The sequence below is a fragment of the Eucyclogobius newberryi genome, unplaced genomic scaffold (genome assembly GCF_026437365.1).
Source record: "Eucyclogobius newberryi isolate DKJ021-1_F unplaced genomic scaffold, fEucNew1.0.hap1 SCAF_12, whole genome shotgun sequence".
NCBI lineage: Eukaryota > Metazoa > Chordata > Actinopteri > Gobiiformes > Gobiidae > Eucyclogobius > Eucyclogobius newberryi.
This window is the reverse complement of record NW_027315746.1, coordinates 5608328-5680416: the sequence shown is the minus strand read 5'-3', so window position 1 is coordinate 5680416 and position 72089 is coordinate 5608328. Positions and strand designations below refer to the sequence as shown.

The 72089-nt window shown below is 42.0% G+C and overlaps 2 protein-coding genes across 2 annotated transcripts in view; one reads left to right on the top strand and one right to left on the bottom strand.

Annotated features, from left to right (window-relative positions):
• The window catches only part of glis1a (GLIS family zinc finger 1a), a 33173-nt gene extending 7981 nt beyond the window's left edge, over positions 1-25192 (bottom strand). The window contains exons 1-6 of the mRNA XM_072440436.1: positions 24515-25192; positions 21823-21984; positions 13337-13450; positions 8694-8799; positions 4985-5117; positions 3587-3721 (exon numbers count right to left, since the gene is read on the bottom strand). Coding sequence (XP_072296537.1) covers positions 3587-3721; positions 4985-5117; positions 8694-8799; positions 13337-13450; positions 21823-21984; positions 24515-25192 — 1328 coding nt within the window. The remainder of the gene's footprint in view (positions 1-3586; positions 3722-4984; positions 5118-8693; positions 8800-13336; positions 13451-21822; positions 21985-24514) is intronic.
• A 25939-nt stretch (positions 25193-51131) lies between these two features.
• Positions 51132-65355, top strand: LOC140355976 (heterogeneous nuclear ribonucleoprotein C). Its single transcript, XM_072440650.1, has 10 exons — positions 51132-51232; positions 53631-53711; positions 57142-57410; positions 58034-58106; positions 58909-58962; positions 59170-59217; positions 60250-60399; positions 61285-61412; positions 62615-62778; positions 62868-65355. The coding sequence occupies exons 2-10, from the start codon at positions 53707-53709 to the stop codon at positions 62955-62957; spliced, it is 981 nt and encodes a 326-aa protein (XP_072296751.1). The 5' UTR covers positions 51132-51232; positions 53631-53706; the 3' UTR covers positions 62958-65355.
• Positions 65356-72089: the final 6734 nt, after the last annotated feature.

Here is a 72089-nt window from a genome sequence, read left to right as displayed (position 1 = left end):
TAAGTCTCACCGGAGTATAAGTCTCACCGGAGTATAAGTCTCACCGGAGTATAAGTCTCACCGGAGTATAAGTCGCTCCGGAGTATAAGTTGCACCGGAGTATAAGTCTCACCGGAGTATAAGTTGCACCGGAGTATAAGTCTCACCGGAGTATAAGTCTCACCGGAGTATAAGTCGCACCGGAGTATAAGTCTCACCGGAGTATAAGTCTCACCGGAGTATAAGTCGCACCGGAGTATAAGTCTCACCGGAGTATAAGTCTCACCGGAGTATAAGTCGCTCCGGAGTATAAGTCGCACCGGAGTATAAGTCGCACCGGAGTATAAGTCTCACCGGAGTATAAGTCTCACCGGAGTATAAGTCGCTCTGGAGTATAAGTCGCTCCGGAGTATAAGTCGCTCCGGAGTATAAGTCGCACCGGAGTATAAGTCGCTCCGGAGTATAAGTCGCACCGGAGTATAAGTCGCTCCGGAGTATAAGTCTCACCGGAGTATAAGTCGCACCAGCCAGAAAATGCATTATAGAGAAGAAAAAAACACATAAGTTGCACTGGAGTATGAAATGCGGTTGCAAGTGTGAAAATAGCAAGTAATATCACATATAAGTCGCGCCGGAGTATACGTATAAATACAAGTATAAGTTGCACCCCGGCCAAAACTGTGAAAAAAGGTGCGACTTATAGTCCGGAAAAAACGGTAAATGTATTAATTCTGGTTGTGCTCATTGACCTGGAAGCGATTTTGTGTGGTACACGTTTTGTTTCGCTTAAGGAGTCTAAACCATTCAGAGCGTGTTATAATCCAGTGCACTTTATAGTCCGGAAAATACGGTATTTGGTTTTTTATCGTATATTCGGGGGCTTCCACACCAACAAAATAACTCAAGAATTCCACACAAACAAACACATTTTCAATCATTAACTCATTGAATCTAAATGTTAATAATTTTTCAAGTGTTTATAGCAAAAATCAGGCTTTTCCGTTCACAAAGTCGTAACGTTTATTTGAATTAAGCTTCACAAACGGCAAAAATCATGGTAAAGTTTGTTAAATATCTGTAAATGAAGTGACAAACGAGTGTATTTCTGTCATTATTTGTGGGTAAAAACCTAGAACTTTAATCAAAAATGCAAATAATCTGTCGTAACGATCTTTTAAATAAACAAATAACGTAAAATACAACAGTAAATGTGTTTAATCCACTCTTAGCCAAGACTTTTAACTTGATTCTTGTCATATTTTGTGATGTTTTTCAGGCAAACATCGAAATCACATTAAGTTCCACTTCACTTTTTGTCTCCAAACTCTCAAACCAGAAAAACAAAACCTGGATTTACAAACATGTCGTCTGGAGTGTTTAAACGGTTTCACGCTCGACTCGAGACGATGACGGAATCCACGAGGACTCAAACGATTAAAGAAGTGGAAACGTCTCGTCCAAAGTAAACACTGAGGATGAGGTCAGAGAAGAGTTTAGATTCAAACCTTTTATCTGGAGAGAAAAGCAATTAGTCACTTTAAGAGGACGTTTCTATCTGTTAATTACTCACTTTAAGAGGACGTTTCTATCTGTTAATTAGTCACTTTAAGAGGACGTTTCTATCTGTTAATTAGTCACTTTAAGAGGACGTTTCTATCTGTTAATTACTCACTTTAAGAGGACGTTTCTATCTGTTACTTACTCACTTTAAGAGGACGTTTCTATCTGTTAATTACTCACTTTAAGAGGACGTTTCTATCTGTTAATTACTCACTTTAAGAGGACGTTTCTATCTGTTAATTACTCACTTTAAGACCACGATTCTATCTGTTAATTAGATATTAAAATGAAACTTCTCTTGTAGTTTTAAACTTATGTAAATGTAAGAAAAATGTACAACAGGTTTTTTCATCACGTTAAATGTTAAATTTTTTAACATAAATAAGGCTTTTTGTGTGTAAAAATGGCCCGAATTTCACATATTTTTGGACATTTATTGTTGAATTTTAGAGAAAAACACATTTACAAAGGGGATTTTTAATATCTTAAAGAGTTTTTGAGTTAACTTAATACGACTGAAATTGGTGTTGAAAATGTTTCTAAAATTTTGCGTTAAACTTGAACAAATCAGGTTTAGAATTAGATATCGACAAATCCTTCTGTCACGTTCTTGTTCAGGACAATATTGTGAAGTTTGGTGTGAAAACAGCCTTTAAAGTTACAAGTCTCTTATAAATCAATGGATGACGTGGATTAAATAAAATAATAAAACATCTTCAGGTGATTCCACATGAAAACTAAAATGTTGCGAGTGTAAATTGGCCAAAAAACCCACAAAAAAACAATAAAAATACAGTTTTGCCTGTCGCATTCGGGTTGAAATCGGTGACGTTTAACGAGTGTAATTATGTCTGAGGTGAGCATCGGGCGGAGTCCCCGGAGAGCACGGACCCCGACACGTGAGGGCGTGTTGACTCTGGCTCCGGGGTCCGGGCCCCGGCACGTCGTGAGTAAAGTGAGGATTCTTCCAGAGACACACACGCTCTGGCACAAGGGTCCGACACGGCACATTTACACTGGCAAACTGCAGCCGCGAGCTAAAAAAACATTTAGAAGTCATTTCCAAACTGCAAGTGGTCAGAAACGACACATGTGCAAGTCAAACAAACTGAGGAGCCATTAGCATTAGTTAAAGATTATTCTGTTCAATTATATTAATGCGTAGAGCTCCGTTTGAACGCTTTAGTGCTGCATTAGCTTAAGGCCAGACACTACAGGCAAAACACACGCAATATTCTGTTTTATTTAGTTTTAACTCCAAAAAATGAGGTGAAATTTGACTTTTTACAGACATTTTCAGTAAAATTTAGTTTCACTGTTTAGTCTAATAAGATATCCAAATTCAACTCTGTAAAGCAAAGCAAGTGTGTAAGTTTAAATCTTAAGTAAATAGCAGAAGAGGTTTCAAAATGATATTACGGTACTTCAATTTCATCTGAAGAAGCACAAAAAGAAGAAGATAATAACAGTATGTACGTATACAATTTCATATCAAATAATTTCAGTATTACAGGACAAATATTATGCATTCTTTGTATTTTTTAAAGGCCAAATACAAACTAATGTATAATATTTGTGATTACATTTTTATATTAAAGGACAAATATGATGTGTTGATTGTATTCTTATTGGCTTTAAACATGATCTTCTACCTCTGCTTTGCCATCTCCAGATTTTAGAACTTAAAATAATGTATGCATCCTATTGAAAACCACACATTAGCTAGCTTACCCCGACATGCTAATGCTCAGGACGAGTTTGGAGACGATTCAGGGACTCAAAAACAGCACCTGAAACCTCCAGATCTCTACCTTTAAGAGGCAGGTACGAAACAAGCGTGAAAGAAGCTAAACACGACGCCAGGTATGTTTTCTTACACATTTAACTCCAAACTCTCTTTTCAGCTGCTCATCTTTTCACGTTTATCGTCGGTTCTGCTTGAGCTCGTCTTGGTTTTGTCCATAAAACTTCACACACGGATCCGCAGACCTCAGCCTCGGATCCAAAACCATTTCCCCCGGAGCTTTTGCCTCGGTATCGTTTTCACCCGGACGCGTATTTTTCAACCGACGTGATTTCACAGCCCATCGGAGATTTGAGGCCGTTTCTTCTCGAAATCCGATAAACCGCACGACCAAACCCCAAATGTGCGGCGATCGCGATGGAGACGGTCGATTCGAGTCTGCAACCGCTTAAACACACAAGCGCCATGTGTTCGGCAGCTGGAAGAAATGACAACTGTGAAATGTTTCAGAGGGAAGATTTAATGTTGTCATGGTTTGTCGTCCAGTCCTTTTCCTGACATTTACACAACAACATCAGACTTTCTCCGTCTGTGGTTTTAAAGCCGCGCTAAGTATTCATGACGTTTCTGTGCGATTCTGAGCTTCTAGTGCTCGCTTTGATCAACGGTTTTGTCAGTTAAACGTCCGCGTAAAGTCATTAAAGGCACTCGAAAGCCCCGACTGCCCCGTCAGACGTCACCGGGCAGGAATAATGTGACATTTGTGAAACAATATGTCTCCAACCAGCCGCAATTTAACTCTATTACTGACGTGTGACGTTTGTTTGGCATGATCCCATATGTATCTATGTAAAAGAAACGTAAACTGTGATGGCTAACTTCACTCTTTAAGGCAGGCATGTCCAAACTACGGCCCAGGGGCCAAATATGGCCCTCAGACCTTCCTGCTAAGTTGGTCCAGTACTTTTTACTGTAAAATGTAAGCGTTTTGATGTTATACCACCTAATATTAATTTTCCAAGTCTTATTAAAGGTGTGGAATGCAACATTTTGAATGATTAACTTTGTCATTCAACAAATTCAACATTATCGGGTTGTTTGTGGCCCTCTGCTCCAAATAAGTTTCAAAATTCGGCCCTTGGTGAAAAAGGTTTGCATACCCCTGCTTTAAGGCCTCGTTGTCTAAATGTCTAAAACGTTGGCAATCTAAGGGCAGATGGAAAGTGCCAATATAAATCTTTTAAGTCCTAAAACAGGAAGCTGAAGCACCCACAAATAAACAGCGTGTATAAAAAATACTTAACGAATAACAAAATTCAGGAAAATGTGAAATGTTCTTTCCTGGTGTTGTCACGATGCTAACATTTCAAACTCGACATTGTTACCAAGGAAAACGCTCTTTTTGGACTCTTTTTACACAATAGAACGTTATTTTCAGCACTAAATAATATGTTCTTTATGTTACGAGGTCTTTAGTTCTCACAAAGCTCACGATCGTTCTAAAACTGTTCAGTGAAGGATCAAATCTCATCATGTTTATGTGAATTTGATCATTGTTCAATCAATTCGCGTGCGATTTTCGACTAAAAAAATGCATTTATTCCAAGTTCATAGTCCCGCGCCTGTCGAAACAAACCTGGAAAACGACTGAGACTCTGCACTAAGCGCGGTGTTAAAGACCAAACGTTCTGCACGACTCACCCGTCCACACCGTCGTCCGGGCCGGTGACCGACGCCCGCCGCTCGTACTCGTCCTCCAGTCCTTCGAAGCCGGGGACGCCGTTTGCCGTCGGGGCCGCGAACGTCGACGCCGTCTGAACGCCGCTGTAGACGCCTGAGAAACACGGGATTGACGTCGAAATAAGAGGCCGTACGTTAAAAAGCATCAAGATCTTACTCATTTAAAATGGATAAAGGAACATGGTTTACGAGGACATAAACACACGATATTGTTCTGTTGGAAAAGACGTTGCAGAAAAGAGCATTTCACCCTGGAGAGACAAAGAGACCACGAGAATGGACTGTTTAGCAAGCTTTATTCGTGAGTTATTTGGCGCTCAGACCCCGGCGGAAGACGATGCAATCATGGGCACTCCATGATCTATTTGTTTTAGATGTCTACCCTCGGAGCCTGGAGACTGGTGGTGGTAGATGTGAAGAGAAGGTAGAGGATGAGGGGAATGCAGAGGAGGAGCTGGGGAGGTGGTGGGTCGCAGTACGGTTTGAGCGGCCGAGCCATCTGCCTGAGGGCTTTAATGTGACCGCCTGGTGCTGATTGGGAGCGGGGAGGAGTCACTTGAGAGCGTTGATTGGGGATGAGGAGCAGGTGCGGGGGCCATGGTACAGACGCCCCCTGACCTTTCACCCTCCATCTTGGCCGGGAAAAACTGCATAACCTCTTTGGGATAAGCGCAGAAACCTGGGAGAGTCCATGGTGAAGTGAGGGATCTGACTCTCACAGACGTACAGGCCACGCCCGCTTGAGTGCGATGATGGCGCTGGGGAGAGGGGTCCATCCATGGTGGCCTTGACGTAGATGGGTGGAGTTAGGTCTTCCAGGCTGAATTTACGCAGGCTTCATTTGTCAGTTACTATAGAAATATTGAGGGATAATAACAATGACTTATGATTATTGAATTGCATGGTGTTGTTGCAGAGGCTGACCTTGTGTGTGATTGGCTGCTTTTGTTTTGTTTAAAGAGCCATGTAGCTATAGGACACTGTCTTCTTTGTGCTTCTTCTATTTATCTTTGCATGGATGACTAAAACAAATGAAATTAAATATCAGTGTCTAAATATTGGCACTCTTTGGCGCACTTTGGCTCAACCTTTCTTGTATAAAAACGACTTTTTGCAGAACCTAAAACGCAACGATCAAACTGCATTTTCAAATAACGACGCTTGAATTTAAAACTCGATACGAAGGAATAGACTTAATTATTTACACCGTTTTCGACACAATGATTTGATTTCCGTGACTATCTGACAGCGAAGAGTTTGTATTTTGGACTGTTTTGTGACGTATTTTGATTTTATTAGATGTATTTGTGCCAGTTGTAAATATAAATGCTAGTTTTACACCAATAAATTCGCTGTTTGTGGAGAAAAAAGTTGAAAAATCATCGGAAATAAGAAGCTACTTTTTTTACCCTCAAATCATTTATTCAACAAAATAAAAGTGTTCTCATAAAAATAAATAAAAATAAGTTACATTAGATGAGTTTTGGCCCTGTGCTTTCTGGGGAATTTCCTAGTGTGATGTCATCAATAATAAACAGGAAGTAAAATTATAAACCTAAAAAAATTTACAATTCAAATATAAAATGTGTATAATTTTTTTAGTTAAATTCTAAATATATTTATCTTAACTGCATTTTAGTTCAATGGGTCGTCCAACCTGTCAGAGGCACATCAAAAATTGATTTATTAATGAAAAGTTTAAAAAAATGTGCCAAAGCAATTAAATAAACAGTAATTATACATTTACAATAACAGTTTAACCATTTTCTACAGCAACGTTAAACTCATGGTCTGTAAATCACACACTTTAACTCAGTATTTGGTCATTTTTATACCTTTATCCTGAAACTCGATACACAGACTTATTCCCCTGAACGCACCGCACGCCTCAAAGCATTGTGGGTAAATCACAGCGTTGTCGGCAGTAATTCTCCTGGACAGTAAAACTCTGTCTGCTGCCAACGTAAGGCCTTCTCCAGTCGGACGAGACGACAACCTTCTGGTCCTCGTTCAACCGTTGACAGGGAATGACGAGACGTAAAAGGGAAACGTGAACGACGCGAGGAAAACTGCCAAAGCAAAGGACGAAATAAACCAAATTTGATGGACTTTTGGAGCGGAGATGAGGACGCAAATAGTTTGAATCTGTGTTAAAGGTGCACTGTGTCACATTTCACCTGTTACTTACTTTATATGTCGTTTCTTTGTACGGAATATTCCACCTTTAACACATCCATCTTGCATTTATTCAATTACATGTGTTTTTATTGCTGAAAAATACCTTTACAAATACTCAAATGCAGAGGTATAGATTGTTCTCCACCATAAAAGTTACATAGTGTTCCTTTAAAGAAGACATATTATGCATTTTCCATGTTAAAAAATAATATATGTAGATCTTTATTTTACATTTGGTTCATTATGAGCATCACTATTGGTTTAAAACAGCTTGTAACAACTGATAACGGCCAATTTTAAATGTAAAAAGTTGTTATTTATTACGTTTTCTTCGTTCAAGTCCCTCTGACTTGGAACATTTTACACAATTCACCTTTTATATAAACATTTAGCAGCAAAACTCTTACTAAGAAGCGGTCAGAAGTAAAAGTGAGCAGGCGGAATAAGGTGAATTACAGTTTTTTGGCACATTTTCTGCAACTTTTCATAAATCTGGCACACTTTGCATAACTATTCACTTCAGTGGCAAAATATAAACAGAACTGATACTGTTTCAGATTTGGACAATGGAGTTTTTGGACCAAAAACTGGTTCAGAGGTTGTTTTCACCACAGATGTCTTTATGTTCTCCTTCTGAAATGTCTTGAGACTGTTTTTTCTTTTTTTTCAATCGCTTTGGCACATTTTCTCAAATGTTTCATAAATCTGGCAAAACTATAGCACGCTTTGCAAAACTATTACTTCAGTGGCAAAATAGTTTAGAATGTTTGAAAAATCTAATCTGTGTGTGAGAGTTAGAGACCTACAGGACCATCACACGGTCTCTGATGTCTGAGAATGAGATAAGATAAGATATTCCTTTATTGTCCCACATGGGGAAATTTCATTGATGCAACGCAGGAAGATACAGAGGAAAAGAACAGATCACTCATAGGAAGAGGTTTATGCCGCAAATATGTATAATATATGACACAAATCCTTTATGTAGCAAACAATAATTCACCTTTTAACATCTGATAAATAGTTTCAGACTCGGACAATGAAGTCTTTGGATCTAAACCTGGTTCAGGCACTGTTTTCACCACAAAAGACTAGAAAATGTGACTCCTGTGTGTCTCTGTTGCATTTGGGTCTATTTTTTCTATACATTGAACTAAAAATACTTAATTTTCCTTCTCAAACTGTTACGATTATTATCTTTGTGTTTTTACGGCTATATTGTGACTAAACTAATCACGATTATCGATTAACCTAATCATCTTGACGTCCCTATGACAGAGTTAAGGCTCGAAACTGGATACAAGGTTCAATTTATGCCAAAATCTAGACATTAGTGTTAAAGTGGCAAAAACTGTAATGATTGTCGTAATGATTTGATCACAAATAGCTGCTTTTACAAGAAGCTAGCTAGCGAAAGCACTTGCATTAGCACTGCAAATGTCTCCACTTCCTCCATCTTATCTCTTTGGCTAGTTTTACATTTGCGTGTCACCTGTGAAGTGGTCCAGCAGAGGCGGGCTGTGGTCCGACTGCGAGACGTTCAGGTGCTGTCGGGACAAACCGTCGCCCGGCAGGTCGGACTCCATCGCCGACGGCAACTGCGCAGACGGCACAAACGCAAACACATTCATTCAACAACATCGTGAACATCAGCGGAACAGAAGAAAGGGTCACGTTGCCAATATAAGCTTGTTTTTTGTTGTTGCCACCTCTTGACGTTAGCCAGGAGTGCTCCTCTGTGTTTTTAAAGTCAGTTCCCCTTCACGTATTAGTGTTTAAACCAGCTAACCAACATCATATCTTTGTGCTAAATCTAACTACACTTTGTTCATTTGTGTATTCATTTCGATCAATCATTATGTGACAAAAAGAGGCATGAAAATCATAAACGGAAAGCAATAATTCTCATATTTAGTGTGAAGTAAACGTTCTGAAAGCATCGAAACCAGTAAATACGGTTAAAGAACGATGACTTCATTTGATTAAACTTGAATTGACAGTTTTAATTTGTATTCAGTCATATTTTAAAGATCATCCGAGCGTAATAAGATTGAAAAATGTTGCTTAGAAAAGTAGTGCCAAAACGTAGTGTAGTAGGAAAATCAGTTTCATGATAATTAGCATCTGCATTAGCATATAGCATGTAATAACTGCTTTTAGCCTGATCAAAACAGCTTTAATGTGATTTTACCTACATTTAAGGCCTCGTATAATAATGAACTATCAACGTGCACAAAGATAGCTTAAACACAAAGAGGTTTGTGCAGCAAAATAGACATCAGACTGACTCAGAGGTTGGGCCAAGTCTCATTTCCCTCAGTCCCGCGTCCTCTGCTTTGAGTTTAGAGTCAAGTCATTACACCAAATTACCGATTACAGCGCGGATTCGTGCCGTTTATTGGATCCGGGTTTCCGGTCGCGCTTAAAAAAAAAGCTGTGGTCACACATGGAGAAGAACATGTTCCCGATTGTTCCTGTAAAATTACACGCTGAAAGTGCATCTCAACCCGAGCTAAATCCGTGTTACCGAGGAGAAGCACCGAGGGCCCCCGGGAGTCCACGTCCAGACCCCCAAGTCAATAATGAATGAATGAATAGATTGAACAAGAACAGAGTCCACCTGCAGCTTGAACCCATCAAAATGAAACACGATGATATGCAAAGTCGCGGTACAACATGTTGATTTAGGACACGTTTGGACAGAAGGAACTAAACTCGGGTGTATTGCCGCGGCCTCGGTTACCTCTCCACTCCCTCCGGACGGCAGCGCTGCGTCGATTGGAAACACATCTCTCGTTGGGGATTTTCTGCCACTTCATTTTTCATTGAATCCGTTTCTGTCCAAACACAACTGGTTCTGGTTCGCTCTCGCAATCCCCCCTCGCCTTAAGCCTCCGAATGCTCAGATTCATCCGACATTGTTTGAACAAAATAGGACACGACAATATGACTCATTGTCCGTCTTCGGCCGAGCGCGATGCCAAGCTTTTATTCGATGCAAATTTTCAACGTTTTATTTGTTGTATTTGCCGGTTTGATTCCCATGCTCTTCGTTTAAGGCGAACCTGCGCGGATCGGCGGGCGGCGGGCGCTGCCCTTGGTCGGGCGGGAGGGTTAGAATGACCTTCACCGCAGCAGCAGAACCACCGGCCTTCCATCTCCTCCGCCTAAAACATGCTCAACAGGCTAATAACGCTTCGGCGAGCTACTCCTGACCGCCGTCTTGATTTAAAATGTGAAAAAGGTCATGAAAAAGATGCAGAAGACACATTTCCCCACAGGGACAATGACGTCGCTTGATCTTTATTCCGTTATTTATCTGGGAAAGTTCTGCTGAGAGGTTCACCTGCAAAGTCCAGCATGATATCTCTCTGACCGGTCATGGTTTTCATCGCAGCGAGTTCAGACAGGTGTGATTGACAGGTGGTGGATTAGCACGAGGTGAGAGACAAAGGATGTTCTTGAACGATGGACGGACGCATAGAAACTCAAGGCTCGATGACCTGACCTCGACGACCAGACTCGGGTCCTTGTAAAGTATCGGGGGAGTGGGTGTTCTGGATGCGTTGGGCGAACAGAGGACCACGCCTTGAAACCCAAAAGAGTTTGAAGAGATTCACGCGGCGATGAATCTAAATCCCGGAGGAGACGCTAAACCTTCCACTGCTGCTGGGAAGCCTCATCAGTGAGTTCACATGACAACGGTGGAGCAGAGGGTCAAGCGGTCGCCCCGATATCGTAATGTCATCTGAAACCCACGCAGACACGGGGAGAACATGCAAACTCCAGAACCCAGGACCCGTCACTGTGTTGCCCAAACGTTTTAAAATAAGATAAGTTTTATTTGTCCCACAATGGGGAAATTCCAGTGTTACAACACAGTTTAGGCACAGAAACAGATTAGGAAAGAATGATTATCTAAAAAAAAAACACATAACTTATTAAAAAAATGATTTTACAAAATATTGTAAAAAAAACTATTGTAAAAAATAAAATTGTAAAAAAAAAACTCTTGTAAAAAACTCTTATAAAAAAACTTGTAAAAAACTCAAGTAAAAAAAAAAACTTGAAAAAAAAAAACTCTCCATCCATCCATTTTCTACCGCTTGTTCCCTTTTCGGGGTCGCGAAAAAACCTCTTGTAAAAAAAACTTCTTGTAAAAAAAACTCTTGTAAAATAACTTGTAAAAAAAACTTGTAAAAAAACTCTTGCAAAAAAAACTTTTAAAATAACTTGTAAAATAAAACCTAAATAAAATAATACTTATATGAACAGAAATTTTAGCACCAAAAACAGGTTATTTGGCCAAGTTACTTTCAAATCTGAAACTAGTAGCCAAATAAATGACATTGCCTTCACTTTAAAATCTTAGCAGGACGACACTGTCACGACTCTCACGCGTACGACGGGTTTGCGCTGGTTCGATCCACGATTAAATAAAACCTTCACTGAGCCACTGCCACCTCCGAAAGAGCAATGACTAATTTGTAACATTTCTTTTCCCCAAAACAACAGCGGCTTCATCTTCAGCCTGTTTATTGTTTGAGCAAAAGCCGCGCTTAGCCTGTTAGCACTTAGCCGAGGGCGTGTTAGCGTGTTAGCACAACATGCGAGCACATGTGTTCCCGCTTACAGAGCCCGTGTCACTCGCGGTTCACGGGGAAACAAATAAGGTCCAGATACAAAGGAACAATGGACTTTGTATTCTCTGTCCAGGAGCGAGAGAAATGTTTGGTTTAGTGCGTTATCCAGCCGAGTTGTAAACATGTTTGTTAATACTAACCAAAGACACCGGCCGGTCGCGGAGCTACCGAGCAACGGTAAATGCTTTTACCTGAACGCACGGCCGTTTCTGTTCGGTTTGGAGGCAATGAAGCTCCGATAACCCGCGTTTACATGGACAGAGAGGGATTATGGGTGCTAATAATCCATAAAAAATAAATACATACATGATATTCTTAAGTTTATATCCCCAGGTCTTTGGTTGGTCGAGGTCCTTTTTAGCAGGTAAAGGTGCCGTGTAACCTTTCTAGAGGGTCTGTGGATTGCTTTACCTGGAATGTTCCACGATATAGCGTTTAACTTATTATCGCCATGGATACGAGCAAGTGACTCCTCCAGACCCTCCTCACAGTAAGAACGTATGTTTGGTTTTCAAGGGTTTTTGATCAATAAAAACACATTTCAGGGAAAGCATTAAAGGACACATGTTATGTGTAACCAGGTAAGTTATTGCTATTGTTATTGTTAAAATATCATGAGGAAATAAACAAAAGCTAGCGTGCCCTGACATGCTAACGTGAGCAAGTTGTGATGAACGTGATTTGAGGTAGAAATGAGTCTGATGATGATTTATGGATTTAAAAACAGCACAACAAACCTCCAGATCTCAACCTATGACCTCACAAATCTGAGTGTTTTCTGAGGCTCAGACAGAATAAATGGAACCATTACTCCATCTCCAAATGTGTTTTTGAGGAGGAAACGATGCTTTAACATGGTGAAAATCCCAAAATGTGACTTTTGTGTCATATGTGTCTTTAAGCAGAAGGACCTCATCAGAAAAAAATACATAGCACACCTTTAAATTGACCTGATCTGGATTTTGATTGCGTTTGCTTCTTGTCTGGACCAAGAGTGTTGATTTAGACCTGGTTTAGTCTTTGTTTGGAGATAATTTAGTGCCTTTTAAACCTTTAGTCCTGATTTAGACCTTTATTCAACCTAATACCCCATAACATGAGATTTGATTCCTTTTTGTGGACCTAGATTAGTCTCTAGATTAGTCCTGTGTTTAGATCTAGTTTAGTCTTCAGTTGCATCTGGTTCTTTCTTGCTTTACAAAACATGGCCCTGGCCCCAGTTTGTTCTTAAAGACACATTATGTAACTTTTCTGACTGGAAGTTGCTTGTTTTCATGGAGATTTCATTGCTTAGCTCGGTCTTTTCCATAGTATGGCATTAATCTTATCTTATCTTCAATTTGCTGTGATTTTACTGCACAAAAATACCTTGAAAAGAGGCATCGTCGCCGTCTCCATGGAGATAGATAAGTCCACTTTAGAAGCCATAAGGTTACACTGGTGAGATGAGCATGTAGCTTTAGCGGTCTGTGCCCGTTTGCCGTGTGGTTACCTTACTGTCCCGCGGGTGCAGTCCTCGGGCGGAGTGAGCTTTCACGTGTTTCCTCAGCGAGCTCGGGTCGGTGTAACGTTTGGAGCATCCGGGGCTTTGGCAGGCGTACGGCTTCTGAACACGGAAAAGAAACACAAACGACAAAAACATCAACTCTTCAGACTCACCCGGAGATAATATGTGCAGTTTTACAGGTGAAACGTGTCTGTGAAGGAAACTCCACAGAAACAATGGGATGTACAGAGGCACTTTTTATGTTCATGCCATATTTATTTATGTATTCATGTATTTATTATTAGATGGCTTGTCCCTTATGGCTTTAATCGACAAAACAATTCAGATTCAGAGCTGGGAGAGACAGTCAGAAGTAACAATCTCACCAAAGCTCATGAAGTTACTCTATGAAAAGATGGAAGGTCTAAGACAGGAGTGCCTAAAGTGTGGCCCACGGGCCAAACTAGGCCCTTAAAAGGACTGGATTCAGATCTTTTTGTTTGACTGAATGGATGGTCTTTAGTGTGCAGGGCAGGGCTATTCAACACAAGGCCGGGGGTCAAATCAGGCCCTCCAAGCGATTTAATCCGGCCCACACCGCGATTTATAAAGATTTTTACTGGTTTATTTCTTGGTTAGCACTAGTTTAGACCTGGTTTAGTCCCTGTTTGATTTGTCTTCAGACCTGTTTTGATTCGGGTTAGTCCTGGTTCAGACCTGGTTTTACTCTAGTCTTAGTTTAATTCTGGGTCAGTCCTGGATGGGCAAAACTTTTTGTAAGTTTATTCTCACAAAAAATGAATCCATCAGCTGTTATTTTATTGTATTAAGTAATTCATTTACTGAAAGAATGCTGGAGATATCTTGTATGACCCAAAATATTGTGATAGTCGTGGCGTGTCGTGCTTTCTATTTGAAACGTTGAAACGCCATCACAACAAAGAGCGACGGACCTGACGCTGACTACGGCGAGCAAAGAGGGACAACAGAAGAGTTTGTTTTACACTGGGCACGAAAAACAATCTGAGGATGAAGCCGCGTCTTCTCGATTACTCAAACTTTGAAAGGTTGAGCGGTTAGAAGCTCTCAAAGGTCGATTTTGCATAAAGACGTGTTCATAAATCTGAACTATTACGTGCTAAACGTCATCTTAGCTTGGCTCGGCGGAGGACAGCTGGTTTCCCCTAAACGTTTCCTTGTCTTTTATTGACTGATGACTGTTTCATTGTTTGATTTTCTGCTGGTTGCACTTTAATGAGACATTGCAACACAAACGAAAGCGCCTCATCTGCTGCAACGGGGAGTTTCACGTGCCATAAAAGGGCTTCCAAACACACGGGACGGAGAACAATAGTTACATATTACATACAGGTTTTAACGGGACATGTGCTTTTGCTCAATCCGCCGGCGAATCGGGCCAATCGCGGTCACGGTGACCTCGGAGCGCGGAGGCTTCGAGGCGGGCCCTTTATCCCAGGACTCTCGGCTCGATCGCACGACAAACGTTGCGACATTCCTGCAAACGGCTCCTCTCTCCACGAGCGTCTGCGATGGTTTAAGTCTGTGTCCTGCGATGGTTTAAGTCCGTGTCCTGCGATGGTTTAAGTCCGTGTCCTGCGATGGTTTAAGTCCGTGTCCTGCGATGGTTTAAGTTCGTGTCCTGCGATGGTTTAAGTCCGTGTCCTGCGATGGTTTAAGTCCGTGTCCTGCGATGGTTTAAGTCCGTGTCCTGCGATGGTTTAAGTCCGTGTCCTGCGATGGTTTAAGTTCGTGTCCTGCGATGGTTTAAGTTCGTGTCCTGCGATGGTTTAAGTTCGTGTCCTGCGATGGTTTAAGTCCGTGTCCTGCGATGGTTTAAGTTCATGTCCTGCGATGGTTTAAGTCCGTGTCCTGCGATGGTTTAAGTTTGTGTCCTGCGATGGTTTAAGTTCGTGTCCTGCGATGGTTTAAGTTCGTGTCCTGCGATGGTTTAAGTCCGTGTCCTGCGATGGTTTAAGTTTGTGTCCTGCGATGGTTTAAGTCTGTGTCCTGCGATGGTTTAAGTCTGTGTCCTGCGATGGTTTAAGTTTGTGTCCTGCGATGGTTTAAGTCCGTGTCCTGCGATGGTTTAAGTTTGTGTCCTGCGATGGTTTAAGTCTGTGTCCTGCGATGGTTTAAGTCCGTGTCCTGCGATGGTTTAAGTCCGTGTCCTGCGATGGTTTAAGTTTGTGTCCTGCGATGGTTTAAGTCTGTGTCCTGCGATGGTTTAAGTCCGTGTCCTGCGATGGTTTAAGTTTGTGTCCTGCGATGGTTTAAGTTTGTGTCCTGCGATGGTTTAAGTCTGTGTCCTGCGATGGTTTAAGTCCGTGTCCTGCGATGGTTTAAGTCCGTGTCCTGCGATGGTTTAAGTCCGTGTCCTGCGATGGTTTAAGTTTGTGTCCTGCGATGGTTTAAGTCTGTGTCCTGCGATGGTTTAAGTCCGTGTCCTGCGATGGTTTAAGTCTGTGTCCTGCGATGGTTTAAGTCCGTGTCCTGCGATGGTTTAAGTCTGTGTCCTGCGATGGTTTAAGTTCGTGTCCTGTGATGGTTTAAGTTCGTGTCCTGTGATGGTTTAAGTCCGTGTCCTGCGATGGTTTAAGTCTGTGTCCTGCGATGGTTTAAGTCCGTGTCCTGCGATGGTTTAAGTCCGTGTCCTGCTCCTGCGATGGTTTAAGTCTGTGTCCTGCGATGGTTTAAGTCCGTGTCCTGCGATGGTTTAAGTTTGTGTCCTGCGATGGTTTAAGTCCGTGTCCTGCGATGGTTTAAGTCCGTGTCCTGCGATGGTTTAAGTCCGTGTCCTGCGATGGTTTAAGTCTGTGTCCTGCGATGGTTTAAGTCCGTGTCCTGCGATGGTTTAAGTCCGTGTCCTGCGATGGTTTAAGTCTGTGTCCTGCGATGGTTTAAGTCTGTGTCCTGCGATGGTTTAAGTTTGTGTCCTGCGATGGTTTAAGTCCGTGTCCTGCGATGGTTTAAGTTTGTGTCCTGCGATGGTTTAAGTCTGTGTCCTGCGATGGTTTAAGTCCGTGTCCTGCGATGGTTTAAGTCCGTGTCCTGCGATGGTTTAAGTTTGTGTCCTGCGATGGTTTAAGTCTGTGTCCTGCGATGGTTTAAGTCCGTGTCCTGCGATGGTTTAAGTTTGTGTCCTGCGATGGTTTAAGTTTGTGTCCTGCGATGGTTTAAGTCTGTGTCCTGCGATGGTTTAAGTCCGTGTCCTGCGATGGTTTAAGTCCGTGTCCTGCGATGGTTTAAGTCCGTGTCCTGCGATGGTTTAAGTTTGTGTCCTGCGATGGTTTAAGTCTGTGTCCTGCGATGGTTTAAGTCCGTGTCCTGCGATGGTTTAAGTCTGTGTCCTGCGATGGTTTAAGTCCGTGTCCTGCGATGGTTTAAGTCTGTGTCCTGCGATGGTTTAAGTTCGTGTCCTGTGATGGTTTAAGTTCGTGTCCTGTGATGGTTTAAGTCCGTGTCCTGCGATGGTTTAAGTCTGTGTCCTGCGATGGTTTAAGTCCGTGTCCTGCGATGGTTTAAGTCCGTGTCCTGCTCCTGCGATGGTTTAAGTCTGTGTCCTGCGATGGTTTAAGTCCGTGTCCTGCGATGGTTTAAGTTTGTGTCCTGCGATGGTTTAAGTCCGTGTCCTGCGATGGTTTAAGTCCGTGTCCTGCGATGGTTTAAGTCCGTGTCCTGCGATGGTTTAAGTCTGTGTCCTGCGATGGTTTAAGTCCGTGTCCTGCGATGGTTTAAGTCCGTGTCCTGCGATGGTTTAAGTCCGTGTCCTGCGATGGTTTAAGTCCGTGTCCTGCGATGGTTTAAGTTTGTGTCCTGCGATGGTTTAAGTCCGTGTCCTGCGATGGTTTAAGTTCGTGTCCTGCGATGGTTTAAGTTCGTGTCCTGCGATGGTTTAAGTTCGTGTCCTGCGATGGTTTAAGTTCGTGTCCTGCGATGGTTTAAGTTCGTGTCCTGCGATGGTTTAAGTTCGTGTCCTGCGATGGTTTAAGTTCGTGTCCTGCGATGGTTTAAGTTCGTGTCCTGCGATGGTTTAAGTTCGTGTCCTGCGATGGTTTAAGTTCGTGTCCTGCGATGGTTTAAGTTCGTGTCCTGCGATGGTTTAAGTTCGTGTCCTGTGGCGGCTGATGAGGTCGTGTTCGCTCGCTTTCATGTGCGTCTCCGTGACGACGCCCGGTTGTGTCATTAGAGTCCAAACGCAGATATTGACTGATCTTTGGCCTTTTTAAACGAACTCCATCCGCTCGAGCCGGGCGAGACACGTCAACGTTTAAAAGAAGAACGTTCCGAATTTTAAAAAGGTCACTATTTGGGTGTGGTTTATTGAAATGTAAAGCCTTTTATGTTTTTAATACACTTGTAGCTTTAATCTATTGAAAATGATATAATTTTAGTTCATATTAAGTTTTTCAGACCATTACAAAATAAGTAGCAGCAAATATCTATAATTTCATCATCATTTTAGTCAAAATTGTGTCGAATGATCATTTTCTACAAAACATTTATCAAAGTAAAAGTTATACAATATCATAATCTCAGTTCTTAGTCATTACTTTACTTGTTTTTATCGTGTTGTTTAATCTTATCGTGTTATGTCATTAACATGAACAATACATTTTATTTCTTGTTAATAAAACTACTAATATTCAAAACTTCCTCACCTCAAGACCAGTTTTCTTAAATCTAAAGTATTTTTTAAAACCATATTAGATTGTGATCTGCGCCACACAAACTATTGAAGTTAAACTACCTATGACAGGCTTTACACATTTCTAACTGTGACTTTATTTGGTGTATTTCTACGTGTTATACATATAAATTATAGTTTTACACCAATCGAGCAGGTATTTGTGGAGAAAACTTTGAAAAATCTGTTGAAAATGACACAAAGTTTATGCAGAATTTACACAAAAGAAACACATTTTTTGACTCTCTAAACTTTAATTCAACAAAATAAAGTTGCTCTCAAATATTTTTATCTGTCAACTTAAAAATAATAGTGACATTAGATTTTAGAGTTAAGGCCCAGTGTTTGCTGGGTAATTTCCTAGTGTGATGTCATCAATTACAAACAGGAAGTGAAATTTTAAACCTAAAAATGTGCTATTCTGTGACAACAATTTTATAATTTTTAACACAATTCTGTAAGGGAACGTTTGATTTGACTCCAGGGAAAAGGGATTGAGTACGTCACAACCGTTTTCATTGTAATTTAAAGTTTATTTACATTTAACTGTATATTTCTGTATATTATTTCTCGTGGGTGGGCAATTATTTTCCTCCGAGGGCCATATTCGAATCCAGGCAAGTAGTGGAGGGCCGGCCCGCCATCATTGGTGTGAAAAAAAAAAATCCCAAAAATTAAATATCAAATAAAATATCACTTTTCTGTCAAATATAGGCTATTGAATCTATTATTTAATTCATTTCACGTCATATTTATTAAGGATACAAGTGCAGACAGATGCCTGAGGGCAAAATAAATAAATAAATAAATAAATACATAAATAAATATATATATATATATATATATATATATATATATATATATATATATATATATATATATATATATTTATTTTTAATATTACTTGGACAAGCTTTACGGGCCGAATTGAAAGGCCCTGTGGGCCGGATGTGGCCCGCGGGCCGTAGTTTGCCCACCCCTGCTTTACTGTGACCCCAGAAAAACAAGTGCTTATCAAACATATAGCGAGGGGTCTTAATAAAACAATAAGCAACCGTAAACTACAACTAGTACAAGGCTACTACTACTATTACTGCTACTACTACTATTACTACTACTACTACTGTTACTGCTACTACTACTACTACTATTACTGCTACTACTACTACTACTACTACTACTACTATTACTGCTACTACTACTATTACTACTACTACTACTGTTACTGCTACTACTACTACTACTATTACTGCTACTACTACTACTACTACTACTACTACTGTTACTGCTACTACTACTACTACTATTACTGCTACTACTACTACTACTACTACTACTACTACTACTACTACTGTCACTGCTGCGTTACTATTACTACTACTACTACTACTACTACTACTACTACTACTACTACTACTACTACTACTACTACTAATACTACTTGTAACTTACTATTTAACTTCCCCTGCTGTTTTGAACATTTCACTCTCTGGACTCCGTAACTCGTCGTCAGCAGAATGTTTCCAGGAAAAACTATCGCTCACAAAACTATTTGCAAATGTATTCCCCGTCGAAACGATGACCCGATTCAAAAACACAAAGATATTTAAACAAAAACAGACGGCGCGGTGTCAGTTACGCAAAGTCACTCACGCCGCCAAAAGTCTAAAAATACCACGGCGTCAAACGTGAAATCGAGTATTTTGGCACGAGCGACAGGACGCGGCGGCGGGTGTTGTCATGGGAGACGTGGGTTGTTTTGCAGCGTGATGTTTGATGTTTGTGGTGTAAAAGGCGCTCGAAAAGCTCATTATGTGATATTGACACGTGGAGTCTGGTCCCGTTTGTGACCAATTCAGACCGCAACGCTTCCGCCGCCATCGTACAAAAAAATCACTCAATAATACACTTTAAAATTTTGACATTTTTATACAATTATGTCTAAAATGTCTAGAGTCTGTAGTCGAGATGACGTTGATCCAAAAATACAATTACGTTTGTTTTAATAAATTGTAAAACTGTAATTATCATGCAGCCCTACTTTCAATAGGTTCTGTTTGGATAATTGCAAATCATAGAAAACATATTCAACTAGAAATATATATATACTAAGTCTGAACTGCTGCACATTGTCCCAAATAAAGACTTAGCTAGTCCTTAAGTACTCAATTTAAACACAATAAATAAAATAAATAAAAAAAATAAAATAAATAAAATAAATAAAATAAATAAAATAAATAAAATAAATAAAATAAATAAAATAAATAAAATAAATAAAATAAATAAAATAAAACAAATACAATAAATACAATTAAAAACATAATATTAAATACAATTAAATACTACTAAATTAACAACAATTAAAAATGAGCAAAAAAGACTCACGCTGATCACTGACAATTAGAAATGACTGAATCGCGATCTCGATTCAAATTTGACCCTCACAGCTGAGTCTAACCAACTTTAAATTTCAAATGAACTGACATCCACATCCTAAGAGAAGAGACAAATCGATGAAAACATTTCCCTGCGGCGCCTTTACATTGGGTAATTCTCTCTTGGCGCCACAAACCACAAGCTGGAGAAGCTAACCCGCTCTGACTGCGTCGTGCCGCGTCGTCCAGTTTATGAAGCGTGTAATCAGAGCATTGATTCAGTGGATTAGACCAAATCCTGCAAAAAATACCTGCGGTTACAGAATAAAACACTAAAGTACTGTTATTTCAAAGTGTGTTTACTAAAGGAGCAACAGCAGTGATCGGGTTCATAAATGGACAATACATTATAGACATATTATGCAAAATCGTCTTTCAAAAGCTTTTAAGCGCATTATAATTGTTTTCCCTTCTCATTGCCCTCTTGAAGTTGTGTTAAGTGTGATTCATGCATGTTTTTTAATACTCTTCGATCTTTATTCCCCTGTTTTCAAGGCACTCTAAAAATATACAGCAGATACAGCCTGTACTTACTTAATTCTCTTATTATTACTTTTTTAATCTGTGACACACGAAGGATTTGGCAGCGTCGTGTAGCCATGGCAGGGCAGAGAAAACAAACAGACGCTGCTCTCCAAAGTCGGGGCGTCATCATCTGGTCCGACAGCGAGACCGAGTTTGGTTGTCATGACGTTTACAGCGACATAACGTGAAGCGAAATCAGCAGTGGGACTTTTGTTGTGTTTATTAAGTCATTCTAGATCACGACTGCATCTAACTATAAAATAATGAACTATGAGTGTGGATTACATAACAGCATGATGGACTAAGACTAGACACAGTTTATGTTTGCACCATAGACTGTATAAATGAGCGGACAGAGCTAGCTTAGCCTGTTAGCCGCGGCGTGAAGCCCTTCTCACTTTCTACTGAAACATCGGAGCCTCTTTCTTTGCAACTTCTGCTGTCAGACGCGTCGTTCTGGTCCTAAAAGCTCTTTATTTCACTATTGTCTTCGTAAATCGCTCCTGATTGGCTCTGTGGTTGCCATGACACGAAATAACTGCTAGCATCTCCACGTCCATTCAGAAGTGCAGTCCACAGTCTGGACCAGTGACCTTCTGGTTATTTGCAGTACTTTTATCCAGAGCAAGTACTTTAATTATATTCCACAATCTACAACGACCCAGGAAGAACAAATGTATATGTACGATAAGCTCATTCTTTTTGCAGAGAATATGTAGATACAATAAAGATGAACAAGTAGAACGATGCTCAAGTCTTCGTTCACATCGCACAAAAGGCTCATCGCTCGTATCGTATAGTTCGTCCGCGGCGGCGTTGCTACTCACCGTGTCCAGGTGCGTCCTCTGGTGCTTGGCCCGGTCGCTGGAGTTGCTGAAGGCCTTGACGCAGCCGCGGTGCTGACAGACGTACGGCTTCTCCCCGGTGTGACTGCGCAGGTGGATCTTCAGGTTCTCCAGGCGAGAGAACGCTTTGGTGCAGCCCTCGAACTGGCACGAGACAAAGCACGGGATTAACGCCTTTTCGTGGGACCATGACGAGTAAGGACGGTCAGTAATGGTAGTTCTAAACGAGTCAGTCGTGAAGGCACTGGGGGCAAAGCGACGAACAGACTGTAAGGAAAAGGAAAGTACAGTATGATCAGGGCCTGAAACCTCTGGACCCACGTTCTGGAAGGATAAACTGAAGGAAAGAGGTCGAGCGGGAGACAAAAGAGACGACGAAGCGAGACTCAACCAAACATCTCTTCACTAGCGACGACCACGACCCCAGCTACGATCCAAAGTGTTTATTGGCAGGCGAGAAACATGAACAACACAAATGTACGGAATTTGATGCCGTTTTTTGGGGCTTCTTGCGATGAGGGCTGAAGGCTCCCGGGCCTCGACACCCCCGTCTAAAAGATAAAGTAGAATCATTAGAACGATTAAGAAGAGGGTGGGAGGGAGGGGCACGGCGTCATGAACACAGGTGTATGGGATCTGGATGCTTCAATAGAGTAGCCGCAGGAAGGGGCGTGGTCCTGCTCCCGAACTTAAGATGACAAACTTCATCTGTTATCGTCTTCGTCTTCATTTCGGATCCGCACAACCTTGGCAAGGCAAAGGAGTCTCTGTATGATCACGTCTGTTACGGATTCATTTAGTCGATAAGATGAATTTAAACACTGAATTGTCGAGAGTTCAAGTCTTCAAACTTATGTACTTTGAGATCGGCCCTTGGCTAAATATTTGCTGGCGAAATCCCTCAGTTAATCACGATACAAGTCAGAAATAGAAGCTTATTTTGTGATCTATTATTGCACGCTTTCATTGTTCGTAAAGGACTTGATTCACTGCCGCAGACGGTGAGCAGTGATCTAACATTCGACTCTATATATCCTGCGAGGGAAAACATCACATTTACTCAGGAATAAAGTGCAGCTACGGTTGGTAAAACATCGACTACGTATGATCTATTAATTATTCTGTTTCTTCCTGTGGCTGATTTTGTTGACAGCAAAATAAATGATCCAGAAAAACATAATTAAATGGACGGGCGGAGCTGCACCTGCCGCATCACACACACTGCTCTGTTCAGACGCTTTTCCACAGAGTGAGCTCATCAACGGCCTGTCATAATGCAGCTCGTGTTTGACTAACGACGGCCCCGTGTTTGGCTTTTGGCGTATTAGCATGAATTAGCGGCACCGTCCCATAAGGAATATAATAGCGGGCCACAAACGGAGCCGAGCGAAGGGACTTATGCCGTTCAGAAGGATAAATATGAATAAATATGAGTGACACGCGCGGTCGACGAGGTGTTCCACTTGAATGTGAAGAAATAAAATGATCAAATCCGGTTGGAATTGAATTGATGAACCGGACACAGTGTTTGTCCATTTGTTTCCGTTTGTTTATTTTACAAGCGCCATTTTCTTCAGTTTTATAAATGTGGCTCCATCTGCTTTTAATGCTTTTATTACAAAGAATAGACACACTTTGTAAATGTATGAAATTACGGGAAGAACGGGAGTGAGGTCCATGTAAATATAATCACTTTTTGTTTTTTGTTTAGTTCAAATTTATTGATGCGACGTGTCGGTAACTTTATTCCGTTTGCATTTCTTGTGGCTTGTCGTGGGCACTAAATGCTACATAATAATTATAGAGATGGTTCTGTGGTGTTTAAGTTCTTCTTCATGTCCAAATAGAAAAACCCAGCCCACTTTTCCCCACCGACTCCCCCTATTGGCCAGTCTCTGACACGACGAGGTGGATTAAACCAATCACGGTGGCGTGTGAACACTCGGCGTCCGTAGTATCCTCTTAAAGCAGCATAACCCCTGAAGGAATATGTTTAAGTTCAAATATAATATAATATTGTGCAGTGTTTATGCTTGGCTTCATTTGCCTCCACCTTATGACATCATCAGGTGGAGGCAAACAAAATGGGTCTCAATTAAAGTTCAATCTTTGCAGGTTTTTATGCACACACTAAAAATAATGTATGGAAAACGACCAAATGACCGTTACATACAAAGGATAAATAAACACCACCCGAGTACGGCCATTTTTAAGTACAGAAAACTACACACGACTTCCTGTCAGCGGGCGTTCCCTCGTCAAGGATTTTGTCAGAACTCCATCTACTGGCAGCAGAGGGAATTACTATGGGGCGATAAACAGATCTTTCCCCGACTGATACAAGCCTGAAGTTGTCATAAATGTGATGTGATTGAGTCTCGTTATGATTCATGAACTTGAAAACCTGACCTTTGACATCACAAATCTGGGAAATTTGAAACTGAGTGATGTTTGAGGCTCAGAGCAAGACGAGCGCGTAAACAAATGAAACAAGCGTGAATGAAGCTAAAATACAACTCCGGGTATGTTTTTGATGAGGGAGCAACGTTCTTACAGCGTTAAAAGCTCAAAAGGCCAATTTCGACCCAATATAATACGTATAATATGAGACGAAGAAGAATAAAACACGTGATGTGATCGTGATATCGACGTCCCTGACCAAAAGGAGACTCACCATGCACTTGTTGGGCTTCTCGCCGGAGTGCACCCTCATGTGGATTAGGAGTTTGTAGCGAGCGTTGAACGGTTTGTGTCGCCGAACGCAGCCCGCCCAGAAGCACGTGAACTCCTCCCCCTTCCGCTGGTCTATGTGCACCTTCTCGATGTGCCTCACCAGCTCCTCCTGGGAGCCGGAGGCGGCGCTGCAGTCCATCCAATGGCACTGGTATTCCAACGCACTGTCCAGACTCTGAGACGCATTCACGGGCGAATGGAGAGAGTTCGACCCGCAGTGGGTGAAAGGGTTCACGTGGAACGACTCGATTTTACACTGAAAGATCTCATCCGCCGGCTCTTGCTTTATCGCGAGCTGCGGCAAAGTTTTATCGTTCGAGTTAAAAGTCGAACCGGACGCGCTGTTGGCGTTTGGAGCCGAACAGTCCAAACCGGGCGTGCCATTCGCGGCGAACGCAAAGTCCGTTCTGGTCTTTTCTGAGTAGCTCGTCTTGAAACTGAGCAACGAGTTCAGTTCTCGCTCCAGCGACAGGGACGTCTTCTGGAAGCGGTACAAATCCAGCGGCGCCGACGGAGAGTAAACGTCCCTGGAAGAGGAGAGCGGCGATTCCTCGAAAACGGTCCCGAAGGCCGGCAGGGTCAGCTGGGTGTCGTGAGGGCAGAGGTCCGGGGGCCACATGGTTCTGGGCTCGGGTTCAGGAGACCATCGGGCGAAGAGGGGTCCAAAGTGTTACGACATGTTCCGTTGTGAGTAATCAGTGCGCAGGAGTTGGCGCTTTGTGCGGAGCCGTTGCTCAATCGAAGCTGCTACTGCTCAGCGCTGCGGACAGAAAAAAAAAAGATTGGATTAGAAACATGAGGGAAATGCTTGAATGGCGATTGCTTTTGAGCTTTTAGGGAGGAATCTTAGAGTAATCTAGGAAATGTCTCTGTGGGAGTCAAGACTTTTCAACAGTTTTTTCCACATTCTAGTCCTTTGCTTAATCTAATATTGAGTAAATGGCTTTCAGTTCTTGACACAATAACTTCGCCGAGCAACCGTAATGGGTCGGTCGCAGTTCCAAGTTGTTTGTTCTTGTCGTGTTCTTGGCTCTCGTTGAAGTATAAATGTGTGTGAAAAGTGTTCTGTTTAGTCGTGCACGTGACGGAAAGAGTTTGATCTGCACTCTTCGCCGTGAAAGTTCATTTTATAGTGATTACCGTATTTTCTGGACAATAAGTTGCACCAGCCAAAAAATGCATAATAGAGAAGAAAAAAACATATATAAGTTGCACTGGAGTATAAATCACATTTTTGGGGGAAATGTATTTGATCAAATCCAAGACCAAGAACAGACATTTCATCTGTAAATGCAGTTTAAAATAATAACAGATGAGAGAACATGGTGAATAGGTGTACGTATGCTAACGCTAACACCTTCAGCTACATGACGTATGCTAACGCTAACACCTTCAGCTACATGACGTATGCTAACGCTAACACCTTCAGCTACATGACGTATGCTAACGCTAACACCTTCAGCTACATGACGTATGCTAACGCTAACACCTTCAGCTACATGACGTATGCTAACGCTAACACCTTCAGCTACATGACGCACAGACAGAACTGTGGTAAGTGTCTGGTATGTTAACGTAACATATGAACAGTTATTCAGATAACTATAGCATAAAGAACATGCTAACAAGTTTAGCAAAGCATCAGTTTTACCCCAAATCACTAAATCCACTGAATTCTTCTTCCTCTGTGTCACTTCTAAACAACTCCACAAACTCCAGAGGAAGAGGAAGTGCAGATTCTTCTTCTGTGTCTCTCAGAGCCTAGAGCGCCCGCTTGTGGTTGTCAGTGTGAAAATGATGAATAATATCACATATAAGTCCCTCTGAAGTCAAAACTATGAAAAAAGGTGCGACTTATAGTCCTGAAAATACGGTAGTCACGTTTTGAATGCTTAGTATAGGCCCGATCTGCTTTGTCACAAATGACCAAGTTCTTGCTTTGCTTAGAATGTTCCGTGGTGGGGAATTAAACCAATCCATCTCGCATTTATTCAACAACAGGTGTTTTTATTGCATTTTTCCCACGATCAGGGTTGTCTCTCCGCAGATCTCACTGGTAACTTGGCTTGTTGGCGTCACCGGCTTGTCTTCATCGCGAAAAGTAGAACTGTGGAACATTTCAGGCAAAGCAATAACATCGCCTCCACCAGAAATGACACATAGTGCACCTTAAACTATCATTTTCAGTGGCACAAAGGGTAAAATAGACTAAATCCCGGCCAACAAAAGTACAAATCAAACAGACGGAATACTAAAATGAAGATAAAGTGATAATTTTTCTCCCCATCATTGGCGACTCAACACTTGCTCATTAAACGGAGCGAGCGAGGAGTCTGTTCTTGGCTGAAGTGAAAGCCACATAAACACTCAGTCAGCGCTCGGACGTGAGGTCAAATTAATGTTTGTTTTACTTCAATCCGGTGACAGCGCTAAGGCTAACTTACGCCTTAGCTCTGAGCCCACCTCGCAGCAGCGCACACGATGCCTGGGGGAAGCCGCGTGGACTTTGAAAACAGAGAGGCGCTTCATCGACTGAGAGCTGCAGATGTGTAACAGTGAGGCATTCTGGCTCTATCGAGAGAGAGAGGCTAATTTTGCTGGATTGCTTAAACGTGTGGATGTAACAATAGCTAGGGTGACCTGACGTCCCCTTTTTTCCTCCTTTCTCGTGTCCTCGTTTTGGGAGGTAAAAAAAAGAGGTTCCGGGGGGTATTTCAAAATTAACCTCAAATGTCCAGAGTTACAACAAACAGCTTGGTGTGGGCCACTTTCCGAAGTATTGGCAACAGTCTTGGCTCATCTGGGTAGAGACACCAGCTCCCCTCCTGCAGCTGCTGGTGACTCTCTAAACTCCTCCCCCTTCTCCCCCTTCTCGCCCTTCTCCCCCTTCTCGCCCTTCTCGCTCCTCTGGCTCTCACTCTCTCACGTTCATAAGTCCCAGATGAAAAATGTAAATGTAAAAATGCTTTAGCGACGTGAACCCGGGCGTGTGTTTGTGAGGCCCTGTGAGGAACCACCTTAGAGCAGGCTTTTAGATAGGATTTGAAAACGCTGGGTACGGGGGCCGACTAGGCGAAAAAACTCGTAGCTTCGGCATTCTCCGGACCACGGCTCGGCAGCCAATCAGCGCTCAGCATGCAAATTTTCACCTGTAAACAGTAAGCTGCCATGGCGGATTATTGTCAAATGCTTCCCGGCCCGATTTAATGATAATATTCCCTTTTTTTCTAAGATTTATTCATAAAATGGCCCCGTCCCTGCACTCAAAAATGCCCGTCCACATTTTAAAATACCGCGTCCAAAATACGGAAACACAGGTCTCGATCTAAAAGCCTGCCTCAGACGGGTGATAAACCTATCGATTTGCACCGTAATGCACTGTAACACATCGAATTGCAGTACAGTGTGTTAAACCTTTTACTCCAGACCCCGGGTGCCACACAAAATTATGTTAAACACATTTAAACCCCTTTGGAAGCCTGGACTTAAGACAAAAGTGCAAATCTCAATGACACTAACGTGATTAAATGGTATAAAATATGTATGATATTTTCCAGACTAGAAGTGACACCTTTTTTCATAGTTTTGGTGACTTTTACTTATATTTATACTTATATAATTATACTCCGGAGCGACTTATTTGTGATATTATTTGTTATTTTCACACTTGCAACCGCATTTCATACTCCAGTGTGACTTATATATGTTTTTTTCGTCTCTATTATGCATTTTTTTTGTCTGGTGCGACTTATACTCCAGTGCGACTTATACTCCAGAAAATACGGTACCTATTTTAATCAGGTTCCACAGTTTGGCTCGATCTCCGTCTGCCAGAAAAGTGACCTAGTGCACCTTTAATCCCAAACGCTGATTCACGTGACATCTGGAGCTGGCGTTTCAGTGAGTGTGCATTTCTCTGCCGCTGACGCAACCCGCGACTCCAGCCAAAACCACACGTTTAAACCGTCGAAAACGCGTGACGACGGCTTTTTTTACAAGACGCCGCGGCGAGAATGCGAGAAACGCGACTCGGCTTTGGCTACGTGCGGACTGGAGGGCCGATGAAAGGGTTAAGTGTAGGTTCAGTCTCACAGTTTCCTGGTATAGTCTGGTTTATAGCTTTGTGATTCTTTCTTCCAGTAAATCTCTGAGATCCCCCCCACAAAGGCTCATGGGAAATGTGGTTTTGACTAATTAAAGACTGTTTACGGGCTGGATTAGTAATACACCGGGAATCAACTTGATATCAGGGATCGCGGATTATCAGGCAGTTTAAAACATGAGCTTAAGACGAGCAGTTGGCGAAAAAGTAAAACACGGCAATAAATAGTTTTTAACCGCACGATAAAATGTGTAGAAGCCACAACGGCAGAGTGGTTAGCGTTCAGCCATGTTACAAAAACACATGTAAAGAAATGGACGAATAAAAGTGCCCGAGACGTGTTTTTACTCTCGATTTGAAAATGTTGAAAATGTTTGGGGATGAGTGACCGCAGTTTCATCGTCTGTTCCATTTACCGTATTTTTCGGACTATAAGTCGCACCTTTTTTCATAGTTTTGGCCGGGTGCGACATATACTTATATTTATACTCATATACTCCGGAGTGACTTATATATGATATTATTTGTTATTTTCACACTTGCAACTGCATTTCATACTCCAGTGCGACTTATATATGTTTTTTTCTTCTCTATTATGCATTTTTTGGCTGGTGCGACTTATACTCCAGTGCGACTTATAGTCTTGATAATACGGTATGTGCAGCGTCATAATTACACACAATGATTCTGATCTGGAGATGGGTCAAATGTCAAAAGAAGCTCATACAACTGCAACTGCCTTTACTTTACAATTACTTCTATAACTTACCTATAACAGTTAGCGCTGCTGCTTCTACAGCTTCTCTGCCTTTACGTCCAGTACCACCAATGCTGAGAAAGAAACTATTTACTCATGAAATGTAAGTAATATAGTCGTAAAGTGAGGTTTTAAGCAGGCAGAGCTGGTTTGAAAGACGGGCGAAAGAAACTAGTTTGAAATCCCTCTTTGTACGTAAATAATGGTGTTAATGAAGTATAATCGACCTTCTGTTTACAACAATATCCTCAGACCTTGAGTATTCGTATCAGCCTCTTTATAGTGTGTAAAAGATGTGATTTTTAGCCATTTTCCATTTCTGTTTTACAATAAAATGCCAGTAATTGAACTGCAGTCAACAGTTCGCAGTTAATTAACATTTTTAAGCCGTTATTCATGTTGGATTTTTACATCTCATCAGCGCTAGTTCAGCAGAGACACACAGCTTTGACTAGTGGGGCTCGGGTTGCCTTATTTTCAAGCGTTTCGTAACCGGATCGGCCCCTTCAGACTTACAAATTACTTCTGGATGCGAGTTGAAACGTCTTGATTTCAAAAACAGTGTCCAGATGACCACCTTTTCTCCAGTTTTTGGCAATAACACCTGAATGTTCACGATCGCTGAGTCAACTGTTGCTCGACGGCGGAGTACATTTACCTTATTTAGTATAGGTCGCACCAGCCAAAAAATGCATAATAGAGAAGAAAAAAACATATATAAGTCGCATTTTTAAGGAAAAATATTCCGATTAAATCCAGGACCAAGAACAGACATTTCATCTGTAAATGCAGTTTAAAATAATAACAGATGAGAGAACATGGTGAATAGGTGTACGTATGCTAACGCTAACACCTTCAGCTACATGAGGTATGTTAACGCTAACACCTTCAGCTACATGACGTATGCTAACGCTAACACCTTCAGCTACATGACATATGCTAACGCTAACACCTTCAGCTACATGACGTATACTAACGCTAACACCTTCAGCTACATGAGGCACAGACAGAACTGTGGTAAGTGTCTGGTATGTTAACGTAACATATGAACAGTTATTCAGATAACTATAGCATAAAGAACATGCTAACAAGTTTAGCAAAGCATCAGTTTTACCCCAAATCACTAAATCCACTGAATTCTTCTTCCTCTGTGTCACTTCTAAACAACTCCACAAACTCCAGAGGAAGAGGAAGTGCAGATTCTTCTTCTGCGTCGCTTAGAGCCTAGAACGCCCTCTTGTGGTTGCCAGTGTGAAAATAATGAATAATATCACATATAAGTCGCACCAAACTGAAAAAAACTGTGTATAATCTTGACCTCCAGTCGTTGCGAGCCGCGCCCGCGTCTTCACATCGATATCTTAAATTGGAACAGGCAGTATTTCTCATGAACAGTTGTATTTCGGGAGCTTAAGTGGCGCTGAACGAGCTTCGGTGGCACGATCCGGCCAAACGTCTTCATTCCGGGACGTCAACAACACGTTTAAGCGGCGGCGTTTCAGCCCCCGGGTCCGTGTCCGGGGAGACGATCTGGGCAGTAAATGTCAGAAAAGTGCCCGCGAATCCCGAGGCGACCCGGGGAAAGCGGGTGAAATAGCAGCGCACCTCATGTTTTGGGTGCCTGAGGTTAGCTAAATACAGCTGTGCGCCGCGACTGCTCCGAGCTCCGGGTCAGACGTTCTAACTCTGCGGGTTTACTGCCACGGCTCATTATCACGGCAAATTCTCATTTAGACGCACTCTTGTTTTTAAATAAAATGTGATTGGCTTTAGTTAGTTTTGGATCGGTAAAGAAGAAGAAGAAGAAGAAGAAGAAGAAGAAGAAGAAGAAGAAGAAGAAGAAGAAGAAGAAGAAGAAGAAGAAGAAGAAGCCTTTTTTTCCCCTTTTTTGTTTGGGAATGTGGAAATTTACATGACAGAATCGAGCGATGGCAAATAGATTATTATTGTATATTTTTCCCTTGTATTGACTGATCAACATTTTTTATTCAATTTAATTTCGTATAATTAACAACAAATCAAATGTCTTTTAAACCTAATTAACCTGAACATGCACAGATGTTTATTTGTGGTCTTTTAACATTAAATATATATAAATACCGGTTAAAAATGATGATTTTCTCTGCTCTAAGTGAATTTAAATTACAATTAAAAACAAGACGAGCGAACCATCACTTGTCAAAGGGGAAAATGCAGTGTTGCAACAGAAATAAAATGTATTAATTCAATAACTAAATTAAATAAATAAATAAAAATAAAAGATAAAAAATAAATAAATAAATAAATAAATAAATAAATACATACATAAATAAATAAATAAATAAAATAAATAAAATAATAACAACAAATATTTCAAGACAAATACATTTTAAAAAACATCTATTCAAAATAAATATGAGTTGAGATTGTGAATGAAATGAAATGTGAAGTCATTTTGAGCATCTGGAAGAGCACTTTATATATTATTATTTATGTTTTTTGTATTGAACATGTCAAAACCTAATTCTTCTCTACATTCGTAAACCGAGTAAAAGTGATAATCCGCTGGCGTCTTTGTTTCGAAAATAAATCAATCCCGGAATTCAACTCCAATTTTCACACTGATCCTCCTCTTGCCTTCAAACATCTGGCAAAGTTTGTTTTCTGCTCGTAACTCGAAACATTTTATGGATTTATTTCACTATTGTCCAAAAGAGTCCGATAAAACTGCGGATTATTGCGCGGATCCGGGCGACGGCGTTGTCTCATTTCTCCCTGATCGTTTCTTTTAAGGGGACGCTCGGGGGGGAAGATTTTAGAGCTTTTATGGATTTGACACAAGACAAAGTCAAGCTGTTTCACACTTGTCGCCTGTCGTAAAAGTTTGAACATCTCGTTTTCCAAAGACAGGATTTTAAACGAGCCGATGGTCAATGCTCGAGCCAAACTCTAAAACTGGACCAAATGTGCTGTTTGTCACTGTTTCAGTCCATTTCAGGGGGCGCACTTCCTCTCACAGACACAGGGGGCGCTCTTCCTCTCACAGACACAGGGGGCGCTCTTCCTCTCACAGACACAGGGGGTTCTCTTCCTCTCACAGACACAGGGGGCGCTCTTCCTCACACAGACACAGGGGGCGCTCTTCCTCTCACAGACACAGGGGGCGCTCTTCCTCTCACAGACACAGGGGGCGCTCTTCCTCACACAGACACAGGGGGCGCTCTTCCTCTCACAGACACAGGGGGTGCTCTTCCTCTCACAGACACAGGGGGCGCTCTTCCTCTCACAGACACAGGGGGCGCTCTTCCTCTCACAGACACAGGGGGCGCACTTCCTCATCAATTTCTGAAGCTATGAGTAAAACATAGCACAGTTTGTTTGTTTGTTTGTTTGTTTGTTTGTGCCGACAGAAAAGACATTGAACTTTGTGCTCGTTTTTGTTCGGCGTGGATAGACCCAGTTATTACAGCGACATGAACCGAAAACCAGCCTTATCTCTAAGTCAAACCGCAGATTCTACCGTCGTATTCCGACCTGCCCCAGCTCCGTTTGTACCTGTAGAGACTCTTGGACGCTTTTTTTATTTATCGACAGGAAGGAGGAGTTGTCTGGGGAGAGGGAGTCTAGGGCATGATCCGACCTGGACAGCAGTAAAAGACGGGGCGGACTTGAGATGAAACAACGAGGAACATTTTCAAGTGGGTTAACGCATTTCCTTGATCGTTGCCCAGAGGCGACGTCGTCACCGCGGAGATCACCGATGGGGCGGAGTCTCGTCTGAAGCTTCTCCGCGGCAGGTGAAGAATCTCTCATGAATAAAACACATGAAAGAGGAGTTTTTTTAGACCGTCTGAACGCAAACAGCACCACTGCGCCGGGCAACGACGTCATAGTTCAGAGATTATTTCACGATAATGACACAGGAGGGTCATGTTGCCGTGGAAACCGACAAAACATCCTCTAGAAACAAGTCGGCGTCCGAGGAAACGCCCACAAAGGGATACGTTCATTTCAATGTAGAAGAGCTGCTCTGTCTCCCACTGTAAAAGTACAAATACACGTGCAAAAAAATACTCAGGAAAAGGTCAAAGTAGCACATGAAAAATCTACTTTTTTATAGTTCCCGCTCAAAAATGTAGTTTATACTTCAGTTCAGCATGGTGTGATTGACAGGTGGGTCAGGAACTAAAACAACATCTGCAGAATCAATGAGTGTATTCTGGACCCTGGACAATTAAAAATAACCACAAAAATGAGAAAAACTTTCAGTCCAGTTTAAAAAATGTAGCAGTAGTTCTCTAAGTTTTCTCACAAAGCACCACCTGAGAAAGCCTTCCAGAACCAGGTCTAAAACCGGCCCGTCCTAGCACCAAACACGAGGTAAAAGTGGATCACACAATTGCTTTACACGTTCTAAACAATCATGTCCAAACGCTCAGTTGTGACTCGAGTCGTGCAGAAAAGACACACGATTAAAACATCTTAAAACAGGGAAAAAGCTTCTCATTGAATCAACAATGGTGTCGAGACAAACAGATCGATCATTGTCAATATCTCGAGACAGATTAAACCACTGCCGCGTGGAAAGATGCCTCAAATGTGGACCAGAAATGTCTCTAAAAATAATAAAGTCATAATAATCACTGTATCGACTGATAGTTCCATAACTGAAAGTGAAACTATATTTTTGGGGTCTATCGTGTGCATTATTTTGTAGTTTGTTTTACCATTTTTGCTGTAGAGCTGTTAAACTGATACAGACGAACCGCATATGTGTTTATGCTGCATTCTCGGTGGTGGTTCTTGGGAAAAAAGCGCACGGACGCTTGCGCAAATCAGCCATTTTGTCAATTTATCTTAAACATAATATGTTTGCGCTCTTTGACTAAACCATAACTACATTTAGAGGTTCACTGTCCGTCGTCCATCGATAAGAGCAACATGTTTGCGCAAAAAGACCCGACGCTACTGCTTAACGAAGATGCAACGCCAGCTAGCTAAAGTGAAACTAGCAAAAAAAACAAGCTAACGGTTAGCTTTCGATAGGGCTAGCGGCGTCAAAAGCGCATCTTCCTTTCTAAACGTCTGAACGGGATTAAAGTGTGTGTTTTAAAGTGGTCGGTGTGTTGCGTGTTTGTCCGGTGACGTTACAGCGATACGCCGCCTGTATCAGTGACGCTGTCCAGCTCCGCTCCGCTGACGTGACGCGAGAAACAACTGCACAAAACACAAAGGGAGATATTTTAGGAACGAAACCACAAACGTGTTCACAGTTTAGACGAGAAAAACTGAAGAAATAGTCCACAAAACATTTTTAAAAAGCCTGCGTTGCTTACGTACGCTAACAGTTTGCGTCAGTTACATTCGGGATATCGTCATTTGTGTTGCAGGATATAAACAACTGTACGAGAGATTCACTTGAAGGCAATATCCACGATGGAACCCTGTCAGTTTTGTTTGAGATCGCATGAACACATTTCACATATCGCGGTTTGAAGTCGGTGTGATTCGTGAAGAGGCTAACAGAAGAAAACAGGGTTAGCACGATCGATAACGAGGCTAATAGCAGAACAAAGACGACTAATTATGGACGAGTGGCAAGAACAAAGTCGTGACTGAAAATGAGCCGTAAGAAGTTCTGTTTGCAGTTTGTCAGAACATGTGGAAGAAGCTCCGACCGAAACAGAACTTTATGGCCTGAAAACAAAACGCCGTGCGTGGTGTAAAACTGACTCCGAACACGCCATCCTCCCTGTCACACACGGCAGTGGCGGCAGCGGCGGCGAAGTGTGCGGAGCTGCTTTTCTCAAACATAAACCAGAACTACGATGGAAGGGTTTAAAACTAAAGCATATTCATGTGTGAGAACGGCCCAGTCAAAAGGCCCCAAACCTCAATCCAATTCAGAATCTGTGACGAGATCTGAAAACTGCTGTTCACAAACGCTCAAATATCAATATGCATCAAATCTGACGGAGATTGAGCTGTTATTCACGGAAGAACGGACAAAAATGTGGCGAGAAAAGCTTTAGAGATGAACCCCAAGTGGCCAGCGGTTGTAACTGCAGCGAAAGCCGCTATTGACTTTTCTGCACGTATTTATTTTTTTAATCTGGAGATCATGTATAAGCATAAGAAGTACGTTCCACTTTGTGTTGTGTTCACAGAAAAATCCCATCACAATTTACCGTATTTTCCGGACTATAAGTCGCACCAGCCATAATAGAGAAGAAAAAAACATATATAAGTCACACTGGAGAATGAAATGCAAGTGTGAAAATAACAAACAATATCACATATAAGTCGCTCCGGAGTATAAGTATAAATATAAGTATAAGTCGCAAAACGGTCAAAACTATGAAAAAATGTGCGACTTATAGTCCGGAAAATACTGTATTTCAGTTCATCTTCGTCATGACGCGACACGAACACGACACGAACACTTTCACAACATTTATGGATCACGTCAATTGAAACCACTGGAAATGTGAACGCTTTGCCCGCAATGCTCCACCCTATGTTATTAAACTCATTCATCACCACGGAGACGACAGAAAACGATGCACGTCCCACCGTAAAAAGTCGCACGAAGTCTTTGCGAGTAGCCTGGATGACGCTAAAATGACAAAAACCTGCTTTTGATCCGCATGCAATAATTAGACGGAAAAAGATGACCTAATATTCAAACGCAACCATTATTAGCTCTAGAGGAACAATAGCAGCCATTATACCGTTCGAACCAATTACGCGCATGTTTCTAAAAGGACACAGCGCATTAGCTCGCACGGGAGCGCGCCGAAACCGTCTCATCCGCTCGCTTCGTCCGATAATGACCTCAAAACAGATTTGGGGTAATAAAACAAACCGCTGTTCTTTGTCCGTCTCGATAACAACAAAGCGAAACGCCTTCTGTGATTTCCCCACGAAACGCGATTGGAAAAGACAACTCCCGCCTCTCGACAGCGCGCGCCAGATTATGTCGAAATCCCGCTATTCTCTTTAGTTTGCTCTCAGTGGGTCCTGTTACCGCGGCGGCCGTGTCACCCGCGGGTGTTGCGAAACAGCGGGGCCCCGGTCCAGCGCAAATACGGCTCCCAAAGCGGGACCGAACGGAGCGGGGGCCAATCGCGGCTAATGCGCGCAAAGGCCCCGCGGAGAGGAAAGAAAAACAAGTTGTTTCATAGCTGCCGAGAAGCTAAATGTCGCGCTAATAAAAGATCGCAAATGACAGGCACAAGTAGAAATGTGTTGGCTAATATTTACGTTGGAGTAAATGGTGTTCTTGGCTAACGCTAAACGATTAAAGTCCCATTAGTGGTTTTGTTAGCGCTGATTAGCGTTAGCTCGTCTGAGATGTGTAAATAGCGACATTAAAGTGGAACTAAGTCACTTTTAAACGCTAAATATTGTTTCAGAGTCTGCATGTGGGGGTTAAAGACGCACTACGTCACTTTTCTGACTTGTTTCCATGGCGATGTTGACCCTGTAGTTTGAAGTATTAAACTAAACTGAATGTTCATAACCAGGATCCTTTAATAGTTGCTTCTCTGTTAAAGGTGCATTGTGTCACTTTTCTGATGAATGGGTTTGGCACCAGCTTGTCTCCATGGAGATGTCAGTGATGTCACTACCAAGCCACAAGTTACAGGTCAGATCTGTGTAGAGTCAAGTCCGCTCACTAAAGAAAGAAAATGTTTTATGGTATTTTTAGCAATTAAAACAGCTGTAATTGAATAAAATAATATAAAGTTATGTTTAATTTCTAGAGCTGTCAAACATTAGTCTTTTAGTTGATTTATGTCGCTAGTAGCCGACAAAATTAGTGGTTTAATTATCCCCAGAAAGCAGGAGTGAGTTAGCTGAAGATTTGGGAGCGAAGCATGAGTTTAATGTATTTAATTTAAGTCTTTTCGCAAAAACTCCGCCTCCCAGAACTTTTCAGTATTATATATATTTGACTTTTTAGTTTGAGCTCCTGTGCAGTTGTAGTTTAATGAGTGCAGTTTGGGTCAGATACGAGCTCATGCCACGCCTCTCTTTAGTCTTTAATCCACTCCGGATTTCTGTGATTGACTACAGCCCAATTAATGTCACACCGTGGAACATTTCAGGCAAAGCAATGACATCTTTTTTCCACTGGGTTTGAATGATATATATATATGCATGTCTATTTACGCAGTTTTGTTACAATTTGGTGCATTATTATGGGTAAAATACAACAGATAAACTGCCCCCGCCCCTTTGAGCCCTTTGAGATGGCCAATCAAATGTCAGGGATGGTAGCCCCACCCTAGAAACGCCCCTGCTCCAGGTGTAAGACCAGAAAAGTCACATAAAGCCCCTTTAAACTAACATTAGTCCCTGTTTGTACCAAAACGACAACACGCTGTAAGTGTCAGACATTTGAAATTAACAATCTAAAACAATATATTTTCTTTTAAATGGTGAACCCCATGAATAATTGTCCTCGTTCAGGTGCCAAATCCCGACAGACGATCTTTGTGAAAAACTGTTTGTGTATCGCTCCAAATAGATTTAGATTAAACCCGTTAAAACAGACAGTGAGTCCAGACAAACTGTAATGAAAACTCCACTTCTGAAATTCAAAAACACAACCTCGGCCCCGACGTCTTTCATTCAGATCCTGGTGAAAAGTCACGTAAACACTGGCCACGGTTCAGAGCGTCGCGTTCTTAAAAAATTCTGTGGGATTTTTGAATATGTTTGTGTAATTTCAGCTCGAGAAAATAATCAGCCGAGACCGAAATGTGTTTGATGGAGCGTCTTTTGGCGAGAGACGGCGAGAAGCAGAGCCAAAGCAAACACACAGCCTGCAGTACCATCTACGGCCTCCAGGGGGCACAAAGCAAACACACAGCAGCACCATCAAGGCCTCCAGGGGGCACAAAGCAAACACACAGCCTGCAGCACCATCTACGGCCTCCAGGGGGCACAAAGCAAACACACAGCCTGCAGCACCATCTACGGCCTCCAGGGGGCACAAAGCAAACACACAGCCTGCAGCACCATCAAGGCCTCCAGGGGGCACAAAGCAAACACACAGCCTGCAGCACCATCTACGGCCTCCAGGGGGCACAAAGCAAACACACAGCCTGCAGCACCATCTACGGCCTCCAGGGGGCACAAAGCAAACACACAGCCTGCACCTCCATCTACGGCCTCCAGGGGGCACAAAGCAAACACACAGCCTGCAGCACCATCTACGGCCTCCAGGGGGCACAAAGCAAACACACAGCCTGCAGCACCATCTACGGCCTCCAGGGGGCACTGGAGGACGCAAAGATGAAGATATTACTTATGTACTATAATATTTCTACTATAATATAATCTAACAAACTCAAACTGAACTTTGAAGTATAGGACTAGTAGTGGTAGGATTAAGTAACTGTCTACTTATGCACACCAAAACTCTGACCATTGTCTGATTTCTGGCGTTATCAGATTACTGACATGTCGTGTAATCAGATTACAATGGGATTTTTGCAGTTATAAGATTATTAAAAAAATGATATACCAACAGCAAAAAAAAGTATTCTTATCACAATCCTAAGAAATCCAATAACAGTCAGATTTTGACGCGCCGGTTACATCTGATGCGAGTAATCTGATTTCTCCCTGACAATTACGCAAAAAATGGCAAAGTAATGAAATGTCAACGATTGAACGAGTTTTCTTAAAATGTGTTATACTTTGTTTTCAAATTATAGTTACTCTAAAAGTCCATTGATTAACTGACACAACCGGGCGTTTCTAACGGTTACGACACCAGAAATCAGACATAATTAGCGTGTTTTTTTGCCGCTAACGTCACGCCGCAGACAAATTGGAGCTACAGAACTGCTTCTCCGTCGCTTTTCGCTAACTTACAACAGGAAAAGACCGTCATCTCTGCACGAAAGCTCAAAAATCACCAAAAACTGATTAAATACTGATCATTTTGACGGTTAACGCACTATTGTTCTTCAGTTTCCGACACCAACATGGCGGCTGGTGGCTTATCTGATTACCGCAGTGATCCGATTTGATCCTGTAAATGTTCCCGCTGTTTGTGCATGACATCTGATTTTTTTTTCTGTTCTTTTTAAGCGTTAATACGACCAGACAAATCGTTTAATGAGGCGCAAAGACGGTGAAAGTAAATCATAGAACGTGAAGTTGTTTACAGCGAACACGTTGTAAACAAGACCGCGCGTCAACAGTGTCAACATCACGTTCATGTCACTGTCGTAGACCTCGTGGTGGGAAGAGCGAGCAAAACTTAGACTCAGGGGTTAAAAGAGAGACTGACTGAATGAAACACGTGACTTTGGAGTGAGAAAACGCAAAATCCTGTCTTTTCACAGGATAAAACCGCAAAAAAACGACAAAATCACATCTGAGAAACGACAAACGCTCAAATCGTTTAATATTGTCGACACAAACGAGAAGAGGAACCGCAACGTCGCAGAATATCCCTCTGAGCAAGTGCAAAAAACTGCTCCCAGACGTCTTTTATACCTTCTAATTAGAATAAAAGTACTCACGTATTTGCTTTTCTCTCCGTTCCTAGCAGATGCAGTAGGTTTTCCCTCGTCTGCTCCACGACTGTGTAACGACTAAAACAAAACCCTGACTCCTGCTCGTACTTTTGGCCCCGGGACGTCCCACTTCCACCCCCCGCGTGGCTCCCCTCCTCGCGCCGGGCCACGTTACATAAATCTGCACCGCCGCGGCAACGGGAGGAAACGACGCAGACGGTGCGAAAGAACGGAGGAATAAGTCATCGGAGGCGGATATATCTATGTGTACTTTGTGTACTTTCGGAGGGGTTTTTGTGCAGACGACACACTTTTACTTCTACTTGTGTATTATCTTTGACATATATGTGACTGAATACGTTTAGCGGGACACAGAGGACTGACACTTTTTGTCCTGAGGGCTATTACTCACCTCAAAATGCCCTGTTAGAGCTTTTGTGTATCGTTTTTAACTGCTTGAATTGTACTTCATGGACAAATAAAGGGATTTACCGTATTTTCCGGACTATAAGTATATATAATATAAGTATAAGTTGCATTTTTGGGGGATATATGTATTTGATAAAATCCAAGACCAAGAACAGACATTTCATCTGTAAATGCAGTTTAAAATAATAACAGATGAGAGAACATGGTGAATAGGTGTACGTATGCTAACGCTAACACCTTCAGCTACATGACGTATGCTAACGCTAACACCTTCAGCTACATGACGTATGCTAACGCTAACACCTTCAGCTACATGACGTATGCTAACGCTAACACCTTCAGTTACATGACGTATGCTAACGCTAACGCCTTCAGCTACATGACGTATGCTAACGCTAACACCTTCAGCTACATGACGTATGCTAACGCTAACACCTTCAGCTACATGACGTATGCTAACGCTAACACCTTCAGCTACATGAGGCACAGACAGAACTGTGGTAAGTGTCTGGTATGTTAACGTAACATATGAACAGTTATTCAGATAACTATAGCATAAAGAACATGCTAACAAGTTTAGCAAAGCATCAGTTTTACCCCAAATCACTAAATCCATTGAATTCTTCTTCCTCTGTGTCACTTCTAAACAACTCCACAAACTCCAGAGGAAGAGGAAGTGCAGATTCTTCTTCTGCGTCGCTTAGAGCCTAGAGCGCCCTCTTGTGTTGTCAGTGTGAAAATAACGAATATTATCACATATAAGTCGCTCTGGAGTATAAGTCGCATCCCGGCCAAACTATGAAAAAAGGCTTATAGTCCAGAAAATACGGTATTCACTCATTCTTTAACTAACCCTTGAACTATTGATCCATTTAGCTCTGAAATGCAAACTAATGCAATAATAAAACATATATAAAGGGCAGAGAAAACATCAGAGGAGCTACACGCAGTAAACAAACGTCATCTTCGAAGCGTTTAATATGAAAAACCCGGGATGAATACGTCGTCAGTGAAGCCGCGGGCCGAGCGCTCAATTGCCCGTGAGTAATCCCCGATATCTGGACGCCAGAGGTGATTATTCATTTCTCAACAGCGAGAAACTCTACTCCGCTGTTTTCTCCGTGCATCATCCGCCCGGGGAATTACGCCTCGTTCGTCATAAACTCTGGACAGTTTTCGCGGCGGCCGAGAGAGAATCCCGACGCCCGCCAACGTAAACAGAAACCTAATATTTGATTTAAAGCGCGATGTCAGCGTCCAGTCGTTCGAAAGGAGCTCCGGGGGGAGTGAAAGGCCAATGAATCGTGTCGCGCTTGTTTTAGTTCCAGTGAAACTCCAAAAACTGACTTTGTTTATGGGCGAGACGTTCAAATGTTTCTTCATCTGGAACTGCGGTTTGTGTCATTCACGTGTGTTTGTGTAATCCTGTTCGTCCTGTTCATCCTGCACGTATCGGCGCCGATATCGGAGGGTTTTAGGACCGATATTTGGTATATTAGGACCGATATCGGCGGCGGAAAAAGTTCAGCAACTAAAGTACAGCAACAGGAGCAAAATATGACTCAGGTAAAAGTAAAAGTAGAACATTGTGAAATCTACTGAAGTAAAAAGTTTTGACGTGTCTCTTTGAATATTGACTTTAATAAGAGTAAAAAGTTAAAGTTCCTCTCACAGATTTTTGAACAGTTTTCTTGACGTCGACCTGTTTTTAACATTCTAAAAACGCCACTTTATCATTTCTACAGAAACACCAGATCAGCTCCTGGAATAATGTCGGGAAAATGCTCCTTCAGCAAATCTGCCTTTTCAGTTCATGTTGTTGTTGTTGTTGTTGTTGTTGTTGTTGTTGTTGTTGCTGTAAATAAAATAAATTGAATAAATAAAATAAAAAAATAAAAAAAATAAAATAAAAAAATAAATACAAAAATTTAAAAATTAAATTAAATACATTGGCCACTGTCCAGGGTGTACCCCGCCTAAGGCCCAAAGTCACTGGGATAGGCTCCAGTCACCCGCGACCCCGAAAGGGAACAAGCGCTAGAAAATGGATGGAAATAAATAAAATAAATTTTATAAATTTTATAAATTTAATACATTTAATATTTTTTTTTAAATTTAAAAATGTAAATACAAAAGTTAAATTAGGTAAAATTAAATAAATAAGCGTTAAATGTGATGATTTTAATTGTTCTGGTCGACAGTAGTGATTCTAATCAATTTTCTAATTTTTCTTGTGAATTTGATGTGTCTGTTTCTGTTTCCTCAAACCCGGGACTTGAACTCAAAACCTTTGCACAGGACGTCACCATGAAACGAACCCTCAAAACCACCAGTTCAAAAATGTAGTGGAGTAGAAAGTACAGATCCAATGTAACGGTCGTGCAGTAAAAGTAAGAAGTAGTCCTGAGTAACAGTTTGGACGTGAAATGTATTTAAAACATGATGGACGGACAAAACTTTACAAAATACACAAATACTAGTATTTTTAAAGAATAGACTCAGAAACAAATTATATCTGCGGGTACTGTCCATGAGTTCAAAGTATTTAATGTTGCTCATGTAATACTTTTGTACATTTACTCACAGTGAAGCAATATGTTTACTCAAGTACGAGACAGTCACTTCATATTAAATATTACTCCAGTAGAAGTAAAAGTACTGTGTCAGAACTACTCTGGACTGGAGTAGCTGCTTTTAAAGTTTGTATTTGTTCTTAAACGTCTCTTATTTGTGTGAATGTTTTTATAATTCGTGCGCTGTCGTGTTTTTCACTTAAATAAAGGTTCATAAATAAATATGTACAAATAAATAAGTGAGTGCATTAAACTGAACACATCTGCTCCAACAGTATATTCTCCGTGATCTCAACATTTTACTTTCCGTACCAAGTAATGAGTTATATAATTATATATATATATTAATAGTTATATAAATATAATAAGTTGTGTATTCTTCACCTTCAACATGGAATAAATTACACTTAAATGAAATGTCTTGAAACTGAAAGAACAAGCTCAGGTCAACGACACATTTATGTAACGTTATATTAAAGTTCACACGTTCACTTTTCACTTTGCTGCATGAGCGTGTAAATACATATACAGCCATATTTTTAGCCTTCTATTTCCAAAGTCGTGTTCTCCTCTTTAATTAGAGCTTTATTTATCCAGGAAAATCCCTTTGACTAATGCAGTAGTTCAGGAGTAAAGCCTCATGTGATCTGAGCAGCTAAAATACCAAGACTAAAGAGTAAAAGTCATTTAAAATCATCAGAAACACTGGAAAAATGCATAAAATATGTGATTTTATTTGATGCATCAACCTGTATGTGTCTGCACTGTCCCTTTTATGAATAAATACATAAAATAAATCAAATCCATAAGCTGCACTGTCCATAACCACAGCCATAGCATAATTATAATACACTTAAGTCACGTTAACTGCTATTTTTATGGTATTTATTGTGTCCATGAACTGCACTGTTACATAATCACAAAAGAATATTTTATCTTGATGTTTTGGCTCCAGCTGCACATTGGGATGGAATTAAGACTATTTTAAAGTTATGTATGGTGCTTTTCTTGTGTGTTTGTATTCTCTGCTCTTGGACTGTGTGTTGTTGTGTTACTGTAATAACTAAAGCTTTTCTTATTTTATCTGATCTTATTTCCTCCCTGAAGGAAAGAAAGCAAATGCTTCTCAATATATGCAACTCAATATAAAGTAATTTATGCTGCCTTCACGCGCGCAGGAGAAGACGATCCACTCCACGTGTGAACTGGTCGTTACGATCTGTAACATTAAAACAATAATAATAAAATAATAATGATCATAAGAATTATTAGGCCCGAGCGCCACAAGCTGGCGAGAGGCCTCTTAATCTCGTAAGGCCGTGCGAAGCGAAGCGCTCGCCCACTTCCAAACACTCACTAACGCACTCCTTCACTCACGCACGCCCCGTGCATACTAATTAGTTGTAGGAAAATGGAACATTACCGTTGTAAACGGGCGAAGCCCGTGCAAAAGTGTGCACTAAACGAGCACTTTACATTGGGATGACGACCGAGCCTTATAAAGCACTCATTTGCGCTAAGTAGCTCACGAATACGTTCCCCATCTCTTGCATGTTCCGTGCATATAAGCATGTAATGCAAAAATTTAACATTATTACTGTATAGAGGGCCAAAAACACAAAGTGGGCGGAGCCCACTCAAAATTAACGAAAGTACCCGTCAGTGACCAGGGACCCACACCATGAGGTAGGAAAGCGCGAGCGCTTTCCGAAAATGTATAGTTTATGATATTTGAAAAATGGGAAACATTGTTTTCGCATCGGAATATTTAGGCCCGAGCCCCAGCAGGGCGGAGGGCCTATTGCTCCGAAGGCAGCGTTGCAACTGTCTGACCAAACATGCGGGCGCAGCCCGCATGTTTGGTACCCCGTCGCCCCTGGCAAGTACAGTGAACTAGCCCATGCCGAAGGCATGGATCATGCATACTTACTCCTGCTATGACAGAAATATTCAACAATGAGTGAATGGGCGTAGCCCATTCACTCATTGTTGACAACAGCAGCGCGAAGCGCTGCATTCCTCCAAAAACCCTCCTGGCATCGTCCCGTACGCGAGAATCCATGCCGCAGGCATGGGTCATGCTTGTATCTGCTCAAATCAATGGAAGTCTATGGGGAGTGGGCGGGCCATCCCGACGGAATAGGGAGTGACGAGCGCGTAAGCGCTCGTAATGATGATTCCACCCCATGGCGGCATGGGGAAGGCTTAGAGCTTTCAAACGATGTATAATTTGTTGTTATAGTGGAAACGGCTATATTGTTTTTGCTAAATTTTCTTGTTCTTCTGCTTTTTGAGCTCTAATTTGACCCCCTGAACATGCTCAAAAACTCACCAAACTTTACCCAAAATTCAGAATCGGCGAAAAATTTGATTTTTTCTGGGCCATTTTTTTTTTCGTTAAAAAATGGCGCGACAGCGCCACCGACAAAAGTCAAAATACATTGCGCCTATGGGAGACGCCCCGAGGTCAACTTTGGCGTAAAGCTACGAAATTCGGGACACGCATTCCTCTCGTGAGGACAAAAAAAAAATATTATTGTGGCCACGCCCCCAGACTTACCCTATGGCCGCCATCTTCTTTTGAAAATGAAAACACGCTGTGTTAGCCATTTTGTTCACTTCAAACTTTGACGAACTCCTCCTAGGGCGTTTTGCCCACCGACTTCAAAATTGGCGTACGTCCTCTGGACAAGTGGGGCATCTAAAGTTATCCAATTTTTTGAGATACCTTTTACGGTCTGTGTGCGGCGCAGCCGCAAAGTTGGACAACTTATTTTGGAATATTGCAGATCTAAAAATTGCTCCCATTTGATCAAAACGAGTCCGATTAGGACCAAATTTGAATCAGTTGTTAAACTTTCTTGTTTGGACCAGTTTAGGCTGACAAAATTGAAATGGCCACGATAGCGCCCCCTACAGAGTGACCTTTAAATTAACATTGAAGGTCAAAAATTAGTTTTCCCAAAATTGTCTAAACTTTACCCCAAATTCTATTTTGCCGTCCCGATCACAAAAGCCAATCACAAAAATGCCTACATTTTTACAGCGTAGTCGTAGCGATGACAGAAACCTCCCATGTTATCCCTATGGGAAAACCGCTAAATCTCTCAAATTACCACATTTTTATGTTTTACACTTTAACGAACTCCTCCTAGTGCGTTTTGCCCACCAACCTCAAAATCGGTGTACGTCCTCTAGACAAGTGGTGCATCTAAAGTTATCCAAATTTTAAGGATAACTTTTACGGTCTTTGTGCGACGGAGCCGCAAACGTTTCCCAGAATTCTGACTATTTGGCCTTCAGAGTGGCCTATAAACAATAGAGTTTTTCCAAATGACATGATATTTTGAAAAAAATTCTAATTTGCCATCCTGATCATACAAGTATGAGAGCCAAAGTCATATTTTGTACGGCGTAACCGTAGCGATGACAGAAACATCCCATGTTATCCCTATGGGGAAATCGCAGAATCGCTCAAATCACCACATTTTTACGCTTCACACTTTAACAAACTCCTCCTAAGGCGATTGTCCGATCAAACTCATATTTGGGGGAAATCATCTACACAAGCGGGGCATCAAAAGTTATACATATTTTGATTCTAAGTGCTACGGTCTCTGTGTGGCGGACCCGCAAATATATGTCACAAATGGGAAAACAGCGAAATCTCTAAAATGACCACATTTTTACGCTTCACACTTTAACAAACTCCTCCTAGGGCGATAGCTCGATCAAGTTCATATTTGGGGAAAATCATCAACACAAACGGGGCATCAAAAGTTATCCATATTTTGATTTTAAGTGGTACGGTCTCTGTGCCGTGGAGCTGCAAATATACTGTCACAAATGGGAAAAACGCCAAATCCTTGAAATGTTCACATTTACGCTTCACACTTTAACAAACTCCTCCTAGTGCGTTTGGCCCACCGATCTCAAAATCAGTGTACCTCCTCTAGACAAGTGGGGCATCTAAAGTTATCCAAATTTTATGGATAACATTTACGGTCTCTGTGCAGCTGAGCCGCAAACTTTTCGCAGAATTTGGACTATTTGGCCTTCAGAGTGGCCTATAAACAAGAGTTTTTCCAAATGACATGACATTTTGCACACAATTCTCATTTGCCATCCCCAAATTAAAAGTATGGGAGCCAAAGTCATATTTGGTAAAGCGTAGCCGTAGCGATGACAGAAACATCCCATGTTAACCGCAAAATCTCTAAAATGACCACATTTTTACACTTCACACTTTAACAAACTCCTCCTAGGGCGATTACCCGATCAAGTTCATATTTGGGGAGAATCATCTACATAAGCGGGGCATCAAAAGTTATCCATATTTTGATTTTAAGTACTAGGGTCTCTCTGCGGTAGAGCCGCAAATATATGTCACAAATGGGAAAAACGCCAAATCCTTGAAATGTTCACATTTATGCTTCACACTTTAATGAACTCCTCTGTGGGCAATAGCTCAATCAAGCTCATATTTTGGGAAAATAATCTACACAAGCGGAGCATCAAAAGTTATCCATATTTTTATTCCAAGTGTCACGGTCTCTGTGCGCTGGAGCTGCACATTTGACCGACATTTGTGTTCATTTGCACTGGTTAAGCACAGCATTGAACATGTCCAATGTGTCACTGTCTTAGTTCTTAGACAATTGCGTTAGCGCCATCTCTGTAAAATGCAGAGAGCAGAGTCGGAAGGCCGGCGGCCCGCGAGGGCCGTTGGATGCCGCTTGCGGCTTTAATCTTCTTCTTCTTCTTCTTCTTCTTCTTCTTCTTCTCGGGACCAACCCCCCTATTTTTCACCCAGTGAACATTGACGAAAAGTCACAAAAATTTGCACACCTCTAAAAATCGTGCCTCTCTACATTCTGGCTATTTCCCTTTTCTAAAATAAAAAAAATTGGCGCGTCAGCGCCCCCAAATGTACCAAAAATGCATTGAGAGATGGGAAATGACCAAAAAAAAATCTGATCGTGGAATCATGAAATTTGGCGCAGAGGTAGATGGTGACAAGAGAAGTAAAAAATATTATTACGGCAACGCCGTCCGCCCAACCAAATGTCGGCCATATTGCTTCAAAAATGGCTAAACATGATTTTGGAGTTTTTCCAAACGTCGTACTTTTACGAACTCCTCCCAGGGCGTTGGCCCTAAAAAGCTGAAATTTGGTGAAAATGCTACTGAGGAGTGGGACATCAAAAGTTATCCAAATTACATTGATACCTCTCACGGTCTCTGTGCGGCGAAGCCGCAAACTGTAGCTAGAATTTCAGAAATCTCCCATATTTAAAATTTCTGCCGTTTGCGCAGATAAAGTCCGAATTGCGTCAAATTAGAATCAGTTGTTAAACTCTTTGCCCTAAACCCACTTGAAGTGAAATAAATTCATTTGGCGCCACAGCGCCCCCTACAGATTTTATATGGAGGTTAAATGTTTAGTTTTGCGAAATTATATGAAATTTGACACACAACTCAATTTTAGCATCCCCATCAAAAAAGTCAATGAGACCCATGTCATAATTGTTATGGCGTTGCCGTAACGATGACCGAAACCATCCATGTTATTCCAATGGGGAAATCGCCAGAACATGTTTACACTTTATACTTTCACAAACTCCTCTTAGGGCGTTAGCCCTATTAACCTGAAATTTGGTGAGACTCATCTTCAGGGGTGGACCATCAAAAGTGATCCACATTTTTATTCAAAGAGTCACGGTGTCCGTGCGGCAAAGCCGCACATTTTGCCAAGAATTCAAAATAAAATAGCTTTTTGATGGTAAAACAAAGGGGAGAAGATGTGACAGCGTCACAGATTCAGCAGTAGGCGTAATAAAAGGATAATTGGGGCGCGTTAGCGCCCCCTCCTCTTGCGGCGTGGCGGCGTAGCGGCGGCGGCGTGGCGAGGGCCGATCATTGCCGCTTGCGGCTTTAATTATTCTTATTATCGATTACGACATGAGAGGCGTTCAGTCTTGTGCCGTTTCCCCCTCGACATCTGCTTTTTCCCATAATTCCCGCAGCACGTGAAGGCAGCATCATCAGTTTCCCTCCGTTTATGTCCAGAAACTACAGTTTATCATCAGGTCTACATTGCATTCTGTTTATCACTCATTAAGGTTATAATGTTGATTTATCATATGTTTTTGAAGCTGTATAACACATCTATAAATGTATTTTATCCATACAATGTAGTAACAGAGTCAGAACTCGAGGAGACGAGGCCTTTGCATCACTCAGTCTTTTAAATCTGCTTTAAAGACACTTTTCTTTGCTTTCAACACAATATTTTTCACAATATTTGTACCTTTATCACATTTGTACCATGAACTGTGAACACGTGAAGCACTTTGGGCCAAATATGAATGAAAGAAGTCGAGCAATATCATGTTTTCAACCTCTTGACACCGATATTTTACACATTATTTTACACATTACACGACACACGGCACTTTCCACCGCAACAACTCCATTCTCTTTTCCGTGCTTACTTATCATCACGACAGCTTCTGAAACGCCAGTATTGTTCTTGATACTTTGATGTCTTTATTATCCCGTCGCTGCAGTATTTTGTATTTCCAGGCATCACAAACACGCGTGATGCTTTTTACAGACGTCAACAGAACCATTCGCAGACTGTTTTCTTCTCCGTGTCTAACGTTGTTTTAAGGACAATAAGTTTCCATTGAAAACCCTGTAATTTATGGCTGCGGTGCTTTTTGTATTCTACTTTTACTGACCAGACTGTGGCTAAGAAAACGTGCAGCTCTGGGTATTTATAACAAACACTGACACTGATAATAATGGGCTTTATATAGAGTCGTGTGATGGTTTAATGTGTTTGTGGTTAACGAAGGGCATTGTACTGTATGTGTTATTGATATTATGTGTAGAAGATGGTGTCAAAAAGACAAAAACCTGTTTAAAGCCAAAGTGAATCTGTAGTAAAGTAGTAGTAGATTTATGAAGATTATTTTGTGTTTTTATTAAGATTTTTTTTTTTTACATCAAATTCATTTTTCTTTGACATCAAATTAAAAACATGTTTTTAATTGTATTTATATACAATTAATATTTTTTACTAGATTTGATGTAAAAAAAATATGTATGTAAAAATTATATGTAAAAAAAAACACAAAATTCAATGTAAAAAAATTCTATGTCAAAATAAATAAATTCAATGTAAAAAAAAAATTCAATGTCAAAAAAAAAATCGTAATAAAAACACAAAATAAGCTTCATATAGATCATCTGTTCTTAATTTAACAAGCAAGAACAAACAAAATATAGAGAACAAAATATATCACGCGACAATGTTTTAATGTTCGATTCTGACACCAAAACCGACGCACTACATTTCCAATTCAATGTAGTTTTATCAGAATATTGAAATATGTCACGTGAGTAATCTGATTTCATGCCGATTGTTCACACGTTTGCAGGTTTTGACAAAGAAAATTATGCAAAAAAAGGAAAAAAGGTCAAACTGTTGTGGCGAAGAGAAACATTTGAATCATTTAAAGAGTTATTTTAATTCATCATACTTTGTTTCCAAATAGAACAGTTACTTACAGATTCCTGGGTTACTTGTATTTATTTTTTATTTTATTTTAGTAGAACAAAACAGTTATAACAAAAAATATAACAGTCAAATAAAAAAACTATTTGGATACATTTAATTTTAAGTAAATATATGGCTTTTCGGTTGAAGCTTTTGGACATTGTGAGCAAATATTATGTTTAAATTTGTTTAATAAGAACAGGGAGAAAAGGGGAAATTTACATATTCTTGGGTTTATCTGACTCGCAGGTCACGTGACCGTAACACAGTAAACACACAAACCAGACACAACAGCGCCCTCGTCCGGCAGCTTTGATTACATACACCTGACGTCATCGCAGTTCACTCCGGACTCAACAGGCCGCGCGCGCATCTGTTTTAGAGGAGATGTTCACCATTTATACGTCAAATACGTCTTAAATATGAAACAATTTAGGTTTTATGATAATTTAAGACCAAATAATCTTCGGAATAAACGGGACAAAGGGAGATTGTGAAGGGGAAGCCCATTTTGCCGCTGCGCTCGCGCCGGCGGAGGCAGCGTCGCGTTGGTTTCCACAGTAACCGTCAGTCCCCGCCCGCTCGCGCCGCGCCGTGCCTCAAACCCACGCGCCTCCCGTCACTGCGCCACAGAAGAACGCTGTTTGCGCTCAAAGGAACATTCTCACTATTTGAACCATTTTACCGAAACGACACATTTTGCTCTTAAAGGTCGTGGTGAGTATTTTCTCCGCAGACATTTTTACATTTTTCCTTCCTTTTTCTTTTCTTTTTGGATTTTTTTCAGCGATGCTTTTTCTATTTTGGACAGGAATGTGCGGGCTAGCATCGGAGCTAGCATCGGAGCTAGTCTGGAGCTAGCTCACCTGAAACATGAACCTTGTTGTTTTTAGAGCCTTGCAAGCTGGATTCGTTTTAGCGCCGTTTTCCCACATTTTTCCAAGTCGATATTGCTTTGTTTTTGTAGGATTCGTTGTGAAGACTTTTCTTTGAGAGACTGCTAATGTTTTGGCACGCTTTTCAGCCCGTCACGTTAGCATTAGCTAACAGTTTGTGCTAGTGGCCGATCCGCCATGATGTTTGACTGTGAAACGCAGATTTGCAGGTTTTGGTTTTTGCTGCAGATGAACTGGTCAGAGAGTGGTCATTTTTGTGCTTTTCATGTGTGTGTTGGCTAACATTAGCCATGCTAGCCCGAGGCCAAGGGCCCCGGTTCACACTGCAGCCTGAAGGGGGCGCTGTTGTGGATGGTTTAGGTAATTGACATCTAATAACTCTTTTGTCCTTTTCCGGCCCCTGCTCCTGCCAGGGGGCTGCTCCTGCCAGGGGTTTGCTCCTGTCAGGGGTCTTTTTGTGGAGTAGCTTTTTGTGTTTTTGAACCAGGAATTGCATTTTTAGATTTTGAAGTTTTGGATCAAATTCTGAAGTGGCTTGTTTGACCCGACAGAATAAACGTGCATGTGTAAACACAATATTAAAGCCTTTTATTCAAACCCGTGCCAGATGTAAACAGTAGAACACGAGAAGCACTAATCACTGCCCACGTACACGAACACGCCCACAAACACACGCCCACAAACACACGAACACACAAACACACGAACACACACACGAACACGCCCACAAACACACGAACACGCCCACAAACACACGTACACGCCCACAAACACACCCACAAACACGCCCCGTCTGAATGACACGAAACATAAATCCTGCCGTTTGTTTGTTTCATGTTCACCAATGCAGAAGTGTCTGTCCCTCTCTCTCATTCTGTCCCTTGCTCTCTCTCATTCTGTCCCTCTCTCTCTCATTCTGTCCCTCTCTCTCTCATTCTGTCCCTCTCTCTCTCATTCTGTCCCTCTCTCTCATTCTGTCCCTTTCTCTCATTCTGTCCCTTGCTCTCTCTCATTCTGTCCCTTGCTCTCTCTCATTCTGTCCCTCGCTCTCATTCTGTCCCTCGCTCTCGCTCTCATTCTGTCCCTCGCTCTCATTCTGTCCCTTGCTCTCTCTCATTCTGTCCCTTGCTCTCTCTCATTCTGTCCCTCGCTCTCTCTCTCATTCTGTCCCTCGCTCTCGCTCTCATTCTGTCCCTCGCTCTCGCTCTCATTCTGTCCCTCGCTCTCATTCTGTCCCTTGCTCTCTCTCATTCTGTCCCTCGCTCTCATTCTGTCCCTCGCTCTCGCTCTCATTCTGTCCCTCGCTCTCATTCTGTCCCTTGCTCTCTCTCATTCTGTCCCTTGCTCTCTCTCATTCTGTCCCTCGCTCTCATTCTGTCCCTCGCTCTCTCTCTCATTCTGTCCCTCTCTCTCATTCTGTCCTCTCTTTGCAGTGTTTTCTCTGTATCACAGTCAAAAATACATGCACTTCATGTTTTCCCCATAAATCATCCTCTTACATATATCATTTTGAGTATATTATAACTATTATAATCCCCCTGTGACAGTGATAAAAGAATATGACATAAAACCTGAACCGAGTTAAAGTTTGAGCAGATTAATCAATGAAAAAGAACATTACATGAACAACAAATGGCAAAGAATCAGGAAAAAGTCTTATTGCCATTTGTGAGTGATTCAAATTCTCAAACTAGGACGTGACAAAATGATAAAAACACATTAATCTGTACATTATGTTCGGATATAACGCCGTAGTGAGAATATAACACACTTTGTCCTGAATAATCCCCTTTTATACACATTTTACACGTGGTCAGCGTCGCGTGTAGCTCGTTAGAACCACCCGTAGCTCCTGTAGTAGCTCCTGTAGCGGGTGGGGTTCCTCCTGTGGCGGGTGGGGTTCCTCCCGTAGCTCCTGTGGCGGGTGGGGTTCCTCCCGTAGCTCCTGTGGCGGGTGGGGTACCTCCTGTAGCGCCTGTGGCGGGTGGGGTTCCTCCCGTAGCTCCTGTGGCGGGTGGGGTACCTCCCGTAGCTCCTGTGGCGGGTGGGGTACCTCCCCGGGGGTACCTCCCGTAGCTCCTGTGGCGGGTGGGGTACCTCCCGTAGCTCCTGTGGCGGGTGGGGTACCTCCCGTAGCTCCTGTGGCGGGTGGGGTTCATCTGTGGGAGACCTGTCCGTTTGTGCAGAGCTTGACTCGGGTGTGTTTTCTGTCGCCTCAGTACAAACGAAGCCCCCCGAAGCCCCCGCGACACGTCCCCACACAGACGCAGGCTTCAGACGACCACCTGCCCGATCATGGAGTGAGTGCGACGGCTCCCTCCCTGTCCACCGGAGGGCGCCGCTTTACATGTTTCACTGAGGCTCTGCGGGGCAGCAGTTTAGAGCTGTTGTTTAGAGCTGTTTTAGAGCTGTTTAGAGCTGTTTTAGACATGTGTAGAATGTTAGAGTTCAGTAGATTCACACATAAAGTACATGTAATGAATGTATTCAGCTAAATGTACTTAATAGAAGGGATAGTACTGCATATATTTTAATAAACGTGACTGTTTAGATTGAACTGCTGATGTTTAAACTGTGACACTAACACTTTTCGTTCTCAGGATGTTGAAGACGTCCTTTTGGGAAACTTTACTGCGAAACATTTTGACATTTTGAAAAGAAAATGAGATCTCCAGGAGTCTTTAGAGACGACAAACATCAAGACTTTTTCACCTCATTTTGATCATCACGGCATTTGATTGGATTTGATTTTATGTTAAGAAATTAAATAAAGACTCTCAATTAGGGCGGCACAATAAAATGTAAAAGTATCGATATCGCAATATTGGCCGACACAGTAATCGATATCGCAACAAAGTAAATCTATTGCAACATCAATCTGACAAATATAAAATGTTTCAAATGAAAACATTAAAAGGTAGATTTTTAGGCCCGAGCCCCAGCAGGGCGGAGGGCCTATTGCTCCCGCAATGCTGCCGAAGGCAGCATTGCAACTGTCTTGGTACCCCGTCGCCCCTGGCAAGTACAGTGAACTAGCCCATGCCGAAGGCATGGATCATGCATACTTACTCCTGCTATGACAGAAATAGTCAACAATTATGCCAGGAGGGTTTTTGGAGTAGCCCATTCACTCCTTGTTGACAACAGCAGCGCGAAGCGCTGCATTCCTCCAAAAACCCTCCTGGCATCGTCCCGTACGCGAGAATCCATGCCGCAGGCATGGGCCATGCTTGTATCTGCTCAAATCAATGGAAGTCTATGGGGAGTGGGCGGGGCATCCCGACGGAATAGGGAGTGACGAGCGCGTAAGCGCTCGTAATGATGTTTCCACCCCATGGCGGCATCGGGAAGGCTTAGAGCTTTCAAACGATGTATAATTTGTTGTTATAGTGGAAACGGCTATATTGTTTTTGCTAAAAATATTATTTTTATTATTTTTCTTGTTCTTCTGCTTTTTGAGCTCTAATTTGACCCCCTGAACATGCTCAAAAACTCACCAAACTTTACCCAAAATTCAAAATCGGCGAAAAATGTTGTTTTTTCTGGGCCATTTTTTTTTTCGTTAAAAAATGGCGCGACAGCGCCACCGACAAAAGTCAAAATACATTGCGCCTATGGGAGACGCCCCGAGGTCAACTTTGTCGTAAAGCTACGAAATTCGGAACACGCATTCCTCTTGTGAGGACAAAAAACAAATATTATTGTGGCCACGCCCCCAGAATTACCCTATGCCCGCCATCTTCCTTTGAAAATGAAAACACGCTGTGTTAGCCATTTTGTTCACGTCAAACTTTGACGAACTCCTCCTAGGGCGTTTTGCCTACCGATTTCAAAATCGGCGGACGTCCTCTGGACAAGTGGGGCATCTAAAGTTATCCAATTTTTTGAGATACCTTTTACGGTCTGTGTGCGGCGCAGCCGCAAAGTTGGACAACTTATTTTGGGATATTGCAGATCTAAAAATTGTTCCCATTTGATCAAAACAAGTCCGATTAGGACCAAATTTGAATCAGTTGTTAAACTTTCCAGTTTGGACCAGTTTATGCTGACAAAATTGAAATGGGCGCGATAGCGCCCCCTACAGAGTGACCTTTAAATTAACATTGAAGGTCAAAAATTAGTTTTACCAAAATTTTCTAAACTTTACCCAAAATTCTATTTTGGCGTCGCGATCAAAAAAGCCAATCAGACAAATGCCTTAATTTTTACGGCGTAGTCGTAGCGATGATATCCCTATGGGAAAACCGCTAAATTTCTCGAATATCCACATTTTTATGTTTTACACTTTAATGAAGTCCTCCTAGTGCGTTTTGCCCACCGACCTCAAAATCGGTGTACGTCCTCTAGACAAGTGGGGCATCTAAAGTTATCCAAATTTTAAGGATAGCTTTTACGGTCTCTGTGCGACGGAGCCGCAAACGTTTCCCAGAATTCTGACTATTTGGCCTTCAGAGTGGCCTATAAACAATAGAGTTTTTCCAAATGACATGATATTTTGAACAAAATTCTAATTTGCCATCCTGATCACAAAAGTATGAGAGCCAAAGTCATATTTTGTACGGCGTAACCGTAGCGATGACAGAAACATCCCATGTTATCCTTATGGGAAAATCATAGAATTGCTCAAATCACCACATTTTTACGCTTCACACTTTAACGAACTCCCCCTAGGCCGATTGTCCGATCAAGTTCATATTTGGAGAATATCATCTACACAAGCGGGGCATCAAAAGTTATCCATATTTTTATTCCAAGTGCTACGGTCTCTGTGCGGCGGCGCAGCAAATTTGACTGACACTTGTGTTCATTTGCACTGGATTGGCCATGTCCAATGTGTCGCCGTCTGTCAAGTTCTTTTTTAATTCAACACACAATAAGGGCGCCATCTTTATCAAGTCGAAAGCGCAGAGTCGGAAGGCCGGCGGCCCGCGAGGGCCGTTGGATGCCGCTTGCGGCTTTAATTATTCATGATTTTCCTCTTTATTCTTGGTTTTGTGTTTGAAGTTATTGATTCGACAAAGTTTGACAAATATTACAATTGTTTTATATATTTAAGTTTTATTTATATCATTATAAATACATTGTGTCAATGTTTATTCAAAGATTACAATATCGATATGGCAGCACTTCAGACTCATGACGTTTTGAGATAATTAATTTTTTGCAGCCCTAATTTTAATATTATTTTGAATTTAAACATTACAATTACAAACTGGTCGTCACTGTCATTTACCACAAAGTGTGAACTCGACTCTTTTGTTTTGACTGACACAAGATCTCATTAAAAACTCACATTAGATCAATTGCACAGCCGTTTATTATTATTTTATTTTCCCTTGAATGTTTTAAAAGCCATAATAGTGCACTGAGTAATAGGAAGAATATATATTAAAAAAAAATTCTAGAATGTTGGTCACGATTGAGTGGCTTTTATTGCCTTTAAGAAGTAGCTTCACTGCGATTGGTTGAATCCACCTGTCACTCATTTTATAACGTGAAATTGCCCCTTTCACAGATTTATGCTCCAGACTTGGAACCGTTTGTTCACGTTTAATGTTTTTTAGTGGAGTTTTTGCTCCATTTTCCGGCCAATATGGACTTTTTTTGAGGACTTCTTTGGATTGAACTCTTGGTCTCTCTTCCAGGTCCCGCCCCCTCGCGCCCCGCCCCGTCCCGCCTCTTTACTTAAACCTCTCTTGTATCTTTGTTTATGTGTTGACTCTCTCCCAGCCGCTCGCCCACCACCGCCAGCCTCATGGCCAGCAGCAACGTGACCAACAAGAACGACCCGCGCTCGCTCAACTCCCGCGTCTTCATCGGGAACCTCAACACGCTGCTCGTTACCAAGGGCGACGTGGAGGCCATCTTCTCCAAGTACGGCAAGATCGTAGGCTGCTCCGTGCACAAGGGCTACGCCTTCGTCCAGTACGCCAACGAGAGGAACGCCCGCACCGCCGTGGCCGGGGAGGACGGCAGGATGATCGTGGGACAAGTGCTCGGTAAAGACGGGCGTTTAGTCCCAAAGTACAAGTACAAGTACATGTCAGGACTCAGACGAAGGATTTTCACTTGTACAGCAGTATAGCTGCTACACAGTCCTTTAATGTTTTTTAAAGTTTCATAGCAAAACACAAATATGACTAACAATCAATATTTTCCATTGATGTAACAAGATTATTTATTTCAAATGTATTTTCTAAATATTCTATTTTAAAAAACTTAACGAATTAACTTTTAAACACTTAACATTTTTCAAAATAAAACAGAAAACTTGCAAATAAAATTAGTTGTTGAACAAATTAATGAACACCAAGTCAGAGCCTTATTTACATCTTTCTTCCACATCATCATGATGACTATTTGTTAAAAGTGAAAAGACCCGAGATCTTTCCAGCATCGTGCGGTTTCTGAGCAGTGGATCGTTTGTTCAGAGCAAAGTTTGATAAATTACAGTAAAAATTCAACAGATTAATTTGTATGGTTTATTTTTTGTTTGTTTCCAAAAGTTGATGTTAGTCTGTCGTTGTGGCTCGTGCTCTTGCCTCAGCCTGAAGGATTGTAATGGTTGAACTGGGTCCACTTTTATCAAATACCTCTTTTATACATTTCTTTCTCTTTTTAGATATAAATTTGGCTGGTGAGCCCAAACCACACCGGTCAAAAACTACAAAGCGCTCGGCAGGAGACATGTACAGGTGAGTTATATATTATAACTTATAACATCTCAATATATATGAAGTTATGCTTTGAACCAGACGCGATGAGTCAAATGTACTTCTTTGAGCTTTTAACAATGTTTTAATGTTGTTCCATCATCAAAAATATAGTCCTACAGTTGTATTTTGTATCATTTACCTTTTTAAATATATATATAGTAATCCTGCTCACGAGGTCCTCTCCCCTATGAGCTTCAGAAAACTCACTTTAGGCAGCCAATCAGAGCCAAGCACACAAATTTCCTCGACCAATCAGCGCGCAGCATGCACATTTTTACCTGTAAACAGTAAGCTGTCATGGCGGACTATTGTCAAATGCTTCCTGGCCCGATTTAATGATGATAATCTCTTTTTTTCTAAGATTTATTCATAAAATGGCCCCGTCCCTGCACTCAAAAATGCCCGTCCACATTTTAAAATACCCCGTCCAAAACACGGGAAGACGGCCCTCTATCTAAAAGCCTGTTTCAGCTCGGTCGACCGTCCAAAGCCAAACCGTTTGTTCCACGGCGATTAATTCACGCTTTTATTACACGTGGTTTATAATATTGTGATTCGCGTCATGTCGGGCTTAACCAATCAACACGCAGCCCGTCCAAAACGCTGCTGCTTGGCGTTTAACCGGACACGCCGCTCGTATTCCTCGTGTTTCTGAATGTTTCCGCCCCCCTCATCATCTGTGCGACCCTTTGTTGTTTTTACCGTGCTCTACAAATAAAGTTATCTTGTATTATTACGCTCTTTAAACTTAACCTCCGCCTCGTTTTCTCCCCGTTTACAGCAGCAGTTCCTCGTTCGACCTCGACTACGACTTCCAGAGAGATTACTACGACAGGTGAGTCGCAGGCCACGCCCGGGCAGGTCACGGGCTCGAACCGCACCCGGGGCGGCGGCTCTTTCGGGGGCCCCCCGGTCAGACATCGTGCGCGCACCGTTACCGTCGCTCTGAAATCCCGCCGTCGGGTCGTCGCCTGGCTCCGTCGACCCGCCATGTTTCACACCCATGAAGCGCCACGAGCTTGACTTTCATTTTTCTCCGCAGCCTTCTTGCGGACCACTCTCCCGATGAGGCTGATAAAAAGTATTTGAAGTAATACACTCTCTTCATATGCATCATTGATAGCGTGTGTGTGACATGTCTTTACTGTGTTTCTGTGGCTGGGCGTGGAGCGGAAACGTGTGAAATGTTACGTACGAATGTGTGTTTTTTCCTCTTTTTGAGACGTTTAAAAGAGACAAACTGAATCAGAATCACTATTTGAATCGTGCAGTGATAGAAGTCGTAGATTCCACTTAGAAAACCACAAATTATCCTGATTTGTTGTGTAAAATGTGACTTTCTACTACGTTTTATGAGCATCCTGGACTCCATAATGTGCAGAAATATATTTTTTTTTAACGGATGCTCAAATAAATATCATTTAAAAACTAAAATTCTGTGGTTTAGACCTTTTTTAGAGGTAAAGAAGTTGATAATTGTATGAGATTCTTGCATTAGGAGCAGGAACGTCACGATATCACATGTCAGTGTTACGATTATTGTGAGGAAAACATCACGATTTAACGATTGTTCACGATTATTGAGGCGAAACAACGTGAAATCTTGAGTTTTCTCTCATTCTCGTGCTCTGACTTGTCACTGTTTCCGTTACTTGTGACAGACTTTACCACACTGAACTTTCTGAAAAACAAAATAAAGTTCCATTTACATTTAGGTCTATTTTTGGACGATAGATTGAATTAAAAAGCCCAAATTTTGCGTCTAAAATTGTCACGATTATTATTTTTGGGTTCTTAAGATTATTTTGTGACCTAAATAATTATCTTTTAACCTAATGATAGTTACGTCTCTAATTGCTCCTGGACGTGTTTTCAATGCAAACAGGAACAGAATCCCACTATCCAAACATTTAAAATTGCAAATTTAACATACTTTCTCGAATCATAGACTTGATCTTTATTAAAATTCTCAGCCTTAAATGTATTTGTTTATAGTGTAATCCTGAAGTGAAATCCGCCCCGTAACCGTAGCGACCAGCTTGTAACACACAGGTTCCCTCAGAGCACAGAGTTGTCTCTCTTTGTCGCACGACGTCGTCTCCTTCACGTTTCTCGTTTGCAGAATGTACTCGTACCCGTCCCGAGTGCCGGCCCCGCCCCCGCCCCTGTCCCGCGCCGTCATCCCCTCCAAGAGGCCCCGGGTCAGCCTGAGCGGGGGCAGCAGCAGGAGGACCAAGAGCAGCTTCTCCTCCTCCAAGAGCAGCCAGAGGACCTCCTCCTCCAGAGCCAGTACTGTCCCTTCTGTTTGACCTCATGACCTTTACTGACCTGTACAGAGCTCCTCCTCCTCCAGAGCCAGTACTGTCCCTTCTGTTTGACCTCATGACCTCATGACCTTTACTGACCTGTACAGAGCTCCTCCTCCTCCAGAGCCAGTACTGTCCCTTCTGTTTGACCTCATGACCTCATGACCTTTACTGACCTGTACAGAGCTCCTCCTCCTCTAGAGCCAGTACTGTCCCTTCTGTTTGACCTCATGACCTTTACTGACCTGTACAGAGCTCCTCCTCCTCCAGAGCCAGTACTGTCCCTTCTGTTTGACCTCATGACCTCATGACCTTTACTGACCTGTACAGAGCTCCTCCTCCTCTAGAGCCAGTACTGTCCCTTCTGTTTGACCTCATGACCTTTACTGACCTGTACAGAGCTCCTCCTCCTCCAGAGCCAGTACTGTCCCTTCTGTTTGACCTCATGACCTCATGACCTTTACTGACCTGTACAGAGCTCCTCCTCCTCCAGAGCCAATACTGTCCCTTCTGTTTGACCTCATGACCTCATGACCTTTACTGACCTGTACAGAGCTCCTCCTCCTCCAGAGCCAGTACTGTCCCTTCTGTTTGACCTCATGACCTCATGACCTTTACTGACCTGTACAGAGCTCCTCCTCCTCTAGAGCCAGTACTGTCCCTTCTGTTTGACCTCATGACCTTTACTGACCTGTACAGAGCTCCTCCTCCTCCAGAGCCAGTACTGTCCCTTCTGTTTGACCTTATGACCTTATGACCTCTACTCTAAATATATCATTCTTTAAAGGGGAAACGGTGCTTTTTCCCTCCTCGGCTCGTTAGGGTTTAACTGTAGTTCTTTCTTTTCCCACATTTGGTTTCCCAGTGAAGGTGGACGAGCTTCAGACCATCAAGCGGGAGCTGACGCAGATCAAGAGCAAGGTGGACGACCTCCTGGACTCTCTGGAGCGCATGGAGAAGGACCACAGCAAGAAGTCAGGTCCGAGACGACGCCGGCCCCAGCAACGCAGCACACGGAACGCAATCACGAGCACAATTATACACTTAACTCGTAAATATCCTCTTGTCTAGAAGCGCTCGGTCACCGCGGTTACCTGCTCTATAACGTACTACAGAAGTGTTATGTTCAATAGAAATAATCCTTTGACTCGCAGACTACTGAAATAATCGCTTAGTGTCATAAAGTGATTGGGAATAAATACCGTATTTTCCGGAGTATAAGTTGCACCAGCCAAAAAATGCATAATAAAGAAGAAAAAACATATATAAGTTGCACTGGAGTATAAGTATAAGTCACATTTTTTGGGGGAAATGTATTTGATAAAATCCAAGACCAAGAACAGACGTTTAATCCTGAAATGCAGTTTAAAATAATAACAGATGAGAGAACATGGTGTACGTATGCTAACGCTAACACCTTCAGCTACATGACGTATGCTAACGCTAACACCTTCAGCTACATGACGTATGCTAACGCTAACACCTTCAGCTACATGACGTATGCTAACGCTAACACATGACGTATGCTAACGCTAACACCTTCAGCTACATGACGTATGCTAACGCTAACACCTTCAGCTACATGACGTATGCTAACGCTAACACCTTCAGCTACATGACGTATGCTAACGCTAACACCTTCAGCTACATGACGTATGCTAACGCTAACACCTCCAGCTACATAACGTATGCTAACGCTAACACCTTCAGCTACATGACGTATGCTAACGCTAACACCTTCAGCTACATGACGTATGCTAACGCTAACACCTTCAGCTACATGAGGCACAGACAGAACTGTGGTAAGTGTCTGGTATGTTAACGTAACATATGAACAGTTATTCAGATAACTATAGCATAAAGAACATGCTAACAAGTTTAGCAAAGCATCAGTTTTACCCCAAATCACTAAATCCATTGAATTCTTCTTCCTCTGTGTCACTTCTAAACAACTCCACAAACTCCAGAGGAAGAGGAAGTGCAGATTCTTCTTCTGCGTCGCTCAGAGCCTAGAGTGCCCTCTTGTGGTTGTCAGAGTGAAAACATCATATAAGTCGCTCTGGAGTTTTTGCACCCCGGCCAAAACTATGAAAAAAGGCGTGACTTATAGTTCGGAAAATACGGTATAAAGTCTCGACCGCCGCGCCTCTTTCTGTCTTCAATATCGGTTTCTTTTCTCAGACGGTAAAAGCAACAAGACGGAGCCGGGAGAGGTGACGTCTCCTCCTCACTCGAGCAAAACCACGGATCTGAAGAGGGACCGGGAGAGTCAGGAGCTCAACGACTCCGAGGAGGACGACGACGACGAGGAGGAGGGCGACCTGCTGGAGGAGGAGGAGGAAGAGGTGAGACGCACGGCGAGGGCAAAACGCTTCCTGTTGGACCCCCGCGCCCTCGCCGCCCTCGTGTCTGAAGGGTTTGGTTTGTTTTCCAGGTGAAGAGTCAGGAGGAGGAAGAGGAGGAGGAGGGCGAGCACGTGGAGGGAGACGACGACGGCGACAGCGTCAACGGAGACGACTCTTAAACGCCAACGACACACTGAGCATGCCCCGAACCACCTCACATCGCCAAGAAGAACCCCTGACGGCTACAATGACTTGAATTCACTGGTTTTGGACTGGTTCTCACTGGTTTTGGACTGGTTCTTACTGGTTCTTACTGGTTTTAACTTGTTCTGACTGGTTCTTACTAGCTTTGACTTGTTTTTGACTGGTTCTCATTGGTCTTTATCGGGTTCCGACTGGTTTTTGACTGGTTCTCACTGGTTTTGACTGGTTCTCACTGGTTTTGACTGGTTTTAACTTGTTCTGACTGGTTCTCACTAGTTTTGACTTGTTTTTGACTGGTTCTCATTGGTCTTTATCGGGTTCTGACTGGTTTTAACTGGTTCTGACTGGTTTTGACTGGTTCTCACTGGTTTTGACTGGTTTTAACTTGTTCTGACTGGTTCTCACTAGTTTTGACTTGTTTTTGACTGGTTCTCATTGGTCTTTATCGGGTTCTGACTGGTTTTAACTGGTTCTGACTGGTTTTTGACTGGTTCTGACTGGTTTTGACTGTTTTTTAACTTGTTCTGACTGGTTCTCACTGGTTTTCGATTGGTTCTGACTGGTTTTTGACTGGTTCTCATTGGTCTATCTGGTTCTGACTGGTTGTTCGACCTGGTTTCAAGGCGACTGGTTTGGATATTGATGAATGGACCGAGGAAAGTTTAATTCCAGGGCAGTTTTCTTACTCCACTGGTCAATGAGTTTACACGGAATGAAACTAAAGTGTGTTCAAACTGCGAGAGCTGCAACAGTTAATAAGAACAATCGTGACTGCAACAAACTATCGATTATTTAGGTCGCAGTATCATGTAATTGTGACATTTTTAGAAGGAAAAAATACATTACATTTATAGAAAAGTGACAGTTTTAAATTGGGCCGTTTTTTTTAAGTTCAATTAAAATACTTTTTAGGAGCTAAATTAAGTCAATTCTGCCCAGTCATTTCTCAAAAACGTAAACCTAAATGTAAAGTGCTTTTTTATTTTCTACTGGCCAATGATTGTGAAAGGAATGGCACTAAAGTCCATTCAAACCAGTCAGACGTTTTGAGACTGGTCAAAACCCACGTATAATGTATATGTGTCATGTAGTATAACGTGAATACATTTAAAGCTGGGGTACATGGCGCTCATCGTTTATATTCACAAGCTTCATTTTCGAGCTCGTGCGCAGCTTTAAAGACCGTGGAGTGGACCACCCGAGCGCGGCCAATCAGAACGCTTCATTTAAGCTCTGGCTTGGAGAGACACAAAATATTGTATTAGCAGCAGCAGCAGTAGGCAGCACACAGTGGTCTCATTTTTACCCCAAAGTGCAGCTTTTACGAGATACTCTGAGGGAAAACGAACATTTACTCATTTTACCGATAAAAAGTTCCGTACCCCAGCTTTAACTGCTCTAACAGACTCTGAACTAGTCAAAACTCTTAAATGAGTCAGAATTCAAGTCGTTTTTAGCTGGTTCGGTGCTTCTTTTCTCATTGTAGATGCAGCTGCACAAACGCCGCATGTCGCTCCGCTCTTCGCTCTCCTCGTTTGGGCCGACGCTGCGAAGTTTCAAATCTACAGACTTCAAAATGGCTTGGAATTCTGAGCGACGATCTTGATTTGAGTTAATTGCGTTTTAGGGTTGCGCAAAATGAGACGGAAAAAATGTGAAATTGAACGGCAGAATTTTTCAACGTTTTTAAAAATTCATATTGTAACGTGCTTTTGTGGCATTAAACGTCTCGCATTTATGAGTTGGCTTTGTCTAAATCAAAAGCAAAACGAATTATAAGCGAATCTAGCGTAAAAGAGTCAAATTAACTTGAAAAAGGAAGTAAAAAAAAATATTTTGACACAGATTTTTGCTGAATATTGTGCAGCCCTCGTCGTGACCTGTGAAGAATTCTTTATATTTATTTTCTTAGATCTTGTTTAACTTATTTCTGTACATTTTCAGTTATTTTAAGCTCAACCGGCTGATATTCTACGTCTCATGTCACGTTTTCTTACTCCACTGTATTTAAGTCATCGAGGTCCGAAACCGAAAATTTGCTCAAGTCAAGATTACGACTTCCAGTGCTTTTAACTGTAGTAGATTTTCTCGTTTTTGGTTTTGCATCGTGACGACATTGTAACCGAGGTTTAGCTGTAGTTAATGTTTGGACCCGGATCGTGGACCGTCGATGTTCTCAGAGGCGAGCGCTCGACGGACGCCGTTTTTTTGGCTCCGGCGGAAAAATCCAATGTTCTGAATGTGTTTTTGTTTCCCCCTCGTCCACCGTCTGTTCCGACTTGTGCGTCTCCGTCTGTCCCTTTTTATACTGTTCGATTTCTGTTTGACTGTAAAGGAATAAATTGCAATAAAATGTGAAAATTTGAAGTTGAATCTGGCGTGTTTGGACTCGGTTTGTGGAGCTGTGTTCTGGCTTTTTCCTCTTTGTCTCTAAAAACGACTAAAGGACCAACATTTTAGACACTAGTTTTGGTCTCTTAGTAATTATAAGTGGAACATTAACATTTCTAATTGAAATGTTGCTGTTGAGACTGAGAACATTTGTTGATCCAAATGTTCCCCAAAATGGTTGATTTGACTGAAAATACAGTATTTTCCGGACTATAAGTCGTACTGGAGTATAAGTCGCACCAGGCAAAAAAGGCATAATAGAGAAGAAAAAAAACATGTACAGTATTTTCCGGACTATAAGTCGCACCTTTTTTCATAATTTTGGCCGGGGTGCGACTTATACTTATATTTATACTTATATACTTATACTCCGGAGCGACTTATATGTGATATTATTTGTTATTTTCACACTTGCAACTGCATTTCATACTCCAGTGTGACTTATATATGTATTTTCTTCTCTATTATGTATTTTTTGGCTGGTGCGACTTATACTCCGGTGCAACTTATAAAAAATACGGTAAGTCGCACTGGAGTATGAAATGCGGTGTGAAAATAACAAATAATATTACATAAAAGTCGCTTCGGAGTATAAATATATAAGTATAAGTTGCACTACAGCCAAAACGATGAAAAAAGTGACTTATTGTCACATTGAAAATACGGTAATCATTTCCTTCATGCTCCAAAAAGGCCCAAGAGCCTTTTTTATCCTCTGTCTTTAATCAGCTGCTGAACAAAAATGAATGAAAAAAGGTTTTGTCATTTTCAGGGGTAAAGTCAAAGTACTTCTCAAACTTTTCTATGATTAATCATAAACGTTTCCCCGCTAAAGTTTTCCACCAAGTACAAGCAACTAAAAAATATCTAATTCAACTTTATTTTTTTTAAGGCTTGATCTGGAAGACATCATTGCCACAGTAGGTCTACCTCAAACGACTCGAGGAAGAGCAAAAATCTGGACTAAACTCGACTAAAAATGACAAAAACAACAGAACTGAAGAGGTGTCCGCGTACCAGTTTGAGAAACGTAGATTTTGGAGTTTCAAACAGGTTTTCTGTGGCATTTTACTTCTTCCAAAGTAGCTGTGGCCCCCAGACAATAACAAACAATAATGGCTTTATAAGAGACTGAAATGACTGCACATGAACTGAAACGTGGGTAATTATTAAGTTTATTGTTTTTGTCGACATTTTTAAGAAATACAAACTCAATGCGTCAAGGACACGATTATTTTGCATGTTGAAGTCAATAATCATTTATACGTTACACAAAACCCCGTCATGACCACAGAGCTTCAGGGTTCAAAAGGTCAAGTTCACTTTGTGACATCACAACATTCACAGCGGCTGAAATGAAATCTTTAAAATGATGATTTTTAGTAAAAGGAAGAAAATGACATTCGGACTTAATTTGGAAATGGACATATTTGACAGACTTTGGACCAAGAGAGACTTTTATTTTAGTTTAAATGTGCGGTGATTTTGTTTCGATATTGAAGTAAATGTTCTTATTCCGATTTTCGCTCTCAGGTCGTGCTGTTTGTTCTTTAAAAAATTAATAATAAAATGCAGATTTTTTTAAATAGTTCCCAGTAAATTCAACAGGTTCAACGTTTGTGAATTTTTGTTGTAGATATTTCACGGCAAAATCCGACACAAAGAACATGGAAAAGACTGAAAAAACACAGCCTGATGAATAATGAACCAAAATGGAATCAAAACATTGGTAAAATAAATGCAAATTACACATTAAACATTTTTTTAAAAAGCACGGCAAAGAGCAAAATTACAATTATTGATTTTAATGCCTTTTTGTATCTTAAAGGAATTATGGAGGATTTTTTTGGAGCCAAATCTGAGTCTCATTTCCTCGTGGCGTGGACAGCCGAGTAGTTCATTCACATGTCAATCATAAAACGCACCTACTGCACACCTGCAGCCTCGTTCTGCTCGTCCCCAGGAGAGCAGCACGTTTCCCTGTGTCTAACCGCATGGATCTATCATAATATAGTTCCCTCAGTGTAAAGGACAAAATTAAGACAGAGAAAGACAGTTTGAACTGTCTCTGAAGAGACGGAAATCTACGGAGACGAGAGATATGATGGATATGATGGATCCGTTGCGCTGATAAACAAACGTACGTGTAGCAACGAGACTTTCCTCTAAATCCACTCGCTAAACAGACTCCCTCAAACCACATTAAGCACCTGAGCGCTTCTGTCTCTAAACACAGGGTCAATAACGGCCCTTTCAAAAGAAAACAGAGGATTTCAGTAACAGGGCAAAACAAAACCACTTTTCTTTCCGTCACGAATCGGCACAATTCATTCAGATTTGTGTGTTTGGTAAATATCGGCGTTTCCCTTTCTCTGCGGACAATGGGCCACACAATGGGCCGCACAATGGGCCGCACAATGGGCCGCACAATGGGCGACGCGTGGCTGAGGTCTGGATCAAAGCGAAGCGGGTCTTTTGATGGTCAGAACCTGGACCACACCTTGAATTCTCCTCCTCCTTTGTGTTTTGGGGGAGTTCAAAGAGGCCATTGTCCAGGGACACGACGCCGCTCCCTCTAGATCAGAAGAACCACCATAAAATATAAAACTGGGACGATGTAACAGTTTTGGTTTGGAATTTAGGAATAAATATCATGTGAAGAAAAGATTATTGGATTAAATCGAGTAAAGAAAGCAAAGTTATCTGTCATTTTGTACGTTTTAATTAAATAAAACTTCTGTGTTTCTCTGCACTGATCCGTTTGCTCAGGTTAAGTTAAAATACACTTAAAATCAATGTAGAGAATTTTAGATTTTGTGTGTAAATAGTGCAAGATCTTCGATTAAGTGCCACTATTTAACCGGCCTCCAATGAAAGAGCAGTTCAAGTTCAAATGAGGACGCAATGTAGCTTTTTGCACCAGATTTGCCCCACACATTTGAAAAAAACAACCCCAAAATAAGCAACTAGTTAAAAGTTGTGTGTCGCCTTCGAACAAGAGTGAGATCCACATATTCTATAATGGCCTATTTTGCATAAACTAATTACTTTAAAACATTAACGGCTTGTATTTCAGTCTATTCATGTGAAACTGAACTGACAAAAGACAGAAAATGACCTCTTTTTATGATGTTAAAGTGCCACGCCCATAAAAAGACTCAATGTTTGTGTCCTTTCAAAAAATCGAGGCCCAAAGTCGCTATAAAATCCACTTTAACAAAACATTAAATATATTTTCTCTACCTGCTGTAAAGAAGTGCTGTTTTGACTCAAACTGGGGGTACAGGCCCCTCCTCTTTCCTCCTCTCTTCTTCTCTTCTTCTTCTCTCTGTTGTTAGTTCAGGTCTGCTCTTTGACAAACACGTACAGCTGACACAAACTGGTCATTTTGGAGGAAAACTCTTTTGGGACTCGACAGAAGGTTTGACCCCCCAAGGCCGCACAGACCCCGCCTGAGCTCAGAGTGTGAGGACTTCAAACAGGTGGAGGGCTGCTCGTGTTCAGGCCAGAGAACAGCCGCTCAGACACTTGTAGCTCTGAATTTAACCATGTCGTAGTTTGTGAATTATGTTCAGTGATGAAAAAGAGTTCTTCCTCAAGGACACGTTATGAACACTCAAATGTCATATTCAGCCTCTCATTGTGTCGCTTAACCTGCTTTATTATCCAAGGCTTTGTCCCTCTAATTACAAAAAAGTATTTTATCTATTGGGCCATTCCACATTTTCAAGAAAGATCTTTTATATTTTTTGTTCTCCGTATAATCTTTCTAAAACTGCTCATGTTAAGATGCACAACAAGGCAAGATCAAACTTTTATTACAGAGTCCGAGTTCGAGTTGTTGTTGTTGTTGGCTCTACCTCTATTTGCTGTGTGATGTTTGTGAAGCTCCCCCTCTCTGTCTCACATGTGTGATGTTTGTTAAGCTCCCCCTCTCTGTCTCACATGTGTGATGTTTGTTAAGCTCCCGCTCTCTCTGTCTCACATGTGTGATGTTTGTGAAGCTCCCCCTCTCTCTGTCTCACATGTGTGATGTTTGTTAAGCTCCCCTCTCTGTCTCACATGTGTGATGTTTGTTAAGCTCCCCCTCTCTGTCTCACATGTGTGATGTTTGTTAAGCTCCCCTCTCTGTCTCACATGTGTGATGTTTGTTAAGCTCCCCCTCTCTGTCTCACACGTGTGATGTTTGTTAAGCTCCTCCTCTCTCTGTCTCACATGTGTGATGTTTGTTAAGCTCCCCTCTCTCTGTCTCACATGTGTGATGTTTATTAAGCTCCTCCTCTCTCTGTCTCACATGTGTGATGTTTGTTAAGCTCCCCTCTCTCTGTCTCACATGTGTGATGTTTGTAAAGCTCCCCCTCTCTCTGTCTCACATGTGTGATGTTTGTTAAGCTCCCCCTCTCTCTGTCTCACATGTGTGATGTTTGTTAAGCTCCCCCTCTCTCTGTCTCACATGTGTGATGTTTGTAAAGCTCCCCCTCTCTCTGTCTCACATGTGTGATGTTTGTTAAGCTCCCCCTCTCTGTCTCACATGTGTGATGTTTGTTAAGCTCCCCTCTCTGTCTCACATGTGTGATGTTTGTAAAGCTCCCCCTCTCTCTGTCTCACATTTGTGATGTTTGTTAAGCTCCCTCTCTCTGTCTCACATGTGTGATGTTTGTTAAGCTCCCCCTCTCTGTCTCACATGTGTGATGTTTGTTAAGCTCCCCCTCTCTGTCTCACATGTGTGATGTTTGTTAAGCTCCCCCTCTCTGTCTCACATGTGTGATGTTTGTTAAGCTCCCCCTCTCTGTCTCACATGTGTGATGTTTGTTAAGCTCCCCCTCTCTGTCTCACATGTGTGATGTTTGTTAAGCTCCCCCTCTCTGTCTCACATGTGTGATGTTTGTTAAGCTCCCGCTCTCTCTGTCTCACATGTGTGATGTTTGTTAAGCTCCCCCTCTCTGTCTCACATGTGTGATGTTTGTGAAGCTCCCCCTCTCTCTGTCTCACATGTGTGATGTTTGTTAAGCTCCCCTCTCTGTCTCACATGTGTGATGTTTGTTAAGCTCCCCCTCTCTGTCTCACATGTGTGATGTTTGTTAAGCTCCCCTCTCTGTCTCACATGTGTGATGTTTGTTAAGCTCCCCCTCTCTGTCTCACACGTGTGATGTTTGTTAAGCTCCTCCTCTCTGTCTCACATGTGTGATGTTTGTTAAGCTCCTCCTCTCTGTCTCACATGTGTGATGTTTGTTAAGCTCCCCCTCTCTGTCTCACACGTGTGATGTTTGTTAAGCTCCTCCTCTCTGTCTCACATGTGTGATGTTTGTTAAGCTCCCCTCTCTGTCTCACATGTCTGATGTTTGTTAAGCTCCTCCTCTCTCTGTCTCACATGTGTGATGTTTGTTAAGCTCCCCTCTCTCTGTCTCACATGTGTGATGTTTGTAAAGCTCCCCCTCTCTCTGTCTCACATGTGTGATGTTTGTTAAGCTCCCCCTCTCTCTGTCTCACATGTGTGATGTTTGTTAAGCTCCCCTCTCTGTCTCACATGTGTGATGTTTGTAAAGCTCCCCCTCTCTCTGTCTCACATGTGTGATGTTTGTTAAGCTCCCCTCTCTCTGTCTCACATGTGTGATGTTTGTTAAGCTCCTCCTCTCTCTGTCTCACAAGTGTGATGTTTGTTAAGCTCCCCTCTCTGTCTCACATGTGTGATGTTTGTTAAGCTCCCCCTCTCTCTGTCTCACAAGTGTGATGTTTGTTAAGCTCCCCCTCTCTGTCTCACATGTGTGATGTTTGTTAAGCTCCCCCTCTCTTTGTCTCACATGTGTGATGTTTGTTAAGCTCCCCTCTCTGTCTCACATGTGTGATGTTTGTAAAGCTCCCCCTCTCTCTGTCTCACATGTGTGATGTTTGTTAAGCTCCCCTCTCTCTGTCTCACATGTGTGATGTTTGTTAAGCTCCTCCTCTCTCTGTCTCACATGTGTGATTTTTGTAAAGCTCCTCTCCCTGTCTCACAAGTGTGATGTTTGTTAAGCTCCCCTCTCTGTCTCACATGTGTGATGTTTGTTAAGCTCCCCCTCTCTCTGTCTCACAAGTGTGATGTTTGTTAAGCTCCCCCTCTCTGTCTCACATGTGTGATGTTTGTGAAGCTCCCCCTCTCTGTCTCACATGTCTGATGTTTGTTAAGCTCCCCCTCTCTCTGTCTCACATGTGTGATGTTTGTTAAGCTCCCCCTCTCTGTCTCACATGTCTGATGTTTGTTAAGCTCCCCCTCTCTCTGTCTCACATGTGTGATGTTTGTTAAGCTCCCCCTCTCTCTGTCTCACATGTGTTATGTTTGTTAAGCTCCTCCTCTCTCTGTCTCACACGTGTGATGTTTGTAAAGCTCCCCCTCTCTGTCTCACATGTGTGATGTTTGTTAAGCTCCTCCTCTCTCTGTCTCACATGTGTGATGTTTGTAAAGCTCCTCCTCTCTGTCTCACATGTGTGATGTTTGTTAAGCTCCCCCTCTCTCTGTCTCACAAGTGTAATGTTTGTTAAGCTCCCCTCTCTGTCTCACATGTGTGATGTTTGTTAAGCTCCCCCTCTCTCTGTCTCACAAGTGTGATGTTTGTTAAGCTCCCCCTCTCTGTCTCACATGTGTGATGTTTGTGAAGCTCCCCCTCTCTCTGTCTCACAAGTGTAATGTTTGTTAAGCTCCTCCTCTCTGTCTCACATGTGTGATGTTTGTTAAGCTC

Excerpts from the sequence above, each read along its gene's own strand:
- LOC140355976 (XM_072440650.1), top strand. Across the intron at positions 59,218-60,249 it reads GCTGATAAAAAGTATTTGAA|AATGTACTCGTACCCGTCCC; the intron begins GTAATACACTCT and ends TCTCGTTTGCAG. Across the intron at positions 60,400-61,284 it reads TCCAAGAGCAGCCAGAGGAC|ATTTGGTTTCCCAGTGAAGG; the intron begins CTCCTCCTCCAG and ends TTCTTTTCCCAC.